Raw genomic sequence first — 69,951 nt, 5'->3', positions numbered from 1 at the left:
TAAGAGGGTAGGGAAAGACTTGGCTTCAGAGAGACCTGCTTCAATGCCAGCATCTCCCTTTAATCACTGTGATAACTTGGACGAGTCGCTTAGTCCCTCTGAGCCCCAGGCTGTCATCTAGGAAAGGATGACAAGCCCCCCTTGCAAAGCTAAATACATGGAGGATTCTCTTCCTGATGCCAAGGAGAAGGAAGCCTATGCGGAAAATGGGAAGAGTAACAATACCCACCAAATTGAGAGTAATGGCTACCCAGCTCCTTTTGAGGATTAAACAAAATAATACAGTGGTTCTCAAAGTGCGGTGCCCAGACCAGGAAGCAGCAGCAATAAATAGCTGGGGTTTATTAAAAATGAAAATTCTGAAGCGCTACCGAAACCTACTGAATCAACAGGTCAGGAGTGGGTCCCAGACAGCTGTGGTTTAACAAGCCTTCCAACTGATTCAAATGTTCCACTAACGTTTGAGAACTGCTATGATCATATGGACACAGAGCTTAGAACAGTATCTGGTCCACAGGCATCTGAGTTGTATCTTCACAGATGAGTAGGGGAAAGGGTATTCCAGACAGAAGGGACAGAATGTACCTGGAAGTGTGGGGCATGGCCAGAGCAAGGGACCAGGAGGAGATTGGAGATGACCCTGCATAGGACAGGAGCCAGAGCACAGTGGGAGCTTGAATGCCGAGTTCAGGCTTTTGTACTGTAGACAAACTGCAAGTTTTATAACAAGGGTGTAACTTGCTCCGATTTCAGTTTTAAATAAAGAAACTGAAACCCAAAGAAGGGAGGCGACTTGCCCAAAGTCAGATAACAATTGAGTTGCAGAGATGGGACTTAAACTAAGTTGCCTCACTCCCAGACAATGTATGACACCGCACCACTCACAGCCGTCTTGTAGGTGGGAAAGAGAGGCTTAGCGGGCCAAGCCACAGAAGGAAGCCAGGCGTGACAGGGTTCAGCTAGTCTACTCAGAGTTGCTCTGAGCTGGACACCTGGACCCACTCAGCCATGACCATGAGCCCCACCCCCAGGTATAAGCTGGTCTCCACGCGCCCTACATACACACCTACTCCAGTCCCTCATGACCTAAATGGAAGCACCCTCCTTAAGAGCCCTCATCCTGACCCCAGAACTGGCCAAACTCATCAATTCCCTGCTGCCAACTTCTCTCCTCTATCAAGATCACAGTGTCTCTTTCCGCCTACTGCATGCCTGGAAAGATTTTTAAAAAGAAAAGAAAAAGCCGTGGACTGTGATAGAAAGGGACAATAGGCTGAGAGACAGAGACCTGAGAACCAGGCACAGATAAGCCTGTTTGCTCGTCCTTTTAGTGTCGTGTCAGGATTAAATAAGCTACTAACCCAGGCCAAGTGCTCAGACCATACCAGGCACAGCACAAGCACTCAATAAATATTGATCAAGGAGTGGAGAGCCACACTTCCAGGCACAGGACAGCCCTAGCTGCACAATGGGTGCTTAACCTAGAATTTGGTGCATGAATGAATCAATGATGCCAAAATAAGATATTCTGAACCCTTCAGTGCAGACTTCCTGGGCTCTATCCTCCCCTCGACAACTCCCAAAATTAAAGCTTCCATTCAAAGCAGAGTTTCTCAAAGTGGTGCCTACGAACTCTGCATTAGGATCACTTGGGCACTTGTTTAAAACGCAGATCCCCGAACCTCTCTCCCAGGACTGCTGAACCCGCCTTTAGGAGGGTGGGAGCTGGGAGTCTGAATATTCAACAGTTCCCCAAGCGGTTTTTGTGAGGACTAAAGTTGGTGAGCCCCATTGCTGGAAAGGATAAATGCGGATGCAAAGGGGATCCAGCCCCAGCGATTCCGAGCCCCCATCTTTCCTCTCTGACCCCCCCACCTCAACACCGTCACCCCCACCCTGGACGAAGGACAAGAGGCAGCGGGTCAGCTGAGCCCTGCAGTAAAGTCATTCAGCGGCCAAGTCCTTGGGGCGGGGACCCCGGGGCTGCCCTGCTTGGGCGGGGCTGGACGGGGCGGGGTCGCGGCTCCTCCCCCGCCAGGGCGGCTGGGCGGGACCGGCCGGAGGGGCTGCGCGCCGAGGCGGTGGTACAGCCTGGAGCGCCCCGCAGCTGCGGGCCGGGGACCCTGGACCCCTCCCCACGCCAAGGTAAAGGCCCGCGCAGCCCGTTGCCAACTTAGTCAAGTTGGAGCGGAGTTCGCCAGGCGCCTGCATGGGGGGGTTCTGCGACGCAGGCAGGGGCTAGGGCGGCCTTGAACCCGCATCCCAGGGGTAAGTGCCCTCCCACCTGGGGCCCGGAGGGTTGAGTCGCCCGGGATAAGGAACCCACCCAGATCGGGGGACTCACATCCAGAACCCGGGCGGGCTGAGTAAGTTCCTACTCAGACTCCGGGAATGGCTCATGCGCTCCCGGGCCCTGTAGGTCCCCTCTCCTCCTCCGCTCGCCCATCCTCGTCCTGTCACCATCTGGGGGCCCGGCTGCTTCGAAGCCCCCGCCCCGCAAGAGCTGCTGGAGGCCATCGCGCCAGCCGCTCCTGAATTTTTCACGTAGGGGGCGGGCCGGACACGCCGTTCCCATGGCACCAAGGCGCTCGGGTTACCGCGGAGGGAACCCCCAGACCACCCCCGCCCTTGCCCTTTGGAGTATCAACCCACCCACTCCTGCATCTTCCTCAACCCTCATGAAATGGGGCAGCGGAAGTAAACCCCCCAGGGGCTCTTAACCTTCCTCAGTACCCTCCAAGCCCCCATCCGTGGGGAAGGAGAGGACGGGACAATTCAGGTGCCTTTCAGAATGTGGGTCTCGTGTTCTGAATGGGAGGGGCAAGTCTGTGTCACAAGTGTGCGTGTTTGTGTGGACATCCCACCTCCCTGCTGCCCCTCTGCCTGTCTGTGTGTCATGGTGGAGTGGGCCATCCTCAAGGCACAGGAAACGGCCTCTGGGTGTACATGCATGTGTGTGTGTTCACAGCTTGCGCATTCACCCCTCCTAGCCTGACCCAGGCACACCGTGGGCCTGCAGCCAGAAAGCCCCTACCCCCGAGGAGCTGAGGCTCCTCCTCTTCCTCCTATATGAACAAGAGGGGTCTCTGGAGGAAGCCATTTCAGCAGCTTATCAGGAGCCTACGGAAGAAGGGGCTCAAAGCACCTGGCTCACTGCCCATTCCCCCTTGTTGCTCACAGAAAGAAGGAAAGAAGGAAGGAAGGAGCCAAGCCCCCCTCACCCAAGGATGACACTAAACACCCAGCAAGAAGCAAAGACCTCCCTGCGTCGGCGAGCCAGCACTCCACTGCCCCTGTCCTCCCGGGGCCACCAGCCTGGCCTGCGCACAGTGCCTTCCACTTCCACACAATCCCAGCATCCCCGGCTGGGCCAATCAGCCTCCCTCAACCCTCCCATCCGGCAACCTTCACCTGCCCCCAACGGTTGGTCCTCTGAATCCAGCGACTCTGAAGGCTCCTGGGAGGCCCTGTACCGTGTGGTACTGCTTGGAGATCCTGGCGTAGGGAAGACCAGCCTGGCCAGCCTCTTTGCGGGGAAGCAAGAGCGGGACCTCCATGAACAGCTGGGAGGTAGGGACCCTGTGGGCTGGGCTGGGATGTGGCCAAAGGAGTGAAAGCCCTGTCATCAGAGGCACAAAGCTGTTGAGAACAGTTGTACAATTCTTACACTGCTCAACTCTAAGGGGTATCATTCATATAGACTACGTATGAAGTGAATATGCCCCCCTAGAGTTGTGCAGGCCAGCACAATGGCCTACTGGAGGGAAATTCCTTGAATAGTGAGAATTTTGCCAATTTTGCATGGATGAGTTTAGGATTCTGTCTCAAGTATAAAGAAATGGTGGACTTCCACCCAGCTCAGAAACCCCCAACCCCACTATTCCCTCTGACTCTTGGGTCATCCCAGCTCCCAAGATAGACAGCCATCCGTGGCTACAAAACCTACAGCAAAGCTAAGCTCCTGCCCAAAATGGGGACTCCCAGACCCAAGTTCTGGGCCCTGGGTTCCTTTATTCCCAAAAGATGAGTGAGCTGAGGGGATCAGGGGACCAGGATGAAGGGGGACGCGGACAAGACAGGAAATGAAGGTGGGTCCCTGCAGGACTGGCTGAGAGCAGATAGGGTGAGTGGGAGGAGGGCTGGTTAAAAGCAAAGAGAAGGTGGGAACACTCTGGCCAGGCCCTTTCTCTAGGCTTGACTCCTTTAAGAGTGAGAACCCATATGAGAGACGTACAGATGTCTAGGTGTGACAGATGGGGAGGCTGAGGCCCAGAGGGGGTAATGTCACCTGCCTGAAGCATGTAAGCCAAAGACAGCAGGACTGGGAGAATTCGCAGTCCAAATTTAACCCCTCCACACCATATTCATTCAATCATCCAAATCAAGCAAAGCTTTCTCAGCACCTACTATGTGCCAGGTACTATGCTGGCAGCTGGGGAGTCATGGGCTCCTCATGGAGCTTCTTGACCTATCAGGAGAGACGGACATCAAAAAAGTGTGGTGAGCACTTCAAGAAGCATTGGAGGGGGTTCTGTGACCATAAGGGGGTCCAGGGAGGTCCACACTCTCCTCATGCCTGCCCCTTCTCCCTGACATCCAGCTCTTCCCTCGGTTGCAGAAGATGTGTACGAGAGGACCCTCACAGTGGATGGAGAGGACACCACGCTGGTGGTCATGGACACCTGGGAGGCTGAGAAACTGGTATGGCACAGCAAGCAGGATTTGGCGGGGAGGGGTTGTGAGCCTAGTACCAGATTCCTGTCCCCCTTAGGACACCACAGAGCAGGGACCGGGTAGGGGCCATCCTCAGCACCTCCCAAAACCGATGGTTCCTAAGCAGCCTTTCCAACCAATGACAGAAGAACCTCGTGACCCTTCCCCGCTTTACTCATTCCATTGGTTCCCTCTTCACAGCCATCCAGGATGTGCTTCTCCCCTTGCAAGTCTCCCCCTCTTTTAGCACCTTCATCCCACTCCACCCCACCCCCCACATTGTGCAGAGGAAGGAACACTGAATTTAGCATCAAAATGCCTGGGGTTGAACCCCCCCCCCCTTTCTTTTTCTTACCAGTTGTGTGGCTTTGTGCAACTGACTCACCTACTTTAAGTTTCAGTTTTCTCACCTGATAAATGGGTCAATCATTCCTGCCTTTCTTACCAGGTGGGGTTTTTGTTTGTTTGTTTGTTTTTAAGTTCTTATGCAATTTCACAGTGGTGAGCACAGTTGGGAGCATGAAAAAATGCTGAACATGGATGAAGAATTTCAAATAATGATAATTCTTATTAATCATAACTTGGTAGCTAGTAAAAACAGGAAACCAAAGGGTGTCCTTCCCTAGCCCCTTCCAGAGCAGGAAGAGAGAAGCAGGCAGGGGCATGCCCCTATTATGTTTTTCTTATCTTGAATGAGTTTGTTTGTTTTTTCTTGCTATACAGGTAATACATGTTCACTATAGAAATTTGGAAAAAAAAAAACAACTAAGCAAAGAGAAGGATCCCATCTTGCTAAGGAGTAGGCCCCTCTCCTAACACTCAAAGAGGCCCTGCCCAGAGGGTAGGACTTAGGGGGACAGTGTTGAGTGACAGACAAGACTGGCTAACAGCTCCAGTGACAGGCCCAAAGGATAGGGACAAAGGAGTTGTGTGGCCAATTCCTTTTAACAGGCATAAAAGGAAACCCAGGTCCGAATGAACATAATGATGATGATGATTCTCCTAACAGTAGATGACATTTATGGAGCACCCTCTTCCTAAGTGTCAGTCCCTGTGCTAAGCACTGGACGTACATTATGACATTCAGTCAAGATGAAAACTATACAGTGAATGTTCTTCTGATTCCCATTCTACTGACAAGGAAATCAAAGCTCAGAGAGCTTCAATAATGTGTCCAAAGTTCTCAAAAAGCAAATAGATTCAAACCCAGATCTCTAACGCCCCAGGGCCTGTAATAGGACTGCCCCTCCGTCCCCCGGAAGCATCACCTTCTGAACCTCCCGCTGAGGTTCCACTCCTTCACTCCTTTGTTCATGAAGAAACACTTGCTGGATATATACCATGGGCCAGGACACTGGAGACCCAGCAGTGAATAAGGCAGACATGTCCCTTGGCCCCTTGGAGCTCACAGGCTGGTGAGGGAGTGGCTACTTTTGGGACGCAGTTGAGAAACCTATGGGGCAGAGTCCAGTGAATTCAGAAGAGTTTTCAGCCTGGGAGTCCCATTCGGGAGATGGAGGATGAAGAGTACTGGACTAGAAGGCAGGAACTGGAATTCTGTGCCTAGGTGGCTGTGTGGCCTGGGGAAACTTTTCTCTTCTGGCCCTTGTTTTTCCTACAAGCAAAATGGGGAAACTGAGCAAGTTTTCCTGGTTAGTGACTGTGAAGACAGTTCCCAAAGAGGGTCCACACGGTAGTAGCCTTGTTGAAATCCTTCCCGTCCTTGGGCCAGATGGTTAGATGTCAGAGAGGCAGAATCTGACAGAATTGGGTGGACCTTTGGCTCATGCAGTAGTGCCCTAGCATGGCTTGACCATCAGGGTCACCGGGAGAGAGTGTGAGAAATCAAATTCTTAAGCCTTACCCCAGACCTAATGAATAAGAACCTATACAAGTAGGGTCCTGGAATCTATATTTTTAATGACACCCCAAAGAGGTTCTTACTCACCAATCCATGCACCAGCTTTTGTGACCCTAACACACAGCAAATCCTCCATCAATACCAGGGGTGCCACAAAAAATGTATACAAGTGGACACTTTGGTCAACATTGCTCAAGCAGTAGTTTGCTGCCATCAGAAGTATCTGGACGCTGATGGTAACCACTTTGAGCACCTCTTGTAACTGCAGAAGTCAAACGTGACTTGTATTCATCTTTTGTCATCGGTATATATTGAGTATTACAATTTTAATACACTTTTCCTTTCTTAAACTGTATGTACATTTTTTTGGCACCGTCTGTATTTGTGCAATGAAAGAATGAATGGTCAAGACCCACCTTCTCATTCTGCAGATGGGGAAACTGACCCAGAGAAAGGAAGGATCCTGTCCATAGTCCAGGTTAAGAATCCATATCTGTCTGACTCAGCCCACAGTTATTTGGCCTGGGGAAGGATCAAAATTGCTATTGAGAACTTACCCCCCCCCACCCTGTGACAATGATATTGACCACAGATCTGATGCTTTCCTGTTCATCTGTCTTATTTGATTACCAGAAAACGTTTCTGGCTCCTTTACACCCTCACAAACAATGCCTCCACCACATTCAGTATTTCCCACTCCTGCCCCTCACTCATCTCTCCTGCTTAGCCTTTCATCCTTTCAAACCCCAATCACCCCCCACAGTCTGCCAGATTGAATTCTTCTGGTCTCCCTCCCCCACCCCCATTGCTTCTCCAGTCACTTGCTTATGGATATTTATCTCCCTGCATTGTAACTCTCCATTTCCATAGCCTCCCTTCCGTGAGCTTTTGGAGGGCAGGAATTATGTCTTATTAAAAAAATACAAAGTTGTTACCCATTGGTCCAGTCTCAGAGTGCTGTTCCCAACAACAGATCACCATCCAAAACTATCAAAATCACTCCAGTTCTTTCCTTGCCTTGATCAGAAAACTCGCAAGGACTCCACTTCCTAAAATGGCCTGTGCCTCTAGCACCCCCTTCCCTTACGCTCCACAGTTGCTCCTTCATCTCTCTCTCTCTTCAAAACCGTCCTGAAATATCCCTTCCCTTGAAGTCAGCCTCCATCCTCACTTCTCTCTCTTCCCTTTTCCTCTTTTGAGAAGAGAAGACTGCAGAAGTGTCTGGCATGACTGAACCAGCCTCAGAAACCAGAAAAAAGACTTAAACAGGCAAAGCCAGAGTAGCTGAACAGCAAACCCTCCTTAGCAGGAAGAGGAACCAAAGTAATTTTTTTGTCTCCAGCTCCCAGCCTACAGAACAAACCAGTGAATGAGCGAATGTGGTGAAGTAGTATCATTAACCCAGTTTTTCAAACAGAGAAACTGAAGCTCAGACACGATCGGTGGTTTTCCTAAGGTGAACAGGGAATTATGGCGGAATTTGTGCCCCAAACCTGATAAACCTCGGCCCCATCACACCCATTAGACCATCCCAGCCCCTTCCTTAGCCAGGGCCTGTGTGTTCTCTGAGGATGGGCCTGGGGTCCCTTCCCTACAGGATGAAAGCTGGAGCCAGGAGTCATGCCTGCAGGTGGGCAGCGCCTACGTCATCGTGTACTCCATCGCAGACAGAGGCAGCTTCGAAAGCGCCTCCGAGCTCCGCATTCAGCTGAGGCGCACACATCAGGCGGACCACGTGCCCATCATCCTCGTAGGCAACAAGGCGGACCTGGCACGCTGCCGGGAAGTCTCCGTGGAAGGTGAGCCTTCCACTCCACCCCCCTCCTCCGTATTCTTCTCAGCCCCACTGTCACTGCTCCTCTTCCAGTGCTCTTCATCTCAGGGACTGTCTGCTCCCTACCCCCACCCCATCCTGTATCTACTTGTCTAAGCCTGAAAGCTAGGAACCATTTCTGCCTCCTCTCTCACTCCCCCAAACCAGTCCCCAAATCCTGTCAGATCCACTTCCCTAAACCCCACATTCCCTTCCTCCCATTCTCACAGCCTCTGCCCCATGCCACCATCCCCACTTTAGCCTGGGCCAGCCCTCATACTTCTCTGTCCCCACTCAATCGGTTCTCCTCGCCAGCTGCCAGAGTTTCCCAGAACCACATCTGACCTTGTCACTTTTTTGCTTAAAAATTCCCCTTTGGCTCCCCCATGCCCTTAGTCAGAGATACTTTATTCACCATGTATGATAGGCCTAGTCCTACAGGCTTTTCAAGGGCTTATGTCTGAGACCTGAAAAAGACAATTATTGGCTCCAAAATAGAGTAAGAAATGTATAAATTCAGATTTCAGAAAGCTTTACTTGTCTACACAACATGATATTGTGTGAGCCAGCAAATGCAAACCAAAACGTTTCAAGTTATATATAAATTGTATTTAAAGTGGGATGGGGAATATTTTAATATGCTTGATATATCACGTGGGACCCATAAAGATCTTAAAATGGCCCTACTTACAGGGAACAATGTAAAAATGATGGAATCTGAGACCCAGAGAAGGGGAAGCCATTTCCACAGGATCACCAGCCACTAAGGACTAGAATCCAGGCCCCTGCCTCCCAGCCCAGTGGAATCCTGGAGATGGGAAGACCATATGCTTTGTGAACCGACATCCAAAATTCCGCAACAAAATCCCAGGAGATTTTGTTACAATGCAGGTTCCCAGGACACATTCCCAAACCTACGGAATCAGAATTTCTGCGGGTGGGCCAGGAATCTGCATTTTTATCAAGCTCCCCCAGATAATTTTGATGCACAGATTAGACCCCTTACTTGGCATTCAAGAACCTTCCCTACCTGGTCTCCAGCCTTTCTGTCTTCCCAGCCTCATTCTTCCACTAGTATCAGTCACTAGCCTGTGAACTAACTCCTCAAAGCCAGATCTGATTTCTCTTCGAGTCCTCTGGCACTCAGCACAATGTTTGGGGAAATGGAAAACTTGCTTCCGGTTGAGATTGAACACGCCCCTCCCTACCTTTATCTCCTCCTCTTCCACCCCGCCCACCTGACCCCGCCTCCTCAGAGGGCCGCGCCTGCGCTGTGGTGTTCGACTGCAAGTTCATCGAGACGTCTGCCACGCTGCAGCACAACGTGGCCGAGCTCTTCGAGGGCGTGGTGCGTCAACTGCGCTTACGCCGCCCGGACAGCGCAGTTCGGGAGCAACCCGTCCCCCGACGGCGCGCGAGCTTTGGCCAACGTGCTCGTCGCTTCCTGGCACGCCTGACAGCCCCCAGCGCCCGCCGCCGGGCACTCAAGGCCCGCTCCAAGTCCTGTCACAACCTGGCTGTGCTCTGAGGCCGCCTGCCCTCCCAGGGGTGGCAAGACACTGGGGAGCACTCTGAGCTCCACCAACGCCACCGAAAAGCAAAGGCGTAGTGACCTGGAGTGCTCATCGTAGGCCTTGCCTGCCCGCTGCCCCGACTGCCAGAGCGTCTCCTGGAGCCACAGCTTCAGGGACCCCTCCGCCCCCGGGAAGCCATGGACAAACTATGGGGCCACAACCCAAGCTGGACATAGAGTAGGGTTTGTTTTTTTACGCGATGCGTGTCTTTTTGTAAAAATTTTTCTTAGCCCTGGGCTCTGGCCAACCCTCAAAAAACCCCCACAATAAACCAGACATGAAGGATGTCTCATCTAAATGACCAGATTTCTTCTTTTGGGCCCATCCAGGTGTCTCCACCTCCGCCTCTCCCATGTACACTGGCTGCAGACTGGGTTAGGCTAATGACCTGTGTCAGCGTCAGTCAATAAAAGCATCGGACCAATTCCGTGTTCAGGCCCTTCTCCTAACCACTAGGCACAGCCCTTGCCTCCGGTCCTTGAGGGAGACCCAGTGGAGCACAAACAACCACAATTCAGTGTGATGACCCTCCTACTCATGCATTAACCCATTTTTTAGATGATAGTTCAAAAAATACTAACTGGAAAGGATTCAGCACTCATCCTGGCGATAAAATAGCTGGTGTTTGTTGGGAGCTGACTGTGTACTAAGCTGTTGCAACTACTTACTAATCTTCACAACTTTTATTTGCTAATTTGAAAACTGAGGTACAGAACAGTGAAGGCTTGTGCTGAAGATCATACAGCTGCTATAAGGGAAGTTGCCAGGATTTCAACCCAGGCTTGTCAGACTACTGTCTGTACCCAACTTACCCATAGTCCTCTTGGATAATGTGACAAAAAGCTACAGAGTCTCAGGGAAATGGACTTTCAAACACAATCTTCCTTACAATTGAAAGGGGAGGGGGCATGGACTCCATGCAGCTCAACGCATTTATCCCCAGAATGGACCCCCAATTTAGTCCAACTCATTCATTTGCCCAAATGTGGAAACTGAAGCCCAGAGAGGGGAAGTGAGCACCCCCAAGGTTGCCCAGCCAGTGAGAGTGAGGACTAGACCCCAGGGCCCAGCCTCCTCCTATGTCTGTACGGGAAGTAGGAGGTAGTGAGGCATCCAGCCTGGCTGGGGATGGGACCGGGACTGGACCTTAGGGGTCAGGTCAGGAGTTTCCAGCCTGAGGGGAAAGGGTGTCACTAATGTGAAAGGAGAACAAGACAAAGGGTTTGGACCATCTTGTCCCTGATGCCTGACACCACTGCCCCCCAAACAGCTGCCTGCCCAGATGCCTCAGTCCCTCACGTGGGCCCCATCCCTGCAGCCAGGAACACTGTGCCAAGGAAGAGTGAAGCAGGGGCAGGGAAGCCATACCCTCCAGCTGCAAGACTTTCCACCCCCCAGTCTTGCCAACCGGCACTGATGGACTTATTTCTCCATCCTAACTCCAGCCTGGAGAAGGGAAAAGGAGGAGGGTCTTCCCCCACCCCAAGCTGTCCTCAGCCTGTGGTCGTGGGGGAGGTGCTATAGTTGTGGAAAGTTGGCAGAGGCAGCCGGCAGCAGCCGAGAGAGTGGAAAAAATGATACCAAACCCGGAAAAATGCAGGCCGGATGGAGGGCCTGAGTCGGCCCTGGGAGGTGAGAAGGAGGGAGGCAAGGAGGGAGGGGGCCCTACAGGCTGAGAAAAGAAGAGGGGCCGGGGAGAGAGCACAGGAGCTATTTCTGAGAAAACTGAGGACTATATTTCCGAGAAAACTGAGGACTATCGTGTCATTCCTTTCTCCATCCATAAATATTTATCAAGGGCCTACTAAGTGCAGGGCACAGTGCCAGGCTCTGGGGAAACAGTAGGGAACAGAAGGAGTAGGACACTGCCAGTCCGGGGGGGAAAGCAGACTGGAAAACAAGTGAATAAAATAATTACAGGACAAGGGGCTAAAAGTCAGGGTGGTCGTGGAAGGCCCTGAAACCGATCCAGCCCAATCCCCTCAATTCACAGATGCGGAAACTGAGGGCCAGAGAGGGAAAGGGCTTACCTGAGGCTCCTCTGAGTGTGGAAAAAATTGTTGAGATAAGGACTGGGGGGTTCAAGGGGAAGAAGAAAATAAACAGTGCAGACCAGGGGCGGGGTGAGGAGCCAGCACAGCAGGAAAACACCATGGTTGAGGGCATGGGCCCTGAATCGGGTCTGGGGTCAAACCCTGCTCCCCTCCACCTCTGTGTGCCTTACTTACCCCATCTATAAAATAGGATTCGTGACAATTTCCACCTCAGAGGTGATGTGACGATTAAATGACTTACGATGTGTAAAGTACTTAAAACAGTTCCTGCGTCTAGGAAGATTCAGTAAATGTTGGTTCCTGCTACTATCGTAGTATTATAAGACCTTGGGAAACCAGGGTTTGTTAAGGGTAAGATAGTCTGAGACTGTAAAGATGTGCTTGGAAGTCTTTGCCCTGCTATGCCACTGGAGGACTTTAGGAAAATCTCTTCCCCTCTTGGGCCTCAGTTTCCCCTTCTGTAAAATAAAGGGATTGAATCTGAACCTGTATATATTCATGTACTCATGTGTTTACTGTCTGCCTCCCCACAGGAATGAAAGCTCCGCGAGAGCAGGGCCCTCCATGCTGCTCTCTCCCCAATACCTACAACGGTGCCTGGCTCATAATAGGTAATTGGTAAATATTTGTTGAATGCATTAATTAACCCATCTGTAAAATGACCCTTGCAATCCTGACCTCTCTCAGATTTTAGGCGTCTGTAAATAATCCATGCCTGGGAAAGCATGTGAGAAAACCACAATATTCCTCCCAGGGATACAGCCAATTATAGTTTAGAAAGTTGTCTCTCATCCATAAAAACAAACCAAAAAGAAAAAAGCTAACTTTATTTTAGCTCTTTCTGTGTACTAGGCCCCATGCTACATGCTTACTACACATTTTCTCATCACCACAACCATCTTACTTCATAGGTACCATTTTACAGATGAGCACATTGAGACTAAGAAAACCCGGGCAACCAAGACCACACAGCAAGAAAGGGTAATCAGGATTCACTCTCAGATCAGGTAGGAACTGCTATCCTTTTATTGTACAATTAGGGAAACTGAGGCCCAGAGAAAGAAGATGAATTGCCGAAGGTCCTGTAATAATAACAGCAAACAGTTTCATCACTCTTACTGTGCATCAAGTGCTGTGCCAAGTGCTTTGCATATTTTAAATCCGCAAAACTGGTCGTATTATCACAACGCCAGTTTACAGATGGAGAAACTATAGCAGACAAAGGATCAATATCCTGCCAAGGTCACACAGTTAGTAAATAGCAGAGCCAAGATTCGAACCAGGGAAATCTAGCCCCATGGTGTTAAGGGCTCATTTCCATTGCACTGTCTGTCGGTAGAGCAAGTCTGGAGCGGGCTGGTATAAAAAGGGAGGTGTCTTTGCCCAGCAGCCTGCTGCCTGCACGGGGGCAGGGTGGAGAACAAAAGCACATTGAGAGTATCCTCAGCCGCCCGGCTGGGACTTTCCACCTTGAAGGGAGAGTAGTGTTATGGAAAAAGTGATAAAGCTCTGGAAAGATGAATGTCTCCCTAGGGGCCCCAAGTCTCCTCAGAGCCCCCCCCCCCCCGTGGGGGAGGGACCGCTCCCCCTGCTGTGGGGGAGCACCACAAATGGTGCCGGCCTGATCCAGATGAGATGAAGGCCACCTGGATCCCAACACACTCCAGCCTGGGCTGCTGGAATACTGAGAATTCCTGGGCCTTGATGGAAAGTTCCAATTTCTCAGCCAGGGACACAAAGCTCCTACTTAGGGACCCCTAAGCAATCAGGTTCAGGCTGGGACTACCTGTCCTTGGATGGTGGGTAATTTGTGTCTAACGGGGCAGCTCAATCCTCCCTTCATTCAGCAAACTTTGACAAAGGGTGTGTGCTCTGAAGGAAGGAAGGGAGGGTAGAGAGGGTCGTAGCCAGCTGTTTGTAAAGATTAAGACTCTCTCAGCTCTGCCGTGACCGTATGACCTTAGGCGAATCAAAACACACAGAGTGAAGGGGTTAGGGTAGAATTCTCTACATGATGATCTCTGTCTCCAGAAGAGTTGAATATTCTAGTTCAACAGCTTGAAAAAATACACAAGTTCAAGTTCAATTTCAGCAGTGTTCCCTTCTGTTCAGTTCAGGGTTCAGTTAAAAATAATACTAATGATGCGATGGGAGCTCTGAGTTCAGCAGTGTGTGCAGTTTTTCCCCAGTTCCATCTGGTTCAAGTTCAAGGCTACAAGACATTGCTGTTCCAGTTACTATGCTGCATAACAAACTACCCCAAAGATGAGAGGCCTAAAAACAATCATTTTATTATATTCATAGATTTTGTGAGTCAAGAATTTGGGCAGGGCCATGTGGGTATACTTTCTCTCCAAGGCCTCAGCTGGGAACCTCAGAGGCTGGAGGACCTGGGATCATCTCACTTGTCTGGCGTCCTCGCTCATATGTCTGGAGGTTGATACTGACAGTAAGTTGGAATCTCACCTTCAGGTGGCCTAGTGTATTTGTTTGCTATGGCGGCCATAACAAATTTCCACAAATATAGTGGCTTACAACAAATTTAGTATCTTTGAGTTCTGTAAAATCAAAGTCCAACTGGGTCTCACTGGGCTAAAATCAAAGTGTCAGGAAAGCTCCATGCCTTTCCAGAGGCTCTAGGGGAGAATCTGTTTCCTTGCCTTTCCCAGCTTCTAGAGGCACCCACGTTCCTTGATTCATGACCCCTTCCTTCATCTTCAAAGCCAACAATGTCAGGCCAAGTCCATCCCATGCTGCCATCTCTTCGGTTCTCCCTCTTCTGCCTCCTTCTTCCACCGTGGTGATTCCACTGAGCCCCCCCAGGGTAATCCAGCGTAACCTCCCTATTTTAAAGTCAGTGCATTAGCAACCTTAATTCCATGTGCTACCTTAGTCCCCCTTTGCCATGGAACATAATATAGTCACAGGTTCCAGGGATTAGGATATAGACATTTGGGGGAGCTGTTATTCTGCCTACTATTTCAGGGTAGAGTAGAGGATGGAGGAAGGCAGTGGCTGGGTCTTCACTCTACACACACACACACACACACACACACACACACACACACACACGCACTTAGTCTTACGAATCTACTAGTCTAATGAATAAGTAGGAAAGGCCATAAATTAAAGGGATTCTCTCCTAGTGTGGTATTGGGGGCACTGGGACACTGTCCCCGGAGTCTGGCCTGGCCTCCATTCCTCAAGTAAGTGCCTTTCTCCAGGAGCACCAGCTTCTTCAAACCTGCACTGGGCAAATCCCGCCTTCCAGAAAACCCCACTCCTTAACACAGTCTTGCCTCAGAATCACCTCTCTCCCCAGCAGTGCATCTTCAGAAATCTGAGATGTTGGGACTGAATTAAGACCCCAGGTGCCCCAGCAGGTGCTCTTAGCTCTTCTGGTCTTACAGAGCAGTCCACAGTGAGAGTGACCCTCCAAATCTGGTCCTCTTCAAGGCCTGCCCACCTGTGTGAATGAGGTTAGATGTCTTTACACATGGCCAGTTGTCTAGGAAACAATTGTTGAATCTTAGACACACATGCACAGTGCATTCATTCTGAAACCAAAACCAGGGGTCACTAACCTAGGTGCTCACAGAGTCCAACAGGTAATAGAAATCAGTGAAATAGACTGGATAAAGGGCATTAGGGAGCATGAAGGTCTGTGGCAAATTGCTGGCTCTCTGAGGGATATGTCAGATATGTATGTGAAGTATCCCCATTTTAAAATCATTTTTGCTATTCCAATATTTGGACAAGAAAAATAAAACATGTCCACCGTCCAAATTCTGCCCAGAGTCTGACAATTTGTAACTTCTGGTCTAAAACCAGATAGTGATAATAAATGTATTCTCAGTTACCCCCCTCCAGTCTGCAATGTCACCCCTCATACCATGAAGTTTGTGCTTAATTACAAAGAACAGCTTGTTCCTTTAGGTCAACTCCTCCCAGCCCCCTTTCCAGGAGTGCCTCTGAAGGCCTGTTGGGATACCAGAGGTGCTCCATGCCAAGTAGTATATTTTTTTAAGTTGAACTTTGAAACAATACATTTTAATTATAAAAATAGGTCAAAACAATAGATACTATCTGGTAAAAAGTAAAAATGCATTTCTCTATTAAGGTGCCCTCAGCTACACATGATAGAAATCCTTACAGGGATATTTTCTAATAAGATATCCAGAGGTAGGCAATTTTAAGCTTGATTCATCAGCCTTAAAATCCCAGGACCGTAGGTCTGCGTCTGCATAATTTCCTAAGCATTTCCGTGTGGTTGCAATATGGCTGTGACAACTCCAAGCATCACATCCTCACACCAATATCCCAACCAAGAATGGAAGGGGAAAAGTCAGAAAGTGGTTTTCTTTTTATTAAGGAGGAAATTGTTCTCCCAGAAGTTTCCCTGTATATCTCACTGGCCAGACTGAGTCTCATGGTCACCTTTAGCTGCAAGGGAGACTGAGAAAGCAACTGTCTGGCAAAAAGGAATGAGATTGCCACACCTGGCATGGGCCAATCATGATTCATCCCTTGCTGTCCTAGCAAGATGGCTTTTGTGAGCAATGGAGAAGTGGGTAAGGGCCCTTGGATAGGCAGTTTTGGTATTTGTCTTCCACTGTCCTCCCAGTCCCCTCCTCTCCCCGGAGTTACCCACCATTAGCAGTTTGGGGTATATCCTTCCAGATTATTCTGCCATCTTACATACAAGCTCTGACAATTAAGTTTGCAAACATCCTAGAAAAAGTGCTACATACAAGTATAAATTTGTTTGCCTTTTTTCACATAAATGGGGTCATAGTTATATGCATTGGGACTGAACTGAGTTGCAAAGGATGAAACTCAAAATAGCAGTGATGGAAACAAGATAAAAGTATCACTCGTATTTCTCTCATGCAAAAGTTCAGAAGCAAGCAATCCAAGGCATTTCACAGTGCAGAGACCCTGGCTCCTTCTATCTTGTGGGTCCACTGTCTTCAATCCAATATGCTGCTCAAGCTGCAGTTGTCACATCTACATTCCAACCAGCAGGAAGTGCTAAGATGCCCAAAAAAGGCACAACCTCTCAGAAGATGCACACATCACCACTGCTTACATTTCATTGGCTGAAACTTAATCACATCACCATGCTTAATTGCAAAGGAGTTTGGGATCCTTTATTCTGAATAGCCAGTGCCAGCTTAGAATCAGGGATTCTATGTTTAAGGAAAGGTAGAATAGACACTGAGAGGCAGCAAGCAATCTCTGCCACGATACTGTACATATTAGGTATAATTTGCTTTTTCACTCAGTTTATCCTGGCTTTCTATCCAGGCCAATACTTACAAATTTGCCTTGTCATTTTCAGATTTATTTTATTCTTTTTCTTACTTCTTAAGAAGCTAGAAACTTAGATCATTTATTTGAGAACTTTCTTCTTTTCTACTATAAGCACTTAAAGCTATATTAGAAAAAAGCTATATAATTTATATAAAGCTGTAAATTTCCCTCTAAGCACTGCTCTAGATGCATCCTACAAATTACAGTATGTCATGTTTTCATTATCATTAAGTTTAAAATATTTTCTATTTTTTCTTCTTCCCATAGGTTACTCAGAAGTATATTGCTTAATTTCCGAATAGTTGGGGGAAGTTCTATATGTCTTTTTTGCTATTGATTTCTAATTTAATTCAGTTGCAAATTTGAGACTTGTTTTACAGTTCAACATGTGGTCTATCATGATCCATGTTCCATGTGCACTTGAAAATAATTCTGCCATTGTTGGGTGTAATGTTCTAAAAATATCAGTTAGGTGAAGGTGATCAATAATGGTGTTCAAGTCTTCAATACACTTAGTGATTTTATGCCTACTTCTTTTATCAGTTGCTGAGAAAGGAGTGTTGAAATCTCCAGTTATAATTGTGATGTATCTACGAGGTCAGACAATTAAGTTCAAGAACTTGTTGCTAACATTTTTTTAATATCAAAGGGATTATTCATTATTAATTTGTACCAATTGGACAAACAGTTAACTGAGTTTACTATTTGGAGGTGCTGAAAAGGCTGCATGAAAAAGTTAGACGACCTGAACTTTTCACCAACAATTCATGGCTCTTGCATCACGACAATGCACCAGCTCACACGGCACTATCTGTGAGGGAGTTTTTAGCCAGTAAACAAATAACTGTATTGGAACACCCTCCCTAAGCACCTGATCTGGCCCCCAGAAAAAAAGTGACTTCTTTTTTTACCCGAAGATAAAGGAAATATTGAAAGGAAGGCATTTTGATGACATTCAGGACATCAAGGGTAATACGAAGACAGCTCCGATGACCATTCCAGAAAAAGAATTCCAAAATTGCTTTGAAGGGTGGACTAGGCACTAGCATTGGTGCATAGCTTCCCAAGGGGAGTACTTCAAAGGTGACTGTAGTGATATTCAGCAATGAGGTATGTAGCACTTTTTCTAGGATGAGTTTGCGAACTTAATTATCCAGACTCATATTTATCCCTTTGGTCTGTCCATTTTTTTTTTTTACCTTGTTCCCTTTTATTGCTGCAAAATATTCCACAGTATGGATGTACATATTTCACACATTGAAGGACATTTAGGTTACTGTAAATGGTTTGCCCTTACAAATAGTGTAGCACTGAATATTCTTGCACATATAGGAGAAATTACCAAATTCAAACTTATTAGGTCAAAGGGCAAGTACATTTTACATTTTGACAGACACTGCCAAATTGCCCTCCAAAGGTTTTTGTTTATATTCACACCAACAGAGCCCAATTTGCCATACCATGACCCAATTAGATATTACTAGTTGCAATATCATAATTTATAAGAAATATACATATTTGGTCATTCAGATGACTAAAATATATTTCTCGGATATATTTGGTCTTCATCCACAGTTCCTGGCTCACAGCTCCCAACATCCTTGAACTATTCTGAGGGATAAAAGCAATGGGAGCATCTTTTTTATTTATTTTTTACATTTTATTGGGGAAGGGGAACAGGACTTTATTGGGGAACAGTGTGTACTTCCAGGCCTTTTTTCCAAGTCAAGTTGTTGTCCTTTCATTCTTAGTTGTGTCGGGCGCAGCTCAGCTCCAGGTCCAGTTGCCGTTTTCTAGTTGCAGGGGGCACAGCCCACCATCCCTTGCGGGAGTCGAACCGGCAACCTTATGGTTGAGAGGACACGCTCCAAACAACTGAGCCATCCAGGAGCTCAGCGGCAGCTCAGCTCAAGGTGCCGTGTTCAATCTTAGTTGCAGGGGGCGGAGCCCACCATCCCTTGCGGGACTTGAGGAGTTGAACCAGCAACCTTGTGGTTTAGAGCCCACTGGCCCATGTGGGAATCGAACCGGCAGCCTTCGGAGTTAGGAGCGTGGAGCTCTAACTGCCTGAGCCACCGGGCCCGCCCAGGAGCATCTTTTGATATAATATTTGGTCACTTGTCCTCTGCTCCTGGAATCCCTTCAGAGCAATAAAGGTGAAATGGATGTACTGATATTCATAACAAGCCCCTTTCCACAGCAACTCGGTTTATGTTAATGAAAGTGATATAGAAAGCACCTAAGAATGTGGACTGGTTACCAGGGAACCAATTGTGAATAGAGGGGTGAAACTTTCAGTCCCACACCCTGATTTCCAGAGAGGGGAAAGGGGGACTAGAAGTTAAATCAATCACCAATGGCCAATGAGTTCATCAATCGTACCTATGTAATGAAGTGTCCATAAAAACCTGAGAACGAGAGGTTCGGAGAGCTTCCAGGCTGGGGAACCAGAACACTTTCATGAATCACAGAGCCACCACGCAGGGCCCCAAGCTCCATGAGGACAGAAGCTCCTTTGTTTGGACCCTCACCCTATGCATCTCTTCATCTAGTTGTTGATTTGTAGTCTTCAATATCTTATGTAATAAATCAACAATTTAGTGTGTAAAGGAGTTTCCTGCGTTCTGTGAGCCATTCTAGCAAATTAATAGAACACAAGGAGAGGACCATGAGAACCTCTGATTTGTAGCCAGTTGGCCAGAAGTACAGGTAACAACCTGGACTTGTGACTGGCATCCTGAGTTGAAGGGGTTCACTGAAAGCTCCTGTTTGTAGCTGATCAGTCAGAAGGACAGGGAACAACCTGAGCTTTCGATTGGTGTCTGAAATAGAGGGCTGTCTTGTGGGACTGAGTTCTTTACCCATGGAATCTGATGCTAACACCAGGCAAATAGTCTGAGAATTGCTTATTGGCATGGGGAACACACACACACACACACACACACACACACACACACACACACACACACATAGGAATTGGGTTCAAGAGCCCAAATGACCAGTCCTTTCTCATTTGATATTCTCTTGGGGACAGGATGAGGGAAGGTTGGGAAAGAAAGTGTCTCATTGCTTACTTTGCATTTCTCTAATTATAACAAAGTTGAGCAATATTCCTCTCAATGACTGTGCCCATTAGCTGCCCAAAACTCCAGTGAAGTTTTGAAATTACAGCTTCTAAGGGCTGGATTAAATTCTTAGCCTAGGCTATTCCATTCTTCATTATCTGCCTGGAGTAGAGAGGTATTTTTCTTCCAGTTACCAAGCGTTGGTTAGGGACAGGAAATCAGGAGTTGGCCAGACCTGAGTTTGAATCCTTCTGACTCAACCATTTGAGAGCTGTGTGACCTAGGGAAAGTTACTTAACCTCTCTGACCCTTTGGACCCTCGGTTTTACAAAGGGGATGACAAGCACTTTGCGCAGGTGTTATATGGATTAGAAATTGGGTATATAAAGCACCTAGCACAGCATCTGGCACCTATTAGGCACTGATAACAAATTAATTTTTTAAAAATAGATATTCGTTGAGTCCTTCCCATGTGCAGAGCACTGAGTTAAGCCCTTTTCTCAGATTATTTCATTAACCCTCACAAAAAGTGAGAGACAACACCATCTTACAGATGAGGAAAACTGAGGATCTAAGATATTAAGGATCGTGTCCACAGTCACACAGTAATGAGCACCCCTAAAGATTAAATCAAGAATGTCTGACTCGCGAGCCTGGGTAGCTAGCTCATTTCACAAAATCTGAAGCCCAGGGAAATAAAATTACATATAAAATTAAATGGTGAGTGAGCAGCAACCAGTTGACCAAATATTTCCTCTCCTGGGTCTGGGTGACCAGCTGGAGAAGAGCCTGTCGGGAGTGGAGGCAGGGACAGCCACTGAGCAGAGGAGTCAAGAGCATGGAAAATGTCTCTTTCAGCCAATTTTCCTGAGGAACCCTGGCTGAGGCTCAGGGCTGGGAATGGAAAGTGTGCAGGGAGGAGGCGGCAGCCGTGTCCATCCGGAGAAGCTGTTTGCAAAGTCCTGCTGGGAGAGGCAAGGAGGGGGGAATGCTGGGCCTGAAGGAGGGGAGGAGCAGAGCAGATCTGGGAGGCCAAGGGTCTGGCATCTGCCCAGAGCCTGGTCTCCTGGGAGAGAAGGAGCAGGTATCCCCCGCACTTCCTGCTTCCTCCCCAGGCTCCCGACTCTGCCAGCTCCTGCTGTGCCCTGCCCACTCGTCTGGGCACCAGCCATCCTGGAATGGAGACGCTGGTAAATCTGACTCTCTGGGGACTGTGCACAGCTGACTTCGGGAGGTGCCATGACCAAGAAGAAGGATTGAGCCTCCTCTCAGTGATCTTGAACGGAGCTGGGCTTGAGACCCATCAGCTTCATCAGCGGTGGGATGGCTATGACATCGGTGCGGTCCCTCTGCTCAGAAAATCTCCCTTCCCAACTCACAGAGCCTGTAATTCCACCATTACACATACAAGCAAGCAAAGCTGATATTCAGCCAGTATGCAAAGGTATGGCCATACCAGTCATCAAAATATTTAGATACATTCCTACAGTTGCTGATAACCCCTGTCTCTAGTGTCCTCCATGTACTCCCCAAACATAAGGGCCACTACAGACCCTCCTCTGGAACCAGCCAGACCTCCCTGCTTACAGCTACTAAAGGGGTAACACCTACCATAGCAGGGTCGTCCAGGCCTATATGGATAGATCAGTGAGTAATGGTCATACCATTCATATTTTCAAATTGCTCTTGGAAACAATTCTTTGACTTAAAACTTTGTCTCTTGTTTAAAGGAAAATTGGTAGAAATTTAGAGGTGAAAGGGCTTTATACAACCTCTTCATTTTCCAGATGAGGAAAGTAGGCCCAGAGAGAAGCAGAGACTTGCCCAAGGTCACACTGCTTGGCGATGTAAGAGAAGACATTAGAACACAGGTCCCTGACTCCTGATACCTCCGTTGGGTGTCAACTTATCTGGTCCCACAAACACTGAACTTTACTGGGCGATGGAAGGAGGTAACAGGGAGTAATCTGTCTCAACACAGAACTGATAGCCAATCACTTGCCTCTTGTACCTTGTCATTGTAGTCATGGCAACAGTCTCCTTGGTCACTATCTTCACAGAGATAGTTGTCATGGCAACCACCACCTGGGGCCCCAACTTCTTGACACCAAGAGCTTTAAGAAAACCCAGAAACAAGACTGTTCCATAGCACTGACCCAGATCAGAGCTCCAAGTAGGAAAAAGACTTGCCCAAATCCACACAGCCAGTTGGTGGTGAGGCCGAGCATCCTGAGTCCCCAGCCCAAAGCTCTCACAGCTGCTCTCCCCTCCCAAAGGCCGACACCCCCACCCCTGCCCCCATTCTTCTGCCTGCCTCGGTGCTTCCCACATTCCTCCAGCCCTCAGTCAGGATCTCCTTCCCACGGCATCTCACCCTTGGCTGCCTGTCAGCCAGCTCATCCTCCTGGGAATGAGCTGACATGAGCTGAGCATAGAACTCATCGCCAGGGTTTGCATCATCAGCTGGGGCTCCCTGAAGACCGAAAAGCCTTTCGTACCCTTTGTGCCCAAAGGAAATGATCGCTAATGGTGGAATTTCAGGCACTAGTAGCTCAGGATTGAGGAACTCTTTTGGACGGTCAGGCCCTGTTCTGTGTGTAATGCCAACTAGAGCTGCTGCCCATTGTGGAAAGGGCTCTGGGCTAGGAGGCCAGCAGCCCCTAGGAGGCCAGCAGCCTGGACTCTGGCCACACTGAGTCTGATCCCCTGTTCTGCTTTTATCCAGCCCATTCTCTTGGTACTCGGTATCCCCACCAGGCAGACGGGGATGAGAACACTGTTCTGTAATTGCCTCCTCACCACCACCGCCATCATAAGGTTGCCGGTGACCAGATACAATCCAGTATTTTAGTATCATCAAACAAGGGAGGGCTGTGGCTTAAAGAACCGGCCTATCTTCCTGGTATCTTTTTTAAAATAATGTAACCTCAGGATTGGAAGGCTGTCCCCATATAGGGAAAAACTTGAGCAAAAGCAGAGAGACTGAGAAGAATCTAGGAACCTATGAGTAGTTAGTGTATTGAAGTATAGAGCGTAACACTGGAGAGGAAGAGAAAGTAGGCTAGAAGGAGAGGTCAGAGGTGATTGAAAAAGATCCATCACCAGTCTCAGGGGTGAGGCCATTGTGGGTCTCAGGGTCTCACGAAACGCTCTAAGACAGTCTCCTGCCTGGGTCTGACCCATGGAATTCCAATACTGTGGGATATCGCTGTATAGGATATGGGACAGCCTGGTGGCAAGAGGACGTGGTGCACACCAGGAAATCATTCACTTATTCATTCATTCACTGAATATTTACAACCCAAGCCGTGTGACCTTGGGCAAATTACTTAGCCTCTCTGTACCTCAGATTCCTCATCTGTAAATGAGGAAGTGAAGATGCCTGCCCACAGATAGGGTGGTGTGAGGGTCAAAAGAATTAATTAGCACATGTAAATGTTAAGCGCAGTGCATGCGATTAAGTACTCCATGAATGTGCATTATAATTATCATGGTGATTATTGAGCATCTACGATGTGCCTGTCACTCTCTAGACAGTAGATGTACAGTGTGAACACTGGTGAACTGCACATTGCTCTGCCCTCAAGGGGCTCATAGTCTAATGGGGGAGAAAAATCCAGATAAGAAAACATCATAAAAACAGAAATAATAAAAATAATTACAAATTGTTGCATCAGATGTAAATCTTAACCCCCAAACTCAGGTGGGCAAGAAACATTTATTTCTTTATTTTCTCAAAAACCCAATTAAATTCTGCTCCTATTCCCCATCCTTCTGGACTAGAGGGAAATTCAATCTCCATCCTCACTGGAGGCTCCTTCTTGTCAGGGGACAAGGACAGAAGCCAGGGGCTCTCCCTGGACCATGGGAAGCCTCTGACCACACTACCCAAGCCCTCAACAGCCACTGAAGTCCAGAAGCCCTTGCTTCCAAGCCAAATGAGGAGCCTGGAGTCTTGCTGGAGGCTGGAGTCATCCCAGAAAGTCTGGCCACCTCTGGGGGCTCTGCCAAGAAGGGGGCAGGAGGATCCCTTATCTTGGGCTCTTCCAACCTTCCTTCCCTTTACAGCCTCCAAGAGCTCCTTTCTCTCTGTGCCCTGTCCTTTGCTCAGAAGTAGTGAGCGCCCTCTCTACACCAAGGGTTAGCAAACTCAGAGTCCCCAGGAGCCAAGCAGGTAATAAAAAAAGTGTGAGACTTGGGGAACACATGCCTCACCTAGAGCTCAGCTCAGCTCACCAAACTGCGATTAGGCCATGTTACCAAATGGTTAGAAGCGTACATTCTAGTGCTATCCAGTCTGGGTTCAAATTCTATTTATTGTCTGTGTGGTTTTAGGCAAGTCACTTAACCACTCTGCTGCCTGTTTCCTTAGCCATGAAAAAAAAACAGTAATACTCATACCTGTCCACAGGACTTCATGTAAGAAAGCACTTTGATGCTAACCAGGGTCCGACCTGGTTTTGAGTACTTGGATGGGAGAAAGCACTTTGACCAGTGCCTGACATTAACAGGTATTAGCACCCATTACATGAAAAGGCAGGGCTGAGACGGCCAGATCCTCTAAATATTCAAGAGAAGCCAAATAGCCAAATTTTTATTTTGAAATTCCTCTATTTTTTAACTTTGGCAACTGAGGGAAAACGGTTGCTAAACCTTGGTGAAGGTCATACAAAACACATCTGTGAGCAGGAATGGACCCATAAAACTGGCAGGTGGCTCTATATCTGCTCTATAATGTTTAAATGGAAGCCAGAAAGGACAGAGTTTTGGAGGCAGCTTCTGCTTTGAACCCTGTGATCAATCCCCACCCTCCACCCTGCCCCAGGCAAGAGATACAGAAAGGGGAGGAGGAAATGGATAATTAATATATCCAATTATCCTGGTATATAGCACATTGCACATTGAAGTGTTATGCGCTTTTTTTTTTTAAGTAACTGAGATAAAGAATAGGGAAGATGGTCAGGGAATGTGACACTTAAGCTGAGACCCCTGTGAAGGAGCTAGCTTAACAAAAAAATATATATATATCAGGGAGAGAGAAGACCAAGCAGGGAGGGACAGCCTATGCAAAGGTTCTGAGGCAGAAAAGAGCTTACGGAAAAATGAGAATAGTAACAAATGACTGGGACATCAAGGCAGGGGCAGCGCAGGGAGGGCCTCAAGACCATGGTGAGGATCGTGAAATCATCTCCAGGGCAACGGGAAGCCACTGCAGGGTTTCAAGCAAAGAAGTGTGATGGGGAGGTGACTTCAGGAGACAAACTAGGAAGCTGTTGAAATAGCCCAGGAGAGACAATGTGGCTGAGATTGGCCCGCAGACTTGGACACGGACAGACCCAGGTTTCTGTGTCTGGATCGACCTCAAAGTCAAAGGCTGGATTTAAGCCACCGAGCAGGCCAGCTGCTTTCCCACAAGCCATACAGTGGCCTTTCCTTAGCCAGTGTCCCCAGGCCCACCCATCTTAGACATACCACCAGGGCTTTCTGTTAACTAGCCTAGGCTGCCCTCTGCTGGCAAAAGAGGACACTAGCGCAAGGAAGCAGCGCGGTCTCCCAAAGCAACACAAGTCCAGATTGAAAGAGACAGAGGATGTCTGGCCCCCCCAGCCAATCTTCCCCGTCTCAGTTAATGGCATCTCCATCATGTAGTAGCTCAACTCAGAAGCCCAGGACTCAGTTCCTGACTCCCCATCCGGGAGTCCTGTTTTCTATTTTATTAGTCCTGATTCTATTTTCTGAATGAAATACAAAATCAGAAATTTCCTACATATATATTCGTCACCTCCACTTATCTTCATCTCCACTAGCCACACCCTAACCAAAGCCAAGACCTTCTATTTTTCGGTCTATTTGTTCACTTTTACTCGTGTCCTGGCCAGTCCATTTCCCTCTCACAGCCAGAGGGCTGACAGCATCCTCCAATTCCATAATCCTTTCACCTCAGTTTATAACTCCTCGTACCACGCAGGTTGAACCAAACATACACCCAGCCTCACCCACCCAGGACACTGTGGGAGTGGAAAACTGTATGATGATGCAGGAGAACAGAGGAGCTCACATCGAAGCCTCACACACAAGGAACCCGGCTGCCCCATGTGCGTCCCAGCCTCACAGCATCTCACGGGCTCCTCTCCATCCTCCCTCTACCCTCCCCCTCATTTTTGTCTATCTCATTCTCTCCCTCCCACAAACTCCTGCTCATTTCTAATGCAAAACAGATTTGCCTTTTCTGTTTCATTGGCACCTGCCAACCAGAGAGCTCTTAGGGTCTCACATTCCCCTCAAGCAGATAGTCAAGGTCCCTTTCCATACTATTCATTCATACATACAGTTCCCTCCCCAGGAAAAATACCAAAGGCATGACAGTAACATTTTCACCCTGAGTACATTGTGATGCTAACATTGTATGACTCTAACGTTCCATCATTCATTCCAACATCCTATGCTTTGGCCCAAGATTACAGAAATCCTCGTTGATCCCAGACCGGGTAAAGGAAGCCTCACCCACTCCAGAAGGCTTGTGAAAGTAGAGCTGGACACCCTGACCACACTGATCCAAGGAAGCTCATGAACCTGGGAGCCTCCAGGTCCCTGAGGCAAACCATGACATGTTCACTCAGCTCATGGGGCTGCCATTTGTAGCACACAGCTTTTCTGCAAAAGAGAATGAAGACAGTATGCAGAGAAAAGCAAAAAGGATCCTGGCAGCGTAGACACCCAGGTTTCTGGGGGTAACTGAGGCCCAGCTCTGTCCCTGCCCATCCTGTCTAGGGATTTGTTTATTCACCTCTCCTTGGGAGTACAAGAGCTTGTACATTCCTGCCTAAAGTGCTCAAGCTGGGCTTCCAGCCCTTGCAAACCAAAGAACCCTGACTCACCGTCAGAATGGCACTTGCCATTTCCTTGGCAAATCCAGCCTGTCCTCAACCCAACAAAGAACAAAGGGAACTCTGAAATGACAACTTTGCCATGAAGTCTTCAAAGATCTTTTATTTTCCTTCTTAAATGTATGAGAATATCATCATACTCCTTCCTTCATGGCAGACTGTCATCACCGTTTTTCCGCAAGGGCCTTGTTTCATCATACGTATCTATGTTGTGGTTGTTTTAATTACCACTTCCCACCCTCATTCCCATCCCTCCACAGGCAACCATTCTAAAGTACTTGATATGTATTCTTTAATATGTAAATATCCTTGTTAGCTTTGCGATGTTTCTATGTGGTAGACTTTTAATTGACATAAGTTATCACACGTTTTTCTTAATGCTCAGCTCTACGTTTTAAAGATCTGTACACGTCAATGAGGGATTGTAAGGGATGCAGTTGGTGTCCCACCCAGATCCCCTTTACTAGACATAATGGCCTGACTCCCAGTTGCCATGAGTAGTGGCTGAAAGCCACTCACAGCTGCCATCTTCTCTGGAGAATTGTCCTTGGTCAAAAAAGAGCTAACTAGCCAGGGAGACTCCCCCGCCCCTTGCATCCTGTCCCTAGACCATAGCGAATGACTGACAAATCCACTCAAGGTGGGAACAATTCTGTGGTACAGCTTGTGCCCTGGAGCCCCCCTTGGGGTCAGGCTGACACGACCCTCTGGCTTAGACATTCGCCTCACTTAGCCTTTTATCTCCTTAGCCTTTTCTTCCCTATTCCTTTCCTCCTAAGAATACTCTCTTCAAAAATCACTTAAACAAGAATCCTCATCTCAGACTCTGCTTCTAGGGTACCTGACCTATGATGGACCATACATTATTATCCAAACTGTACACTTTTGAGTGTGCAAGGGGTTCTATTAATAATTAGGCCAGGACAGGGGCGACTGGATGGCTCAGCTGGTTAGAGCGCGAGCTCTCAACAACAAGGTTGCCTGTTCAATTCCAGCATGGGATGGTGGGCTGCGCCCCCTGCCACTAAGATTGAAAACAGTGACTGGACTTGGAGCTGAGCTGCGCCCTCCACAACTAGATTGAAGGACAACGACTTGGAGCTGATGGACCTTGGAGAAACACACTGTCCCCCAATATTCCCCAATAAAATTTTTTTTTAAGAAAAGCAATACAAAATATTTTTTAATAAATAAATAAATAAAATAGGCCAGGACAAAGGGCAGAAACCATGGCTGTCCTGTCCAGCCCAGACCAGGGTATACACTAAGTTACCATGCACTTGGGTTGCTGCCTAGTATGCTATAATATATATCCAGATTTGTCTGTCTGTCCCCCAGTGACACACACCTAGGTTTGCTCTAACTTCCCCTTAACAAACAAACAAAAACACTGCAGAGAAATCCTTGGACATGTCCCCTAATAGATCTGTGCAAGAATTTCTTTAGGACTATGGAGCTGAAAATACAACCCAAGTGAGTAGTTTTGGCCTCCAAAAAGATTTTCCCAAATGAAGATTCCAGCCTTAACACAAGGAGGTAGGAGGGCACAGTATTTCTCCATATTTCTTCTATCTTAATAAAACCCCTGAGGCACGCACTGGGGGTTCCATTCTGCTAGAAATACAGAAGTTCCCTGAGGTTCCCTGAGGAGATGACATTTGACTCAAGCTCTGAGGGATGAGTTGGGGTTAACCGGGATTGTGGGGTGAGAAATAGAACATTAGGTGGAGGGACCACTGTTCATCTACATATTCATTCATGTACAAGTATTCATTGAACATGTATATTTAAAAACCCTGTGGCCTCAGCAGATAATAAGAATAGTAAACATTTATACAGAGTTTTACTGCTTTCCTGCCCATTCTCTCACAAGGATCTAGAACCCGGAATTACCTGGGCTCACGAAGTAGAATATACCTTCCATGAATAGGGAGGTTCTCTCACACTAGCATTTCTCAAACTAAATGTACGTGTGGATCACCTGGAGATCCAGTGGGTCTGGGGTGGAGCCTAAGATTCTGCATTTCCTTTTTTTTATTATTAATCAAAGTTTATTGGGGTGACAATTGTTAGTAAAGTTACGTAGATTTCAGGTGTACAATTCTGTATTACATCATCTATAAATCCCATTGTGTGTTCACCACCCAGAGTCAGTTCTCCTTCCATCACCATATGTTTTATCCGATTCTGCATGTCTTATAAGCTCCCAGGTGATGCTGATGCTACTGGCCTGGGGACACACCTTGATTAACAAGGTCCTCCAGAGCTGCAATACCATTATCACACCCAAACAATCTGTATTCAATTTTTCCCACTTGTCTGAACATTTTCTTTATACAAATGTTGTGATCCAGGATCCAATCAAGGGTAATCCATTACATTTCATTTTCGGTTTCCTTTCATCTACAACAATCCCTGGATTTTTTTTTCCCCTTTCATGGCACTGACATTTTTTAAAAGTCCAGGTTAGCTGTTATGCAGAATGTGCCACTATCTGGATTTTTCTGATTTTTCCTCATGTTTCCTTTTGAATAGATGCAGGTTAAACATATTTGGGAAGAAGACTACACAGGTGATGTGTCCCCCACGTTGCACCTCATCTTGTCATTTTGTCCCATCCGATCTGGTGATGCTGTTTGATCATTTGGTTCAGGGAGCACCCACTGGGTCACTCCATTGTAAAGAAAATTTCTTATAATTAATAAGTAATCTGTGGGGTAACACTTTAAGACTGTGTGAATATCCTGTTCTTCACCAACCTTCCTCCCAACCGTTTTAGCATCCACTGATGATCCTTGCTTCAATTTTCAGAACTATTTAAGCACGTAATGGTGTGTGCAAGTGTTTAGGTATATATGTGTGAGCATCTGAGAAAAAAATGAAATAGCTGAAATCCATTCACAGTGACCAAATGTAGTAACAAGTGAAAAGGGCTGTGGGGAGGCCTGCCTCTTTCTTTGGAACAAATATTTTTGTAATTTAACGACTCCAGGCTCTAAACAGCCTCCATTCTTGACCTCAGCTCAGATCTCCTCTGGGAAAGCAGCCTAATACAGGAGGCTTTAAAAGATAAAGCCTCGAGCACCCACCTTCAGACCATCTTATCCCTATCTCTGGAGAATATCAAGACAGGTTGGCTTCAAGCCAGAAACCCAACTCTTGATAGGAACTTTCTGAGCTTGGGTCAACCGCTCAGTTCCCTGGGTCATATTCACAATCTCCCACTCTGGAGTGTAAAGGGAGATGGCCAGATACGCCCTAGGCCAAACTAAATCAAGTGCTCAGCCTAGCATGAAGCAGGAGAGTCTCTGATTTCCAACTGTGTGCTCTCAGATGCGGAGGCTCAGAGCCATGAGGTCTGGTTGCTGGGCAAATCTTGTGGCCTAAATTATTGATGGGTGAATTCATCAAGCACCCTACCTTCACCCATCCACTCAGGTCATGTCCAGCAAATTGAAAAACAGAGCCTGAAACTGTATACCATCTACCCAGAACTAAGCTACTCTGTTCCAAACTCCTTAGCCTTCTTTGTGACTGGAATGTTAGAAAGAGCAGAGGCTTTGGAGTCTTACAGACCTGAGTTCAAGTCTCTCCTCTCCCACTGCTGACTGTGTAACCTGGGCTGACTAGTTTACCTCTGTGAGGCTTAGTTTCCTCACCTGTAAAATGGGACCAATCACACCTTACCAGTGTTATTTGGATCAAAGAAAACACACAAACAGCTATTAGTACGGTGCCTGGAATGTACTAGGCGAACAACTCTATTATTCAAACTTTTATAGTCTGGCTGCTTGCCTTTATCTCCCCTCACAATGAACCCCATGCTCTAGCCCCACATCACCACCTGCCAAGCTTGAAAAAGGCCATGTGATTTTACACCATCTGTGCCATTTATCAGCTTATTGCCTCTCAGCTCTAAATCCACTCTTTTCATCAACTCTGTGATAATGGAGCTAAGCCTTGTAAATTTTTCCCTTGCCAACTGACATATGTTAAGCTTTGTCAGTAGCATATACTAGAGGGATAATAGAGGAGAATGGATCTTCCCTTCCTCGTTCTAGATTGGTTCACTTCTTGGAGAACATGCTTTCTTCTCCACTGTTTGGCTCAAACTTTCTCCAGTGCTAGATGCCTGCAGGGTGCAGCTTTCTCCAGTTTGTTTGCTACTTATTTTATCCAGCTCTTAACTGGGGCAGCAGTAGCACACCCAAGAGCCCCAGACACTGTGGGCCTGCACCCACGTCCAGGTCACTTCTACCCTCACCATCTCCTCACCGCTGGACACATATACACTGGGAGCCCCCCAGGGCTGGTAATCTACAGAACCAGCCACCTAACATTCATCCTCAGGAACTGGATGGAACTGCCCTGGCCCAAGCCATATGCACAAGTGCACTAGATTCATAGAGAAAGAGGTCGCTCTTAATTATTTATCGCCATTAATATGCTATGTAACATACATAACATCTTGTAAACTAACATCCTATAAACTTTATATTTTATTTATTTATTTTGTTCATTTTATTTATTGTCTTCCCAACACCCCCCCCCCAATCCCACCAAACTAAAAATGCAAGCTTCATAAGGGCGCGGATGGACTTTTGCTTGTATTGTTCCCTCTATGTCCCCAGAGCCTAGGACAGTGTCATACAATGGTATACTCAAATATTAAACACTGAAGAAGTGAAGTAAAGATTAAATATTGGAATGAAAGCATGCATGCGTAAACAAATTCTTAGTTATTAGGATGAGGCTCTGTGGGACAGCCTGGGATTGAGGAGCTCGACTGGGCCTGGGGAATGGGATCCTCAGGTTTCCCTCGGGATGGACGTCCACCGCAGTGGTCCAGGGTTCCTTTCCGCACCGCTAGCAAGTTGCTTAGCAACCGGACGCCCGGCCCTCCGCCACCGTTAGAGGGCGCGCGGGCGGGGAGACGTGAACGCGCACGCGTGCGCGGCACGGGCCGGTGAAGGAGGCACGTCACTTCCTGTTTCTTTAGGGGAACGTGGCTTTCCCTGCAGCGGCCGTCATCTCATCTGCGTCTCCGCTGCAGCGGCCGGAACTGGAGTCGGAACCCGCGGGCAGCCTCGCCATGGACTCGGCCCTCAAAGACCCGCATAATGGCAGCGCCGAGGCAGGCAGCCCGGCCAACGGCACGACGCGGCCGCCTTCCACGCCCGAGGGCATCGCGCTGGCCTACGGCAGCCTCCTGCTCATGGCGCTGCTGCCCATCTTCTTCGGCGCCCTGCGCTCGGTGCGCTGCACCCGCGGCAAGGTAGGGTCAGTGGCAAACCCCGCGCTTTCCTTCTCTCACCCGGGACACGGCTGACACGGACCCGCCTCCCCTAGACGGTACAGACTTTCCCTCCTTTCCCTGACCCTTCCCAGCCTTGATCACCACCGCTTCTCCACCCCAGGCCCACATCCCGGGGCTGGCCTTAGGTGCCCCGGGATCTGGGCCCCGACCCGCGAACCAGGTACCGACACCTTCCTCGAATAGGACCTGGTTTCTACCCCCACTCGCACCTTGACACATCCCTCTCTCTGTACATCATACTGAGAACACTGTCAGCCCACCCCCACATTGCGATTCGGGCACTAATTGTTCCGAGCTTACTGGACCCACCCAGCCCAGCTGCACCCTTTGCTCTGGCTGCCCATCCCGTCTAGGACAGTCATCACCCGTCCCGGGCTCTGGGTTAACCCCATCCTGTACCTCATGGGGCACTGGTCCCGAGAACTACCGAATGGTACAATCTCGTGTCATCCCTCCCTTAGGAACCCTGCCCCACACCATCCCATGGCAGATTCTAGCATCCAGGCCCATCCCTAGACTCTGACATCTGTCTAACTGGAATCTGTGCTCTGTAGTCTGCTCTCCCAGAACCCCCAGATCAGTTCCTTGCCCCTGCTTCAAAAAGATTAACGGAAGAATGTAGCCCCAGCTCAGCCCCCAGGTTTTGCATCACTTTCTGGAACCAATTCCCCTCAGCCAGCCCCCTCAGAACCTAGCACCTTGGTGCGTCCCGTTTTAACCAGGCATTGACCCCTCATTTTGCTGGTTTCCTCTCCCTGACAAGCAGCCAACCTTCTCCTACCTGTCCTAGCCTGAGCCCAGACCCTGTTCCAATCCCTAACCCTGTTCCCACCCCAGACCTTGACCCTGCCTCAAAGTAGCCTTTCTCCATATACCCCTCAAGACAGTCCCTCCACCAAATTGGGCCCACCTGCTGACTAACTGAGCTGCTATTGGCCTCCCTGCTGAAACTGGGCCAGACCTCATCCCTGGCCTTCCTCAGTGTCTGTCCCATTGGGTATCGAAGAGAACCCTAGCATCTTCCACCTCCCTATTTCCTCCCCCCCGCCCTTCTTCCCTATATTAAGCCCTCTCTAGCCCATTATACCAATGGCTTCTCACTTCCTGGTAACCAATCCCCTCCTCCTGATCTGCAGCTCCCTGCTGCTCCTCCCTAACCCAAACCTGAAGTTGAACCTCAGCGGAAGCTCTTACCCAGAGGGCAGGCCCACAAAGCAGCTGCCACTTTTGAAACTGCTCAAGCCTGGGTTTTGAAACATTGCCCAACTTGAGTGGGGGTGGAGGCCTGCCACCTTCCTTCCCCAAGATCAGAGTCAACTGTTGACTCTGGTCAGACGCAGAGGGGAGCAGTCAGGAAGGGCTTAGGTGGCCCCCTTTGCCTTTCTACTTTGCCTGTATTTAAGCAGAGTTCAGGTGGCCTTCAACCTCCCTACCATACCTTTCAGGCAGACACTTGGTACAAGGAGACTATGTGAAGTAGACCAGGACAAACGAGGTGACAGGCACCATGTGTGAGCTGGGCAGTTTGAGCTGAGGAGCTTCCAAAACGGTTTGAGTGATTATTGGCACCTTTGGCATATGAATCACTAATCTTTGAGAAAACACCTTCCAGGCAACAAAATTTCCTGAACCGCCACTGTTCTCTAGGGTGTGGGGATGCTGCAGAGATGAGTGGGTCAGAGCCCTGTCACCAGGGAGTTTAAGTGTCTGGATGAAGGAGAAATAACTCCCTCCTAATACAGGTGATTGGAATACAGGTAATGCTCGGGGTTTAGCGAGCAAAGCTGAGCATCCCTGGGGCAGGGCAGGGCGGCTTTGTGCCAAAGGTGGGCTTGAGCCTTGCTGTAGAAGACATTGAAGGCAGAGGTGCAAGGCAGTTCAGGAGATAGTGTGGCTGGAGCAGAGGGTCTGGATGGAAGAGAACTTGAGATCCACCGTAGCCTCTAAATACCTCCCCCTAGCATCTCCTGGGGGGCAGCAGGGGTTGGAAGACCGCATGAAATTGCAAACCGCCTGATCCTTACGCTCCTACCATTAGGATATTCTAAAGCTTACAAAGGCTTCATTCACCCTCTTTGATTATTCCAGCGACCAAGTGTGGCAGGCAGAGCCCATTTTATTATCCCCATTGTACAGAGAAAGAAACTGAGGGTCAAAGAAATTACTTCTCAAGCTCACTCTGCCAATTAGGAATAGAACCAGGTGTCACTAGTCCTAGTCCAGGGCACTCACCTTGATACACAGGTTCCTCTAAAGACCCACACAAGTGGCATTTTGGCCTAGGAAAAGGACAGGACAAATGACTTCCTTCTACCCTGAGTCATGCTTTCCTGGTCATTTGGCAATGAAAGAGAAAAGTCAGTGGGGGGTCCCAGGCCTTTTGATTTCCCACCAAAGCCAGCTGAGAGAGAGCATGTGAGGACAGAATTCTCCCTGGGGCCAACTTATCCATAACAGGCAGGGCAAATTGTGACATGATAGGGAGAAGGTGGAGCATCCAGGAGTGTGTTGGGAGAAATAGCCATGGGAGGAGCAATCTTAGAGGGTGCTCAGAGCAAATCCCAGCCCCAGCGATAGCTGCACATCAGATTGAAGAGTCCCTCAGTCAAGTGGACTGGGCTTCTGCTCTGTGCCAGACCCTGAGCTGGGTACCAGGAGTGCCGGGACAAAGAAGGCCAAGCCCTGCTTTCACACAGCTCCGTCACCAAGGAGAAACAGATGTGTGAGTCTCCGACTCAACTGAGTGCTGATGTGCCCCCTAGAGGAGTTGTCTTTGTGTAGAGGACTGAGAGTTCAGCAGGCAGAACCCGAAGAGGGAGGCCTGGGACCACAAGGTGTGTTCTGGGAGGTGGTGAGTAGTGTGACCAGAGCCCTGTACAGGGGCGTGGATGGGGCGGCAAGATGCTCATGGAGGGGCTTTCTGAGGTACAGAGTCCTGAAGGCAACAGTAACAGTTAATCTTCCTAGTTTCAAAATTGCTACACACTTGCACTTGTTAAAAAAAATTCAAGCAATGCAGCAGTATTTTAAAGGAAAAGGGTCCTCAGTACCACTCCTTGGAAATAACCCAGTTAGCTGTTCAGTGAGTAACCTCCCAGAACTTCTGCTGTGTGTATACAAACATTGTGTGTGTGCCTGTACCATCGGTAAAATTTATTTTTATGTAAATCGAATTGTATAGCACACAATGCTCTACAACTTGATTTTCCTTTTTTCCTGTTAACAGTGTCTTGGTCATTTTCCCATGTCATTACCTGTGGGTCCACCTATTGTTCTATGGCAGGGAGGGTGGGTTTCACATGCCCAAGGTATAGAATTCCAGAGGAACAAGGGTGCACAGTGACTCTTCCAACCCCACTGCCCCGGTTCCCTCCGCAGTGGCAGCCCTGCTACCTGTTTCTTGGATAACAAGCCAAGAGATTCTGTGCTTTTACAGATAAACATATGCTTTTCCCCAGTTTTGCTGTCTAACTATTACATTTTGTTGGATACGCATATACACTCTTTTTTGCACCTTGCTTTTTTTCCCCACACACATGTTGGAGGTGAATATGTCAGCACTTGTGGAGTGGTTGTGTTTCTTTATCAGCCGTACGACGTCCCACCTGGACCGCGCAGTGTATTGAGAGCCCTGGTCCTCAAAGTGGGAGCCCTGGCCCAACGCATCAGCATCACCGGGTACTGGTGAGAAACGCACATTCTGAACGAAACTCCAGGTGGGCCCAGCAGTCTGTTTTCACGTGCCCTGGTGGTGACTCTGATGTATGCTTGCGTGGGAGAACCTCTCGCTTAGAGTCCCCCGCTGGTCATGAAGGGTGTGTCAGGCTTTTGCTGTTGCTGAAATTAAGCCCCTGTACATTTGTTATTTCACACTTGTCTGTGTATTTGTAGAATAGGTTCCTTGAAGTCGATTTTCTGGGTCCAAGGCTATGTGAGTGTTTTAACTTTACCAAGTCATCCACCATCGAGGTTGTGTCAGTTTACGCTCCCACCAGCAGAGACCTCGATTCCTGTGTAATGGTCGCTTAGTAGTCCACCTTCCGGAGGTTTTTGAGCAGGGATGTGACACAGTCAGGTTTAGGCTGCAGAAAGCACTCCTGGCAGAGCGGTGGTAGGCAGGAGGAAGAAAGGAAAGAGGCTGGCTGGTGAGGTGGTTGGGTGAAGACTGCCGTGGCGGGGGGGGGGGGGGCAAAGCATTGGGGTGCAGGGTTCGGAAAATGCTTAGGAAGCAGAATTGGGGCGAGGTGAATGAGTGACAGTGTGGTAAGGAAAGGGGAACCCTGGCGTCTCCAGCTGGAGTGACAGAGTAACAGAATGGTCCATGAATTGCAGAGCGTTTCTAGGGCATGGCCTGGAAGCGGTACTCCCAGAGCTCGAGGAGAGCCTAAGCCTCGAAGCCAGGCATCGGTCTTCCTTCACTGCTTTTGCTTCCGCCCTGATAACTGAACATCTAGAATATCACTGGAAGCTAAATTTATTCTGCTATTTGTGTCAGTTACCCCCCCCCCCCAAACTCTCTAATTATGTTGTGTGTTTCAGGAGCTACTGCATTTGCATAGGAGCATCTGGTTAAAAAAAAAAAAAATCCAAATTGAATTAGTAGAGAATCCTAACAACATACAGTGTTTTTGTAACTACGAAGATTAAATGTTCTGTTACCATCAGGAGTCTGTTCCTCAGAAAGGGCTCAGGCTCCCCTAGTATCTTGCCACAACTTTCCAGCAGCAACTTCCAGATAGGAAAGAAAGAGAGCGTCTAGGGAGTAATAGCCAAGAGTTTGGGCCTCACCAGCTGGCTTCAGTGTGAGTCCTGGCTCTACCACTGCCGGCTGTGTGACCTTACAGCACGTTACTTCACCTCGCTGAGCCTCAGTTTCCTCATCTATAAAACAGAGCTCTTAAAAGTACCTGCTGTGTAGGGTTTTTGTGAGGATGAAATCATGTAAAGCACCTAGAACAGTACTCGGCCCCTAGAAAGCTCTCAGTAAGTGTTATCCTTATTACTGTTAATTGTCAGTCAGATTTCAAGTCTGCCATTCTGACTCAACATTACAGCGTGGGATATTTATAACAATCACCCACAGAGGAGACCTGATTCCTCTGTATGGTGGAGCAGCTGTCCACCCTTGTTTGTCATCAAGTAATATTAAGCCCCTTCCTGCCCAGGTTACTGGGCTGAAGTGAAAGGAATACGTGGAAATGAGCCCTAACACTGGTTTGTAGGTGAAGCCAGAGTCCCCTGTATACTTTCACACCAGTGTGCTTGGCCTTTAAGGTCTTGCTTAAGTGGCATCTGCTCTAGCCACCTCTGACACTCCCCTGCTTCCCTACAGAAGTGGTGTCCTGTCTGTTTTCTCATGATTCCCTTGTTCATAATAATACAAATCGTTGCTACAGCTTGAGAGACATGCTCAAGGCACAGCACCAAGTACTTGGGGTGCAAAAACCATAGACTCCTGACACTCATTACAGCTGAGTAAATTGAGGCTCCGAGAGAAAATAACTCCCAAGGTCCTATAGTTGGAAAGAAGCAGAGCTGGGTGGCAGACTGGCCTTGCTGACATCAGAGCCCTCTCAGCCATTTGGCACTCGAGCTGTGTATTGCACTAGTACACATGTCTTATTTTGTCTCGTGTCACACTGTATTGCGATATTCTATTTACACGTCAAGGTCTTGGCCTACCTGCCTGTGAGCTCTTTGGGGTCAGCAGCTAGTCTGTGTGTGCACATGCACACGTGCGCCCGCTCGCCCACTGCTGCTACCCAGGCAACATTGAATTTGCCGAGGTACCCAGAGGGGGTGAGGAACTTACCCAAGCCCCTCAGCACATTGCTGCCAAAAGCAGAAACCAATGGCTGGGAGAGAAGAGGGAAGGAAAATAACCCTGCCTTGCAGTGTCAGTGTTGCTCACCCCGCTCATTGCCACCTCCCAGCAGAGCTGCCGGAGGGTGACTCACAGAGCCGGCTCTGGGAACTCCAGAGGGGAGTGCCTACCTGCCAGCCCTGTGGCCAGGCCACCTCCGCTCTGCATATGTGGGGGTTTGGTGAAGGGCCTCCTGATAATCGCAGCTCCTCATGCTGTCACAGCCCTGCAGTTTGTCGGGCTCTTTCACAATTCATCTCCTTTGGTTAAGCCTCTTGGCCCTTTGAGAGGTAAGTAAAGCTAGAGGAGGTCATCTGTTTGACAGATGAGTAAATGATTTGTCTCGGTCACCCCGTAAGCCCGTAAAAGAGCAATGAATACCTTGGCTATACTTTATATGCATCATTTTGTACATGTACGAATTGTATCTGTAGGAAAAATTCCCAGAAGTGGTATTGCTTAGTCAAAGGGTGTGTGCATTTGTGACCGGGACAGATATTGCCAACGTGCTGCCTACAGCAAGGCCGATAACCCTTCTGTCAGCAGTGTGGGTCGTCGGAACCTGTTTCCCCTCAGCCTCTCGAACTCAGTATGTTATCAAACATGGATTTTTGTCATTCTGACAAAAAATGGAATCTCGGTGTACTGTAATTTGAGCTTCTCTTATTAAGGATGAGAAGGAACATTTTTCCTGTGATTATGAGCCATTTGTCGTTCCTGTTCTGCGAATCTTTGTATCTTGGGTATGTGCAAGTTACGATTTGACACACCTACCAAATTGCCCTCCCCAAAAGGCTGGACCAGGTTGTACACAAACCGATGGCATTTAAACATCCCGGTACCCCACCTCTCCATCTCCTAGAGATCGTTTCATGGGCTCACTGCTCTATGCCCCATCTCCTTCCCTTTCTGCAGCCTTCCCTGCCGGGGTACAAGGGCGTCTCTGTGCCAAAATCTACCTCTCCAATTGTCACCCCAATAAACTTTTTAAAAAAAAGAAAGAAAAAAGACAACCTTTCCAGGCAGCTGCCCCCCGCCCCCAGCGTGTTCTTTCCTGTTGGTTTTTAAGAGGCAGCTGTGAGCCAAAATATTAATGAGACACTGCAGCTGAGCCTGATGCCTTCTCCCAGGGATGCTGGTGCCGTGTTCGCAGCATGGACAGGATGGGGGAATCTCGGGCGCTGCGATGAGCCTATGGCTCTTGTGGAGAGAGCTTCCCTTGGGCAGGAGCAGAAGTCTCATCTGACATTGCTACGACTTTCAGTAGCTGTAATATAAAACAGAATTAGACACATAAAAGGCAGTGAGAATTGCAGTTGGGACGTGGGCTTGTCCCAGTGGGGAAATCAGGCAAAGCTTCACTGCAGTGACAATTGCTGGGTCCTTGAGGACTGAGGATTTTGCCGAGCGGGGGGCATGGAGAGTATCATGGTCCTGGAGTGTTTCACTTCGTGTTTTTAATATAAATTCAAATCAGACTTACACTACTCATGATGGGTTTTCATTAGAAAGTCTTTCGGTGTGAAGTCTGTGAAGCTGTTTAATTCCTGTGTTACACTGTTATTCCATTTCCAAGTTTTTCCATTTTTATAGTACTGAAGTTATTTTGATTGCATTCCATTCTTTTTCATGTAAATATTTATCCTCTGTCAGCTCTTTACCCAGATCACACTCTTGCCAACTATAGCATCTGCCATTGTAAATTTAATTGCGGCTTTTACTCTTACCAGATTCAATTTTCCCAAATTTCTTAAGTTTAAGTGTTGTCAAGATTTGCTTTTCTTTGTGGTTCGTGTCTTCCCATGTGTGGGTTCAGCCCTTGTCAGTTTTGTTTGTCGTTTAGTTCCACTCACTATTCACTACCTGCTGAATAAAAGATGAATCATATTTTCCTGTTAGCTAACCCATAAGAAAATTGGAAATAGTGCTCATGAGTTCTGGGACTCTGTTGTTACCAGTTCCCAGAGTTTGTTCTTTCAGTTATTACACACTGTGTGCCTGCCTCTGCGATAGCTCTTCTCCCCAGATATGCCACCTGTGCACAGGGTCCCCCCTGGACTGTCCCGATTGGGGTCCAGATCTCCTCAATGGAAAAATAGCGGGAGCAGAGCATCTTGCCCCAGGGTGGTTGGGCAGCACCCCTGGCAGAGGGAACAACATTAATGAAACCTCAAGTCGGCAAAATATGGGAACCCCAAGGCACCTAAATGAACCAGGGCAGAGAGAGGGAAGGCAGTGAAGGGACTATTCGGACACCAAATTCTCACCAGTGTCCAGCCCTTAGAGGCCAGAACCACACCCCTGCTCAGTCGGCACCTTTCTTCTCGCCTCCAGAACGCTTCGGACATGCCCGAGACCATCACCAGCCGGGACGCCGCCCGGTTCCCCATCATCGCCAGCTGCACGCTCTTAGGGCTCTACCTCTTTTTCAAAGTAAGTCCTTTGCTTACCTGTCATGTCGTTTGGTTCCAGTAACTTTATTTTATTGTGTTTCCATTTTTCCCATCACAGGAGACATGCATGTTCATTTATGGAAAATAAAGAGCAGGGAAAAAAATCAGAATAATTTACCCTAGACCCACTACCCAAGGACAACCACTATTGGTGTTTGGAACTCTGTCCCACCAGTCTTTACTTCATGGAGCTTTTCTCCATGGAGCTTTTTGTTTTGTTTTCATAATACCCGTTTGGTTTCATTGTACTGTTTATGTTGGGATGGGTCTAGCTGATGTCTCAGACATACCTCCGCCATACTAATTGCTTTTTTTTTTTTTTTTTTTAATTTATCGAGGTTTATTTTCCCAATAAAAGTTACACAGGCTCAGTGTTGAAAACCTGGAAAATACAGAAAAGTAAAAAGGGAAAAACAGCAGTCATCCAAAACCCCACTACCAGAGACAGTCACAGATTCCCCTTGGAGGTGTGTCCTTCCACTGTTTCTTCCCGTGCATGGTTTTGCCGTAGCTGTGACCACGTGCTGTGTTCAGTTTTGTAGCTGCTTTTTCCACTCCACATTAATAACATCATAAGCATTTTCTCATGTTACTGCAAACTCTCCTTTAACTTTTTAAAAAATATAACATGTACTATTTTCTAATTATAAAGGTAATATATGCCGAAAACTTAAAGGGAGGGGAAATCTTAAGAGAGGGACACGTGCACAGAGCTAATCCCTACGAACATTTTGGCATATCTCCTTTCAGGCTTCTAATAAGCATATTTTTAACATAATTATTATTATAATAATAGTGTTGTGGTGTGTGTTTTTTAATAGTACATCACAAGCGCTTTTTTCCTGGTCATTGAAAATTCCTCAAGGACAACCTTTAATTTACTTTTTAAAAATACCACATACATGGTAAAATTTTTTCAATCTAAGGGAAGGTACAAATGAGCCATAATCCTCTCCCCAATATAGTTTCTTGTGAATCTTTCTTCTATGCATAGGTCTACATTTATGTTAAATTTTAAAAATAAATACATGTCCCAAACATAACGATTCTTACCATGGAGATATTTTTGTATCAACACAGTCAAATCTACCTCATTCTTTTTTAACAGCTGCTCGTGGTTCTGCTTTACAGATGTGCCCTGAAGGGTATTTAGTGCTGGGGCATCAGAGCAGTGCTGCCGGGAACGTCTTCGTGCACATATCTTGGCATGGGCACATATTTTCAAGTATATCTGCAGTGGGATTACCAGGTCAAATAGCATCTCCACTTGTAATCTGGACAGATAGTGCCACGTCCCTCCAAGGAGACTACCAGTTTGCATCCCCTCTAACTAACAGTCACAAGCGTGCTGGCTTCCCTATACTCTCACCTGCATTGCATAGCATCCAGATTCATTATTTTTACCAGCCTGCAAGTGAGTCAAAAACGTAATTGCTAACGCTTGTAATTGTTTCCTATTTCATTGCTCCCTCATTGTTGGATCAGAACTACTCTTTTTAATGGTTTTCAGGATATCCTTTCAAGCAGATACGCCACAACTGACGTACCACGTCCCCCACTTTAAACAGAAAAAAATCATTCTGATTTTTACTTTTATAAATTAAGAGTACATCAAATAACATTAGGTATTCACTGATTTTTTTTTTCCGGACCTCGGGTGAAGAGTAGAATTTATCAGATGCTTCTGAGTCGTGGCACACCATCATCAGTCCACGTCAGGCCCCCTCCTTGTATTCCCCCCTCTACCCCGGATGCCCACCTCCATTTCCTACTTCCACTTCCCCCTCTGCCAGAGGCACCTGCTCTAATGATTTGACTTATGTGTCTCCTTGTAAAATCTGTGGTGTTGGTGTATCTGTGGGTATTGAGTGAAAGTCTAGTTTCCATGAATAGAATTGTGCGATACATCCCCCTCTGTTTCCTTTTCCTTTCCCCTGTTCTTTTGAAATCTTTCTGTCATTCTGTGTGCATCTAGCCCACCGCCTCTGACTTGGCGTTTAGCAGATGTGTCTCAAGTTTCTGCTGTGCTGAGTGCCAGGAACACACACCCAGACCCTTGCCTCAAGACCCTCTAACACTTTTAGTATTTAGGGTTCTTTCCTTAGGCTAGATTCCGCAGAAAGGAATTTCTGGCAGGAGAGGGTACGCACATTTTTACTGAAGGCACTGGGTGCCCGTTGCTCAACTTGTCCTCTCCTGGCGGGTAAGCACATCCTGCCTTCTGCCAGAGGGCACAGCATACCCCTTTCCCATGTTGACATTTCTTCTGAAGGCAGTTGCCTGGACAACACAGCCACCAGATTTCTCCCAAACTCCAGACTGACAACTGGTTAGTTGGTTTGCTTAACAGAGACTGTCACTCAGCCCCTTCCCTCCTCTCCTCCTGACAGGGAGCACTGGAGTATATTAACATTTGTCAAAATCATAAAATTTACTTGATCCTACCGCATCTAAAACTGATTGCTTTAAGGCAGCTTTTAAAAGTTAAACTTTCTAGCAGCCAGGGTACAAAGAAAGTGAGACTTGGCACACAATTCCTAGCCCACACAGTCAAGCCAGCCAGAAGCTGAAAGGTGCAGCCAGAGAGAAATGTTTCCTGAGGGCCCACATTGAAAGAACACTATGTGAGCGGCACACCACATGATCTTAAGGAAAACAATCTTAAGGAAACATGATCTTAAGGAAAGATCTGTGTTCACAGGTCTTTTCTTACAGCATTCACATTAGAGACCACTGGTTTGCTCATCCATTCACTCATTCTACTGACATTTATTGAGTGCCTGCTATGCGCCAGGCCCTCTGCTGGATGCTGGGGACATCAGAGTGACAAAAACCCGTCCTCAAGGAACTTCCTGTTAAGTAGTGGAGACAGACACTCATTAAATAGTCACATAGGTGAATGTGAAGTTACAGTCCTAGGAAGTGCTGTGAAGGTCTGCAGCGCCAGGAAAGCAAAGAATCAGCCTGGAGTAAACCCCTGCTCCTGCCGGGGCCCCTCCATTTTAGACAGCAGCACCTCCATCCACCTCTCTACACAGCGAAAACCCCGGAAGTTACCCTGCTCCCTGTTCCTTCTCAGCCCTCATAGCCCCTGCGTCTCCAGCTCCAGGACAGATGTGGGATCTGACCACTGATCATCACGTCCCTCCCTCCCAGCCCAGGGCACCACCCTTCCTCCTTAGGATTATGCAGTGTCCTCCTCACTGGACTCTGCTCCCACTTTTACCCTATAGAATCTGTCTTCCACATGGCAGCAGAGGGATCCTCCCAGGCCATCACATCACAGCCCTGCCCTCAGCCCTCCAAATCCCTCCTTTTCACCCAAATGACTCTAAAGCCTTTTCACACTGCTGCAGCATCTGTCTGCCTCCTACCTTCCCAGCCTCATCTCCTGACACTCCCTCAGCTCCAGGCTCAGGCCCTCACTATTCCCTGCACTTATAAGCATGTGCCTACCTCAGGGCCCTCGCACTCGCCCTTCCCTCTGCCTCAAATGTTCTTCCCCCAAATATCCTCACAGCTGCTCCCTTCACTAAGGATCCTACTCCTAAATGAAGTGAATGTCATCCTGTTGGGGGCTTTCGCCTGTCTAATTAGCAGCTCTTCCTGCTTCTCTCTCCATCTCCTTGTGCTGCTTTGCTTTTCTTCTTGGCTCCCATCACCACCTAACAATATATTGCATATTCGTATCTTTGGAGATTCTCCCTCCCTCATTGCCACTTACCTGCCTTATTCCTTGCTGTGTCCCTAATGGTTGGCCCGACGTCCTACATGTCGTAGGCAGTCAGTAGACATGAGCTGAATTAACGACGGCGTAATCATGTCAAGGAAAGCTGCTCTGAGCTGAGAGCAGAAAAAGGATGAGTCAGGTTGGCCTATGTGGAGAGAGGAGAGCATCCAGGCAGCAGAAGGCATGAGCACAGACTGCCCCGGGCGGGAATGTGACACCAACAGGACTGCAGAGAGGCCAGTGTGGCCGCAGCATGTAGCCAAGAAGTGGTATGGCGTGAGCCGTGGCTGAGGACATCTGCAGCGGCCATCGTGAGGGCCCAAGAGGCCACAGTGAGGACATGGGCCTCAAGCCGTGAGGGAAGCTGCTGAGAGGCATTAAGCAGGGGAGCGACGTGATCAGCCGGGCTTTCTGGAGAGTGCCCTGTGTCCCCGTGGCCCCCGAAGCAGCACACGGCCTCCCAGTCAGAGGCCATTCGCAGTGACAGATTCAGATGATGCAGCGAACGTGGCGCCACATGGCAGAGCTTCCCAAAGTGCAGAGTTAGCACGTGACGGTGGCTTTGGAGCACTGAGACAGAATGTTCCTTGGTTTTACTGCACACCCTAAGACCCAGAAGCGGCTGTCAGGGCCGGCGGTCAGAACTTGCCACCATCACCATGGGAGGAATTGTCCAGAAGAGCATTAAGTGGAGTGGGGTGCAGATGACTTGTAACCGGCGTGCCTGGGACCTTGGTGGGCTGTGGGGGGCTCCGTAGAACAGAGAGGAGGAAACTTGAAAGAGAGTGTGTTCTGAGGTCCAAACAGTGCTCTTGGGACTCTGAACTTCAGACTCCCCTCCCCCACAATTCCCATGCAGGATTCTGGGCACAAACATAGTATTGTCTGTCTCCAGGTAACAAAGCCACCAAGGTCAAACCCTTGGACAGACTCCTTTGGGAGGTGCATCTGGCAGCCCGAGGTTCCTCTTTTTTTTCCCCATAGCCACAGAAACTGGAAGGCCCCTAGTGCTCTCAGAGATTCTTTCTGACACTGTTTCCCAACTCTAGAGGGGTGCAGCCAACTTCCAGAAGAGAAGCCAGGACTCTGGTTTCCTCGCAGCCACCAGCAACCCTGACTTCCTGTTTCTCTTTGTATTTCTGCCTCAGATATTCTCCCAGGAGTACATCAACCTCTTGCTGTCCATGTATTTCTTCGTGCTGGGAATCCTGGCCCTGTCCCACACCATCAGGTCAGAAGGCATCTCTGCAGCCTTTGAAGCAGCTTTCTCAGGAGCCAGTACAGGGTCTTGGATGAGAACATGACCTATGGCATCATTCAGAGCCAGGTTTGAATCCTGGCTGTAAAACCCAAAGGCATCCTCCCGTGTCACACCGTAGGTTACCTAGGATAAGAGCTGTAACCTCTCTGGGCCACAGTTTCCTTACAGGGACTGATGAGAGTATTCGGTGAGCCCTCTAAGAGTATCCCCGATTGTTGGGAAAGTAGTATTTGTGAAAAGTAATGTCATGTTACTTGTCGCAGTACTGAGCTGAGTAACACCAGAGCTTCGTATCAGGTAGTGTAGCCTGTGGCACCAAACACTCAGCGAGGCGCCTCACACGTGATCTTATTCCATAAAGAGAGAGGGGCAGTTAGTGAGAAGATACGAGTGCAGGCTCTGGAATTTGACTATCTGACTTTGAATCCAGACTCTGCCACTTAATAGCCTTGTGACTTTGGGCAAGTTACTTAATCTCTCTGGCCTCAATTTCCTCTTCTGAATGTAGAGGAAAATACTGGTACCTTCCTCATGGATCATGTGGAAAGCTTTTAGCACAGTGTCTGGCACTTAATGTGCTCAGGAACCACTAATTGTTGCCATTATTATTTTTATTATTATTATTATTATTATTATTATTATTATTATTATTGTGTTAACCTGCCAGATAACCTTATATGGTTAGCCTTTGCTTTTAATCCTATGTTACATTCTGAAACCAAAGCTCAGAAGGGTTAAGAAATTTGCTAGGATCACACAGCTGATAAGCAGCAGAGCCAAGATTCAAATCCAGGTCTGAGTGGCCCCAGAGCTCATTTCCTTCCCAGTGCCACCTGCTCAGATTGCCACCTGCTTGTGTCACTTCAGTGGGGATGAAGGACCTAGACCAGTGACCCTCAGGTGGGGCTGCTGCTGGCGTTTTGGATGTGCCAGTTCTCTGCAGTGTAAACATTTGGCACCCCAGCCCTCTTACCAAATGAGAGTTGGGCCCCCAGCTCTTCCCCCAGCTTGTGGCTACAAAAGTGTCCCCATCGGTTTCCATCTGGCCCCATAAGGTGGTACAGCCTCAGGCTAAGAACACGGAGAGACTGTGAGGTGGCCAGCAGACCAGAAAGTTCCCAGAAGGAAGGAACACAACTTGAACTCAGCTTGGAAGGGTAGGAAACCTGGGAGAGGTGCGAAGGAGGGTGGGGCCAGGCCAGGAGCTGGAAGGTCTGTGCAGTAAGAGCACAGTCAGAGCAGTTAGAGAGAAAGCTAGAGACACAGAGCAGGGTCTGCTCACAAAGGCATTGAATGCCAGGTGAGTTTGGCTTCATTCCTCTAGGCACACTGGCAGGACAGCCCGGTAGTCAGTAGTGTGACCTCAAGAGGCAGACAGCCCTGGCACCAACGCCTGGCTCTGCCGACTCCGTAATTTGTGTAAGCTACTCAAGCCCTCCGAGCTCCATTCCTTCACCTGTAAGATGGAAACACTCCAAGTACCTCCTGGTAGGGACATGGGACCGATCCAGTGAGCTACATCTCTTACTCGCCTGGAGCACAGTGCCAAGTGCACTGTAAGTGAGGTCACAGCCTGAAGTCACAGCTGGCACTTGAACTCTGGTCTTTTGATTGAGTTCAGTGTTGTTCAACTCCACCTACCTACACCCACAAAATCTTGGTCTAGCCACCTTGGGAGAATTCTAGTCCAGCCCCAATCCCCAAAAAATGATGGCCCATAGAACCTGAGTGACTTGGACCTAACAAGACGGGCAGAGCCAGTCACCCTTCCTCAAAGGGACAGACCTCTCCCTCCCTAATGGGATGGGGTGGGGCAGTCACTGCCAGGCACTGGGGTCCCTGCTTTCCCATCCTGATTAGGATCCCCCCAATTCTCAGACATTACACCCCAGCATCTGCAAAAGGTTTGAGACACCCCCTTGCCCCCCAGCCCTCCCCACACCCAACCACCATCACAGAGTGAGAGAACCCAATTTATTTTGAAAGCCACTATTAGGACAGGTGCTGAGGAACTGATTATTTCACTTTATGTCAACAACCCTGCAAGAGAGCCCTCCATCCAACTGCCCAAGCAGAATATTTGGAACCTGTATCATTTTGACAGGTTCCTTTTTTTCCTATAGAACAATAACTGAGGAACATTGCCCCAAATTTGTCATGGATTAGCCAAGAAACAATTATCCATGTCTTTTAACGAATTCATAACTTTTACTGATAGAAATTATCAACAGAAAATAGAACCAAGAGCAGCTAAAACTGCACATGGTAAAAATTGTGAGTGACTGAAAATTATCAGAAGAATCACTTTTTTGGTAAAATTCAGAGCACAAAATTTGACCTGGGAAGATTCGATCTTATAAAAAGAATTGGTCGCCATGGACAGAAGAGCTGCTCAACATCCAGAATCACAGCTCGCCTCTGAAAAATATGTTATGGACTAAAAACTGGGATGAGTGAAATCATTATTGTAAAATTTACATGGAAAAGAACTGAATTGGCTGTAGAGGGGGAGGGAAGGCATAATTTAATCAGGCTATTTAGAAAGTTGGTCCAAGAATTACATTTATTTTTCTTCTTCAATCAAATTGAGTTTTTTAAAGTATTTTCTCAAAAGTCTACAGTGTTAGAATTTTGGTGAGCTGTTTATATCCACAAATTTAGAGTCAGCCCTTCCTCAGGATCCAACAAGGTCTGAAGGTTTGAGACAGGGAAACTGAGGCTCAGAGGGGTCATATGACCATCAGCATTCATAGCTGGTAGGAGTAAAAAGTAAGGTTTTGAGCCCGGGCCTGTCGGACTCCACGGCCAATATTTTTTCTAGTTTTGGCAAAAGTGAAGGGGAAGAGGGTGGGCCGGCAGCCCTCTCCGAGTGGGACTGCATATTGACAGAATAGAGGCCTGCTGGAAGGCAGTAAGGCCTGAACCCCAAGCCTCATCAGCCCCAGGTCTTGTGGGATTCCTTCACCACCACCACCATCCCCCAGCCCACCTCAAGCCTCTTTGGGAAGAAACCGCAGTTTGGAGTGTTGGGGTAAGGCAGGGGCCGCAGCCTGCCTTTAGAGTGCAGTCACCAAGATTCGAGCCTGTGCCAAAATCCTTCCTGCCAAGAAACCACAGCCTCTTTTTATCACCTATTAGCTCACACCCCACCCAGCTGACCTTAAGAGGAAAAAAGACCCATAAGGCCAAAATCTGCCACTCTGGGAGGAGGAAGCAATGTCACCAGTATCACTGACCCGTGCATGCCTCCTACCCCCAGGAGAGAAAGGCAGCAGGATGTGGTTTGCTAGCAGGAAGTAATGACCTTTAGGTTTGACGTGAGCCATCAGGGGCCAGAAAGAATCTGCCTGCGCCAAAAGTCTGCATTCAGAGGCATTCAGCAAGCATTTGCCAGCTGCCTCCCAGCACCAGGCCTGGCAAGGGTGGGATGAAGGTGATAAGCCAGGAACCCTGCCCTCGAGGTCAGTCTCACACCTGCCATGTTGCTCGACTCCTGTCCTGTGTTATCCAGCAACCCCTCTTTTCTTGGGATAACAAAGACATCAATCTAGAGATTTCCTACTTGAAGTTGAAACTGCAATTAAGCTTACTGAGTGCCAAGCATTCTTTAATCCTCTTAATAAGATTATGAGAAAGCTGTTATGGTGTTCCAAATGAGGAAACAGTTGCAGTTAAGTCACTTTCCCAGGGTCACACAGCTAATAAGCAGCAGAGCTGGGATTCAAACCCAGGACAGCAGGCTGCAAACTCCATGCTCTTAATTGCTGCAGAGGGCAGACTGGAGTGAAGGGCTTAGCTCCTTAGGCCTTCTCTCTGCCTCTGCATGTAGAGTCTGGCTTCAGACTCCCCCCAAAAGTGATTCAGCAAACTATCTGAAAGTAGCTTCCAGCCTTACCCATCCCAGCTTCTGACTTCCACCTCCTCAGAGCCTGCTGTGGAAGACCACTCCCAGTTCCCACGTCTCTGTTCACAAAGCCCTTTTCATTCATGCCACAGCCTTGCAGACTAGGAGGGATTGGCTGACAAGTAGGGAAACTGAGGCCCAGAGATGCTTCTTAACTCCACCTCTTTCTCCAAGCCCCAGGGCCTTAGAAGGAGGGCTCCCTTTTTCCTGCTTTTACCACTATTCCCTGGGTACCTCTTGGCCTGCTTCCATTTACCCACCAGTTGGGAACACCATTCTGGATTTGCTCACGTCATTAGTCATGTCAGTCTATCTGATGTTGCCGAATGCTTTCGAGCTCGGGCTCTGGACAAGTTTCAGTGAAGGAAGCTCACAGTTCTCACATCCTCGCTGTGGGTCCAGTGCTAGACTAAACTCCCCTGCTCCCTCTCCTGTCTTTGAGACAGTTGGTATTATTGTCCCCACATAGATCTGAGGAGACAAGCCACTGAAGTGGCTCACTTAGGGTCACACGGCTCATATGTGGCAGAGCAGACTTCAGGGCCACCCAAGCTTGTAGCCACCCCACATCCTGCCGCCCCCAGGACCAGGCTGGGCCAAGAGGCCTGGTATGCTAATCTTGCTCTGAAGGTGATCCAGAAAAGAAAGTCTCTGTTCCCTGCCTGGGAGGAAGCAGAGTATGCTGGGTAACAAGAGAGTGCTTCCAGCGTGAGGCCAAGCCCGCCTGGAGTTAACATGAGGGTGCTCTGGCTCTAGGGGCTGTGATTCATCCGGCTGATCAAGTCCAACGAGTTTGTAAAAATATCATGCCTCACAAGTCACAGAGTGAGGCGACCGTCAGGTCATCTGACTTAATAGGTCTGGAAAGGAGTCCAAAAATGTGCATTCTTGACAAGGGACTTACATAGACAACGAATGGACCAGACTTTGGAATCCATTGCTCTCCTAAAAATCGTTTTACGTGAATGTCTGCCTCTGTTCTGTGTTTCTTGGGTGATAACCAAGAGGCGGTACAGAAGCACTAGGAGTCCAGGGCCCGAGGTTCGAGTCTCAGCTCAGATACTGGCTCCCTGTGTGGCCCTGGGCAGTGACTTACCTTCTGAGGGTCTCTGTTTCCACATGTGTACAATGGGCACAATAGCACCTGCCTGTTGCGACAGCTGTGAGGATACCAGAGATCCCAGCTGTGAATGGGGGTTTCGTGGGGTGCTGCTGGGGCTGTGGTTGCCAATCTGCTTGGTCTTTTTTCCAGCCCCTTCATGAATAAGGTTTTTCCAGCCAGCTTCCCAAGTCGGCAGTACCAGCTGCTCTTCACACAGGGCTCCGGGGAGAACAAGGAAGGTCAGTGCTTCCCGCTTTCCCTGCCTGCTCCCCCTTTATCTGCCCGATGTTGGGGCTTTCCGGTAGAGCAAGTGATGGCAAAAGTGGGTTCTGGGGTCACACTGCCTGGGTTCGTTCACATCCCAGCCCCGCCACTGCTTACACAGGGGACTCTGGGTGACCACCTCTACCTCTCTGAGCCTTGGGTGGTGGTGGTGTTGTTTCATCTGTAAAATGAAATGATGTTCTAGTAGCTCCCTCGGAGGCATGTGGTAGGCTGCGAGTAGGTGATGAGTAGAAAGCATTCAGCCCCCTGCCTGGCTTAGTAAGTACTCAGTAAAAGTCGGCTGTTATCGCCGTTTTTATCATGCTATTTTCAGTACAATTACTTTCCCACCTAAGATTTGAAAAGGAGGTTCCATGGCTTTTTAAAAAATAAAAACTACAGGGAATGGGGAAAAGCCAGGGCATTGGGGATTAGTTAGGATATGGGTTCCAGTGCTGTCACAGGATTACCAATGTGTTAACCAAATGGAAGGTGTTTCTCATGTAAAAGTCTGAGCTTGGGGATGTCATGCTCTCTCGTACTGGAGCCTGGCTCATTCTGCCTCGTCCCTAAAGAGCAGTGATTCTTTTTTGCATCTCTGGTGCATCTGTACCTAATCAATTATTGTGAAATTAAAAAGAAAAGAAAAAAAAGCTAAGCTTGTACCACGGGTCTTCAGGGTCCCAGGCTCCATCTGTCTTTTGCTCTGCCACACTCAGTGGCCCTTAGGTCCAGGATGGTGTCCCACCAGGCAGGAGAGGCAGCTGTACCACGGCCCCATTTAGCTACAGGGGAAGCTGGAAACTGTGGCCCTGAGCTAGTTGGCCTCTGTCCAGACCCAAATCATCAAGGTGCTGTTACCACAGAGGAAAGGACAGAAGCTAGGGCCAACCAGCAGTCTGCTGCACTCTGGAATCTGAAACAAATGGCTGTGCTCTATAACCCTGGGCAAGCCCCACCACCTGCCTGGGCTTCCTTATTAGGAAACTTGAAAGTGATGGAGAATGGTTCTAGTGCAAGGGTGTCTACCCAAGGCCCTCCATGGGGCTCCCTCAGGGACTCCCTCCTGCTTTTCTTCCAGGCCCCCGTCTCTTACCTTCTCCCTCCTCCTCTTCCTCCTCTGCTAGTGACGTAGGGCTGCCAACAACCTTCTCGATTCCTTTGGTGACAAAGTAGAAAGACTCCTGAAAGAACTGGGACCTTGTTAAAGACCTGGGCTCGGTGGTAGCTGGACTTGATTGAGTACCTACTGTGTGCCAGGCACTGTGCTGAGTGCTTCGTAAAGACCATCTCACTTGCTCCTCACAGCAGCCTATCAGGGACATGCCATGGTCCCCATTTTACAGATGAGTCAACTGAAGCTCAGAGAGGGCGCTGCCTCCCCCCAAGGTCACCCACCTACAAGTGCAGAGCCCATGCTTCCAGCACCACCGACCACCTCCCACTGATCCCACACCAGGCTTGTGTTCTGTCTGAGCCCCCATTCCCTCCTCTAGGAAAATGGAGGGGTTGGGTGTGGCTCCCATGAGCACTCCCGGCCTGTGCGCCTCTGACAGTGCCCACAGCCATGCCCTCCTCCGTCCAGGGGCTGACAGGTGGGAGGGGCAGCCCCGCCCCGGGGAGTGGACTTACCCGGCCTCTCTGCCCAGAGATCATCAATTATGAGTTTGACACCAAGGACCTGGTGTGCCTGGGCCTGAGCAGCATTGTTGGCGTCTGGTACCTGCTAAGGAAGGTGAGGAGCCAGGGGCTGGAACAGCGGGGAGAGGGGTGAGCGGAGCACGGGGGGGGTGGGGGGGGCGTCGTCAGCTGATCTCACTCCCACCTTCCTTCCCCCAGCACTGGATTGCCAATAACCTCTTTGGCCTGGCCTTCTCCCTTAACGGGGTGGAGCTCCTGCACCTGAATAACGTCAGCACCGGCTGCATCCTGCTGGGCGGCCTCTTCATCTACGACGTCTTCTGGGTGAGTCTCTTCCCCTCCCATCTCTCTGGCCCAGGCAGCAGTCATCTGATTGAAGGCAGCAGCCATGGCCTGGAAGTCAAGGCTCCAGAGCAGGTCCTTTCTGGGCTGAGCTGCCCTCATCCATGAAACAGGAGAGAGTAGATTCCCCTCTCACTGAGAGCCCACCCTCTGCCCTGTGCCCCCCTCATCTCTTCCTCACAGTGGCCCGACAGGGGTGTTACTTGATCCCATGTCTCCCTAGCAAGTGAGCCGAGACTCAGACAGGTTCAGGCAGGGTGGTTAATGCTGGTGAATGGGCCCAGCACGGGCACTGGGCTGGGAGGCCGAGCTGCTGTTGACAGCACACTCCGGCTGCACCCAGCCCTGGGCCGAGGGCCCTGCCACACTGATGCCGAGAGGCATGGCAGTCCGCCTAACTGCGCACCCTTTCCCCAGCCTCACAGCCTCTTCTCCCCTTAAGTGGGTGGTACTGGAGGACTTTCTCTCTTGCGGGGCAGAACCCTCGATGAACAGGAAGCTGGCCAGGACCATCAGAGGCCCTTTTCCGACTCCTTCGAATTGCCCCTTTTTGTTGCCCAGAACTAGGAGCCCAGTGATGCGTCCATAGAACTAGTATTGGTGGCTACCTACTCTCAGCCTCGCGTCCCTTCTGGAGCCCCACCCTGCCCCCTGCCCCTCTCCCTGCAGATCTCAGGCAACAGCACATTGAGGAAACCGAAGACAGTCATTCTGTCCCACCCAGCCCCCACCTCCCTCCAGACTCCTCTCTTCTCCTTCTAGGTATTTGGCACCAACGTGATGGTGACAGTGGCCAGGTCCTTTGAGGCACCAATAAAATGTAAGTGACCACCCCTGCATGGGGAGCCCCCTGCCCCCACCCCAGTGGCCCTTCCTCTCGTGGTCCCTGTTTTGGTCATACCTGTCCCTGAGCCCTCCCCCTCACACCGCGTCCTCATTGGTTCATCTGGCTGTGTTCGTGCACAGTGACCCTCTGTCCAGCCCTTGGTCACCGTGCACTGTGCTGCGGGTGGGCTGGAATGGGAGCACGCACAGAGAGGGGTGGCGGGACACACAGGCACCTCAGAGAAAGAGACCTGAAGCTCCCCTCGCTGGAGCCCTTGAGCGCCTAGCTGGCAGGAGTCTGTCCTGCGTCTCTCACACTGCCCTGGGCCTGCTCTTCAGTGTACCCATTGTTTGTAAATATTAGGAAATCCAGCTACAAGCATCATAAACAATGTGGAGATTTTGTTATCACACGCTGCAGCAAGTCCAGTGATAGTGTCTCAGTGTTGGGTTAATGACCCTCGGTGGAGTTGCTAAGAGCCGACGTGACTTCATTCCTCCCACCACCACCCCATTCTCAGCATGCCCCCCGTCCCTAAGCTCATGTTGTCGTGGTTCCCGGGATGGCTGCCACAGCTCCCAGCGTTGACTCCTCACACAGCCATGTTCGGAGACAGAAAGGGGGAACTTTGTCACTCTTTCATCAGAGAGGGATGTTTTTCCCCAAATCCCTGCAGCCTCCCTCATATTTCACTGGCTAGAATTGGGTCACAGGCCCAAATCCAAACCAATTATCAGCAAGGGGGGTGGGGAAAGCATGATTAGCTCAGAGTTTAAGCCTTAGACTACTCAGAAGTCACCTTCTGGGATCACGAGACCCAGAGAGGAGGACAGAATCACCCAGGCATGACAGCAAGGACAAAGGGGAGGATCCTGCTGGGGAGGCCTCCGCAGTGAGTGAGCTCCGTGGGAGGCAGTGGCTCAGCAGTGGGCACGTGTGGGGAACTTGGCCTCGAGAGACAGTCGAGTAATAGCTGTCTCTCTCACAGTTAGTCTCCACTGCTGTAGTTCTTGACCATGAGCTAGAGAGGGGCTCATGGCCGCATACTGCTCCTAAATGCTATGATCCCCGCTCAGTGACCCCAGAGGAAAACAAGTTTCTCCCAGCTTTGGTTTGAATAAATATATGAGACGTGGCCTGGCCCATGAGCCAGGCACTCCCGCCAGAGCGATGGAGGCTCAGTGTGGACAGGCCTGGGTCGCTGCCCTCCCCAGTGCCTGGGAGCACAGTATTTGAATTGGCAGCCCCCCAGAACCAAGGGTATCAAGTGAGGGCAGTTCTCCAGAGCAAGAGACCAGACATTGGGTAAGCCAGATGCTGGGTGATCCCAGCCAAGATGTCAGGGAAAGCTTTCCTGGGTCATGAAGGAGGAATATGCATTGACTCAGCGTGCGGGGGCAGTATGCACATTTGAAAGGGAGAGTACAGCTTCAGCAAAGAGCTAGAGGCAGGAAAATGCGTGGAGCGCCCTGGGAGAAGACACTCAGAGAGGGAGTGTGGCTGTGTTTAGGGGAGCAGCAGGAAAGACGCCAGATCCGGGGAAGCCAAGGGTGTCATGCCAAGGAGCTTGGACACTGCCCAGGAGTGATGAGCCACTGGCAGGCTCTGACCAGGGAAATGACACTGTCATATTTGGTTTCCGGTACTTAGAACCTGGCTTTCTGGCTAGGGTGAAGGCCAGTTGCCCTCCACTGCTAGGAGTAGATCTCAGAGGCAGTATGGAGCGGAGGTTAAGTGCACATATGCTGAAGTCCGGCTGCCTGGACTTGAATCCCAGATCTGACGCTTGCTGGCTGTGTGGCCTTAAGGAAGACACTTCTCTGGACCCTGGTTTCTGCATCTGCCACTCAGAGTTGAACGGTACCAGGATTGAGATGATTGAATGAGGGGATCTATAAATCATTGTGACTGCATTCAGCGCAGGAAGAAGTAGGCAGAGGAGGGCATCTGTACATTTATTAGGGAAGCATAAGCTTACCCACAACCCTAGCGTGCCTCTGCTTGCAGACCATTGGCCAGAGCTGGGTCATGTGACCACCCCATGCCGCAAGCGAAGTCCAGAATTCAGGGACCAGGATTGTCCCGATTGTCTTAGCCTTACAGCTGCCCCACACAGAATCGGAACTGGGTTAGTAAGGAACAGGTAGGGTAGCGGTTAACAATGTGCAAATCATCTAGTCGTCACCACGACCCTGTGGGCCCGTTCTGTAGTCATACCCAGTTCACAGGTGAGAAAACTGAAGCACAAAGCAGTTAAGTAACCTGTGCAAAGTCACATAGCAGAACCGGGATTCAGACCCACACAGTCTGATGCTGAAGCCCACACCTACCTGCTCTTCTACTCACACGACCCTGAGGGTGAAATCCAGTTACAGCCACCTCTTACCATAACTGGACACAGAGAAAAGCATTTCTCTCAACCTGTATGTATCCAAACAAGCCGCGCAGCAGGATTTACAAGTGAGGGGCTTTAAACAAGGAATTTGTAGGTGTGTGGCCTCTTGTCCCTTGGCAGACACAGGAGTCTGTAGTCCAGGCCCCCCCCCCCCCCTCCCTTCAGAACAAGGGCCCCGGGCTGTCCATACGCCTATTGTAAGGTGAGGGAAAGCCCATTATGTCAGCACTGCATGGGCTCTTTAATCCCCTTTGGTCTACTGGCTTTAGGGTCATCCCAGTTAACCAAAGGGTTCCATAGCATAAAAGACATTGAAATTGTATGGTATGTGAGTTTTAGCTCAATAAAGGCATTAAGCCTTTGGCCTAGATGAGCCTAGAGTCTTCCCCGCTGTAAACAGCAGTGGTTCTACATGATGACATTGCCCTTCAGCCTGCCAACATCTTCTCACCTCCCCGTCCCCACCCCCCAACCCAGAAATTCAGGTGCATGAGTTTCCTACAACAGAGATAGGGGGCTAGGAGTCAAAGTGAGCTGGGCTCTCGCCAATTCCTTGCCTTCCCCTACAGTGGTGTTTCCCCAGGATCTGCTGGAGAAGGGCCTCGAAGCGGACAACTTTGCCATGCTGGGACTCGGCGACATAGTCATTCCAGGTGACCGGGCTGGGGTGGGGGGAGTAGTCCCTGGATCAAGGAGGGCGGTGAAACAGACAGCCTCACCCGGTGGGAAAGAGAAGGGGAATGGTGGTCATGTGGCACACACCCCTGGGTCAGCCCGGGATTTGGTGAAGGAGTCCACCTCAATAAACATTACAGCGCACTAGTCATGTGCCAGGCCGACAGCAGTAAGAGTGTCTTCACAGAGCCTCTAGTCTGGGTGAACAGACATTACTCAGAACTAAAGAAATTGTATGGCAGACTGAAACTCACTCTGTGAAAAAGCACATGTCATGACCGTCTTAGAGGAACCTGACTCCTGTCACACACCTACACGTGTGCTCTCCCTTTGCCAGTGTTTGCAAGTGTCACAAATGTGCTAGAACTACCAAAGTCCCATTGGTCCTCCTCTCCTAGTGGTGGAAGGGCTCCAGGGAAAACATGCTGTGTGTGTAGACAGAGGGGCACCATGGGTGTGGGTTCTTGTGTCTGCACGTTTAGCAGAGGGTCATGTGGCACACACCTGCTCGTTTGCACAAGCTGGCCTTTGAACCCATTATCTGCATGTGGGTGCTAGTCAGTACACCTGTGCCCGTCTGCAGGCCTGATCACGGGCACGTATCCCCGGGGGCCGCAGCCTTGCCTCGCCTTGGGGCACCGGCAGCCTAAATGACCAGTCAAGAGACTAAGGGCAAAGCTGAGTGGCCACTCTGAGGGCAGCTGCAGTGGCTAAGGCCTGGATGTATGTGTCTGCGGATCCGGGCCTGGTGACAGGGGCAGTGAACATCCAAAGAGCATACTTGTTCTCCTGGTCCCAGAGGGTTAGACACACACACACACACACACCGATCCACACACCCACCTGGTAGTTAGTTGCTTAAAAGAAGAAAGTTTGAAACAAATGAAAAGCCAATTTGTTTTCCACTGCAGGAATTTAATAGCTATTCTCGTAACCTGGGATGGTAACATGCATTTCTGTTGATACTTTTATTTTGTGATATAAGTATCACAAAATACTTGTGGTGGTAAAGCAGAGGCTCTCTCTTACACCAGTGAGAAAACAGGCTCAGAAATGAAGGGACTTACCTAACTTCTTACACTGGTAAGCAGTAGGGCCAGGACTCAGAGCAGGTCTGACTGACTACGAAAAAAGGTTACACTGTCAGAGCTACTCTTATAGCGGTCATCACATAGTAAGATAATAATCACAACAGCTGTCATTTATCAGGCACCTGGTGTGTGCCAGACACTGTGGCGGTGCTTTTTATACATTGTCTTTGCTACTCCCAGCAACCCAATGAGGTGGAACGTGCCTACAGCCTTGGGGCTACATGGGTATGATCTTGAACCCACTGTTGCTATAACCTGCAGTGCTGTGAGGCAGGGAGATGAGCTTCCCCTGGAAGAGGCAGCTCCATCAGACAGAAGAACGGGCCTGTAAAGCACTCCGCTCAGTCTGTAGGATGGTCTATCACAGGCGCCCACACACACTTCCCCAGTGTCCTGGTTGTCACAGCGCTGGGCTTGAGTCTGCACAGCACGTCTCTGCGTCTCTGTATATACCCTGTGCAAACGGGGGCGCCAAAAAAATGTACACACGTGACTTGTATTCATCTTTTGTTATCGGCATATATTGAGTATTACAATTTTAATCGTTTTTTCCTTTCTTAAAACGTGTATACATTTTTTTGGCACCCTCTGTATATCTAAGTCCTTCAGCAATCAAAATAAATGGAAGTTAACTGCATCCTCGTAGAGCCTCGGGGATATTCTTCAAAGAAGAATGGGTTGCTGCAGAGCATTGTTTTGAGGACCAGATGCGTTATGAGGAGTGAACGAAAGTTTGGCAGAGCTCTGACCCCAGGATCAGTTGGAGAACACTTGCAGAATTTAGCCGCTAGGGGGCACTGAGTTCCTGGCTTTGTTTCCAGAAAAGCAGCATTTGCCTGCTCTCCACCCACCAACTGCCTACTCACACACAGTCTACAGTAAGGACTAACTCATTTCTCGCTTTACAATTAAGCATATGTTGCCAGTCGGTGCTTCTGATCAGCACAGAATGTTTTGGTTCTTGAGAGCCTGCTGTTAACTAAATGAGATTCAGCCCTTGCCTGTCTGAGCCCAAAAAGTCAGGGAGATGATACAGACAGATGTGCTGTATGTACAATATACAGCAGCTGGTGGCTGTCTTGGGGATTCTTAGGCTTCTAGGGTGTCTGGACTGGGTTTTGAAGTGCGAATAAGAGTCCAGTGGGTGGACAGAGTTAACCCCCCCCCCCCGAGCTGCCCCCACAGCCTCCTAATGGTCTGCCTACTCCTACGCTTTCTCCCTGCAGTTGCCACAGGGGTCTTTTTAAAGTCTATTTAGGTTATTCTCCCACTCAGAACTCTTCCGGTGTGTCCCCTTGATTAGACCCAGCTTCTCAGTTCCGTGGGCCCTGCATGGCCGGTCCATCCCCTGCATCGCCTGCTCAGGGCTCCTTGTCCCCTGCCACACCTCCTGAGCCTTTCCTCAGGACCTTTGCACATGCTGTTCTCTCTCCCTGGCAAGTGTCACTTCCTCAAAGAAGCTCTCCTTCGTCCTCCCCCAACCCCCAGCCTGGGTCTCATCCCAGTACACCTTCCCATGACACAGGAAGCAGCCTCACAGTTACAATTTTACACTGACTTTGGTTACTATTCGAGCAGCCTGTGTACCCCTTGCCCCCTTGGTTGAGCTCTGTGAGAACAGTGGTTTGTGTTACCCCTGTATTGCCTATGGTGCCTGCTAATTAGCAGCCCTCAATAAACACTTGGGTGGATGGAGCCGGTGTGACACAATATGGTGCTGTGAGGTGCCAGGTCAATGTGGTCCCAGGCCAAAGCAAAATCCTGGGACCTTGACGTTGTTCTCGGTGGCCTGATAGAGAAACGGGATTTCTGCTGGCAGTTGGCAGCATTGGCAACACCCTGGGCCCCAGTGATTGCTTCATGACTGGGAACACCAGCTTGGGGACCCATTTGCATGTTGGTTACTACCCTGCTCCTCCCTGGCCCAGGCGGGGGGCTTCATCTCCTGAGGCGCTGGCTTCCCCGTCGTCTAACCCAGGCTTTCTCCCCACAGGGATCTTTATCGCCTTGCTGCTGCGTTTTGACATCAGGTGAGCTACTTTGGACCTCGAACCCTCAGGCTGCATGAGAGAGGGGACTTCCCCAGGCGGGGGTTCTCCAGTGGCTTTTAGGAACCCAGAGGAGGTAACTGGCGGACCAGACCCTCCGACCCCACAGTGGCCACAGCAGTTCTGATTTTATCTGCATTTTGCTTTTTGAGGTTTTAAGTGTTCAAAATGATAAATTAAGAATCACAGACCAAGCAGTTTAAACCCAGAAGGTCAATAGTCTCTCTCTCCCTATGTGACCTTGGCAAGTGACCTGACCTACGCTGAGGTTTCTCATCCTTACATTACTGGTAAACAAGAGTTTCTACCTCAGGATTATCAAGCAAATCTGGAGCGACAGTGCTGAACACAGGCTCTCAGTAGCTCCCAGGGAAATCCAGCTGCAGTCTCGTCATTTTTTTTTTCGTCATTGTTTTTATCAGCCCAGGGTCAGGTCACCGTGTCCCAGCCACTCTGGCTGTTCCACAACCTCTCGTTATTCAGACTTTTTTTAGTCAATTGTAGAAAGTGAGCACAAGGGAGAGAGGAGGGGACCAGCTTGGGTTACCACCTAAAGCCACAGGAAAGGTCTCGCTGGAGTTAATGCACCTGGGCAGCTGGAGCTGCCACCACCAGGTGGCGCTCTGTCATCCCAGGGGAGGGCTTGCTGTGTGTGCGCTTAATTGTGAGGTGGTTTATGAACTTTTCATTTGCTCGTGCCCAGTCATTGCAAAAGCAGTAATAGTGTTGACAGTGGTATTGAGCAACTCAGAACAGCATCATTGAAATCCAGTTTGCACGCGCAACTTAACGTTTTCCTCCTTCACATATGTCTGGATTATTTGTGTGGTGCCACTCTGGACCTCATGTACACACGAGCTTACAGACAGAGGCCTTGGAAGGCACGTAGTCAGTTTGTAAATGAGGCACATCTTGCCAGCTGGCTCTACTCTTGGCTCTACAGAGGTGATACAAAGAGAAACTCATGAGAGTCCCCGGGCCGTTTGCTGGAAACGCACATTCAGTGCCAGCATCCTCAGAGGCAGAATCTCATTCCTAGGCTGGACTTGCAGGATAAGCAAGCCCTTCAGGGTGGTTCCAGGATCTGTGCAACATTCCCAATGGGAGTCAGTTGCACCCCAGGCTTTATAACCGGATAGCTCTCAGTGTACTTGCAGCTCAAGGCCTAGAAGCAGCCAGGACAAGGAAAGAAGGGGGTCAGAAGTACCCGTTCATTTCACAGATGTCACTGGGCACTGTCCCAGGTGCTTCGGATGTGGAGCAGTCATGAGCTGGTGTAAAGGGAAGTAGTGTAATGACAGTGCCAGGGTGCATGCGATTCAGCTGTTCTGAGGCTGAGCTTGGATGAATTGCCAGGAAGTCACTGGCATTTTATCCACACGGTCAGCATCTATTTAGTATTCACAACAGGTTACTGAACTGTTATGTGCACTGCATTTAAAAGTAATAACTTAGCTTTACAGTGTCTGCATCAGTGTTTCTCAAAGCATGAGCCTCCTGTATCAGATTCACTTGGGTGGTTTTTCAAAATGCAGGTTTCCGGACCTTGCCCCAGACCTATTAGATCAGACCTAGAACTCTATTTTTTTACAAGCTTTCCAGGTGATTTCTATGCTGGCTGGAGTCTTACAGCCACTGTTCTAGGTGATAGCATTTGATATTCACAAGCACCGGGGAAATGCCTTGTGGTTTCCCCATTTTGCAGATGAGTAAACCAAGGCTAAGGGGAGGAAAGTGACTTGTCCAAACACACATAGCTGGGGCAGTACCAGAGTGCATGCCCGCCTCCGGGCTCCCAGCCCAGAGCTCTCAGGCACCTCACAGCCTCCGTGGTCTTCCCAGCTCCCCTCTCAGAACGGATGCCTACATCTAACCCTCCTCCTCTTTCTTCCCACCCCTTCCTGAAGCTTGAAGAAGAACACCCACACCTACTTCTACACCAGCTTTGCAGCCTACATCTTCGGCCTGGGCCTTACCATCTTCATCATGCACATCTTCAAGCATGCCCAGGTGAGCAGGACCACACTCAGTGTATCAGGAATGCTTTCACTGCAGGTGACGTCGGAGGACGTGTTTGTCATACACCAAGCTGGGCACTACCGAGCAGTGTCAGAGCAAACACATCTGGTTCTCTCAGCCTTTCAGTCATGGTTGCTGCAAGATGACTGCCTCTGCTTCAGGCAGCACACCCACATTGGTGGTGAGAAGGCGGGAAAAGGACCCCAGCCACCTGTTGCCTTCACGAGGAAGGCAAAACCTTCCCCAGAACCTTCTCAGCAGATTTTTGCCCGTATCTCATGGGCCAGGTCACTGTCACATGGCCCTAGCTGCAGGGCGTCTAGGAAAGAGAAGAGTTGGCTTCTGAGCCTCAGTAGAGGGCGAGACTGAAGAACGGGACTGGGGTGGGTGTCGGGTGTTTCAACCAGTGCCCACCCCACCAGATGAGTGATAGGGTGTTGGGGGCCCCACTCCCCAGGCAGGCTAGGCCCTGTATCCTCCCCCCAAGATGGATATTGAGCTGCCACAGAGTGAACCCAGATGGGGTGGGGGCTAGAGGCTGTTGTCAGTGTAGCCTGAAGAGGGGCAGTCTGGGGGGCAAAGCCAGCAGACAGGACTACTCTCTACTGGCAGTAACAGCGCTTCCCATGGGCCAGGCTCTGCTCAGTACTATAGGACCGTCGGGAACAGATGAGGAAACCGGAGCTCAGGTACCACGCCACAAGTATGTGTTAGAGCCAAGATTCATACCTGAGTCCCGTGAAAACCAAGCCCAGGCTCTGAACCACCAGCCCTGGGAAAGGCTGTGTGGAACGGAGGCTGAGGGCGTCCCAGCGGGAATCCAGACCCCACTGCCTACTCGCTATGGGACTTGGAATAGGTTGCTGAGGTTACACTTGATTTTGTTCATTGACTAAAAAGAAAATGAGGATAAATAATAGTGTCACCCTGGGATTACTTGAGGAGGAAATGAGTTAATATAAGTAAAATGCTCAGAATCGTGCCTGGCCCTAGCTGTCAAACTGTTGTTTCCCCTTCTCCCCCCACCCCCTCCCCAGGCCGCCCACCCCCCAGGGCACCTGCCACAGAGGAGCCACCTTCAAACTAATGGCAAGAGCTGTTTGTAAGCAGTTACACTCTGTGCCAGGCACTGTGATAAACCCTTTTGCTCATTAACTCGTTTAGTCTTTATAATATTTAAATACCTATAGTATCTATGAAGTTGATACTAGTGTTATTTTACAAAAGTTTGGAGGTCCCCTAGCCCATGGGTGGAAAAACCAACCAATGGGGAGCCACCTCTCATTCTCTTCTGCTCCAAATGGCCTCTGGGTCTGTGCAAACTGAGAGTGACCTACACTTGGCAAGGAGGTCTCAGTGATTAGACCTGGATTGGGGGACGCGTTCAGCCGCCTCTTGGAGGTCTCTTCTCCAACTCAGCCAGTGTTACCAGTCCAAGCCCAAAGCCATTCCCCCGGCAGCCACCAGGTGGCAGGCTTGCCTTCTGCCTCAGGTAGACTCAGCAGAGGATCCCATTGGTAGCTCTCACACAGCTGGGCAGAGGCAGCAGATATGGACCTCTCTTTGTGGGGGACACTGGCCCAGACAGAAAAGGAAACTTCCCTGGGTCACACAGCAAGCCAGGCTGGGTCCTAGCTAGAGTCCTGGGCTCCTGGCCCCTGACCCCAGGCTCGTGCTACGCCCCAACAGCCGCCCAGCAATTCTCCCATCATCCATGTGGGTATCTCCCTGAAAATCTTGGGAAAGGGATCCAGGACACAAGGGGAACCTGATCTATGAGGTCCCTCTCCCTCTCCAAGGCACAGACAGTCCCAATGCCAGCAGTTCCCTAGGTAGGGGTCTCCTCTACCGATGTGGTCTTCAACCTACTCAGCCTCTATCAAAAGCCACTCCAAGTCCGGGATCTAGAAAGGCCCTTAGAGATGACCAGGTGTCCTCATTGTACAGAGAAAGGGGGAAGCAATCTGCCGTGATCACACAGGAAAGCCAAATCATATGGAAAGCCAGCAGTCCTGACCCTCAGCTCACTGCCCCAAGCTGTACACCCCAGCCTCTATTTAGCACTGACTTTCTTTGGAGAGGCTCCCCGGTGCCTTGAGGGGAAAGAAAATAATATACTTGTGTCTTCCTGATCGTCACAAACTCACTGCCTCCCATCAGCTCTGAGTACTGCTCTGGCTGCCCCTCACAAGTTTTGGTATGGACATTTATCATTGTGGTTTCTATCGCTCTCAGCCCAAAGCCTAGCTCATAGCAAAGACCTGATGCAATGGGAGAAGCTCAGCTGCCCAGGTTCAAATCCAAGTTCATCCACTTACAGACACCCTGTGTGACCTTGGGCAAGTCATTGCCCTCTGCCTGAACCTCAGTAGCATCATTTGTAAAACTCTGATCTTAATATTTGCTATGTTAATTAGATTTTGAGGATAATGTGATATGAAATGGTGTGGTTCACAATACACCCATGGCGGGTACCAAAAAAATGATCTGAAGATCAGGATCGGGGCTATGGAACCCTGTTCTCTGGCCCGGGGCTGGCTTTGCCCTAGGAATGATGTCTCCTCACCCAGTCATCTCCAAGACACCCTCTTAACTATGTGAGCACCCATGAAGACACCATTTGTTTAGTACCTTATTTCCCTGAAAATAAGACCTAGCCAGACTATCAGCTCTAATGCATCTTTTGGAGCAATAATTAATATAAGACCCGGTCTTATTTTAATATAAGACCGGGTATAATATAATACCGGATATAATATAACGTAATACTGGGTCTTATTTTAATAAAGACCCGGTCTTACATAAGACAGGGTCTTACGTTAATTTTTACTCCAAAAGACGCATTAGAGCTGATGGTCCGGCTAGGTCTTATTTTGGGGGAAACATGGTATTTGCCAGGCCCTGTTCTGAGTCTCAGAAATCCAGCTGTGAACAAGACAGCTATGGAGCTGCCCTGAGAGAGTTCCCAGCCTCGCGGGGGAGAGACTGCAGTCTGTAATGGCACACGGATGTCCTGTTCCAAATCACCAAAGAGTCCTCTGAAGGACTGGACGGGGCCCTGAGAGTGGGCAGCCAGAGGGCCTGACTCCATGCAAGTGAAGGCTTCCCCATGGAAGTAACGGCTGAGCTGAGGTCGGGAGGAGGAGGCACCTCAGCAAAGGTGGGAAGAGCATCACTGACAGCAGCAACTACACATGCAGTGGTCCTGAGGCTGGAGGTGACCATGAGGACTGAAATGAGGCCAGTGTGGCCAGAGTAAGGCAGGTTCAGGTGAAGGGGGAGAAGGAAGCAGGGTCACATCTCACAGGGACTTCGGGCCCCTGGGAGCATTGGAGGCCATAGAGTGTTGAACTAGAGTGATGTCCAACTTTCAGATGCTGCAAGGAAAAGAATGGCTTTGAGTATACCCGAGGTTCAGTCCCCAGTTTACCATTTAGACCTCTGAGGCCTGGGCTGTCCCCTCTTTTTCAAAAGTATCAGCCTTTTGTGCACAAGGAGAACAGTCTTAGGGGATGTGGACATGGACCGAAATACCCCCTGGAAGGCTTGAGCTCAGTGCACACAATAGTGCTCCATGACCAAGGGTTGTTAGTATAATTGTCCTGTCCGCTAAACCCAGCCATCTCAGCACAGGCTCTGGGCCCAGACCACTTGGGCAGGAATCCCAGTGGAGACAGTGGCCAGCAGGGTAACCTCAGTACACATGCTCCACGCATAGCAGCTATGTCATCGTCATCATCGTATTATAGCAGCATCTCCTGGAGCATTTGTTAAAAATATAAACTTCTAGCCTCAGACCTAGGGAAGCAGAGTCTCTGGGAATAAGACCCACCAAGGAGGTTGCCTGTTTGAACCTGATGTCCTAGGTGGTTGGGACACTGCCAGCCAGGCTCCTGGGTACCCTTAAAGCCCTGCATACTTTAGTTTCTTTGGGTTTCTTGCCTTCCTTCCCAGGGAGCAGCAGCCCTGGTCTGGAAATCAGGAGCCCTGGGTTCAGGCCCAGGCACTAACTTGCTCTGTGAACCTGGGCGGTCGCTGTCCCTGTCCTGCCCAGGAAAGGGGTAGGATGATGGGTGTAGCCTTGAGCCAGTACCCTGCCCAGCACTGCCTCACCACCCTGTGTCCTCTTACAGCCTGCCCTCCTCTACCTGGTCCCCGCCTGCATTGGCTTTCCTGTCCTGGTGGCACTGGCCAAAGGAGAAGTGACAGAGATGTTCAGGTAAGGGGCAAGGGACACATTTGCATGGCACAGGTGCACCTGCAGGCAGCTGCTAGAGCCTGCCAGGGCTGTTTGTACACGTCTCCCAGGGAACATTGTTCCCACCACCAGCCCCATCCCTCTCCCTTTCCACCGCACTGAAGCGCAGGGGGCCAGGGGAGGGCAAGGCCTTGGGCTCTCTAAGCAGCCCACAGCTAGAGGCCAGCTGGTCTTACGAAGGGACTGGCTGGTGTAGGATTTCTCCGCCGGCTGCCCTACTGTCAGGAGTCCTAGGTTCCCGCCCAGCTGTGCCACCATGTGACTCCAGGCATGTCCCTCCTCTCCCCTGGCCTCCTTTTCACAGGGGAGTAATAGGGAGGACTCCAGTGTGGTGGTAGAAAGTGCCCCCCAGATTGGAAGTCAAGTGTCGGCCCCTGGTCAGCTCCCTCTGTGGCTGTAACCCACAGCAAGCTGTTTTTTCTGTGTCTCAGTCACACACATACCCCTGCCCCATGGCCATATACACACTGGCCACACCCTGTGCTCAGCCCCACCTACACCCCAAGGCCTGCGTGACTCCGACAGGTGTCTGCTCCCCAGCACCACCAACCCCGCCTGCCAGGGACCCAGAAATAACTGCCAGCTGCGAATGAAACTGCCCACTCAGGGGCCTTCCACCCAGCTCCACCTGCCTGGCCTCCACGTTGTCCCTCGAGTGCCTGCCAGGCCCTCTGTGCACCTGGCTGCCTGCAGGGGAACCTGTGACTCAGCCCTCCCCCGTACCTGCCCTGCCTAGAAGTCCCAGGCTCCCAGCCTGCCTGTCCTTATCTCCTGGCCTGGCAAAGCCCTGTGGACCCTGAGACAAGGCTTGGGGGTGCTTTGGGAGCAGGGCTGGAGCGTGATCCCTGAGCTCAGCTCCCACCCTTGGGGTAACCTCCCCACTCCCAGTCCTGTTGTGTCCTCATGGGGTCAAGCTCTGAACACCCCTATCTGGAACAGAGGGTGCCCCTTTCACCCACTGCTGCTTGGTTTCCCTAAGTGTTCGGCCGTATATGCACTCTACCCCGGCCTTTCCACCCCCACCCCTCAGGAGGGGGGAAAGCAGGTAGTCTCTCTCTTCTCTCTCCATCTCTCTCCCTAATTCTCCACCTTCTTTTGTTTTACTTTTCCCTTTATTGGTTCTTCTCCCCCCCCACTTTTTTTTAATTCATTTATTTTCAAATAGGTAATACATTCACATGGTTCAAAATTCCATAGCTGTGAGGTGGGACGACACCCTCAGGGCTCCAGCCCCCCCCCATAAAGGCCAGCTCCATCAGCGTCTCTACATTCAGAGGCATTTTTGCACCGAAGAGCAAATAGATGGGTACATATCTTTGCACAGATGGTGGCATTCTCAGAGCGTTCTCCCTCTTGAGTTTTCACACAACAGTGTATCTGAGAATTGATCCTGCAATAGACGTCTAGTGAATCCTATTCTTTTGCCCAGCTGCCTAGTATCCCTCTTGTTTAGGTGCATTTTTATTTTTTTTTTTTAAATTCTCCAGTTGATACCAGCTTCTTTCCAGAGAGCCTGAAGGTACAGAGAGAGATCAAAGTAAGATAGTTCTGCTCCCTGCTCCTGGGAAGAGAGGTCTCTGTCCTCCCTTAGTCTTTTCCTCGCCATCTCTTTTTTTCTGTCTGTCTGTCTCTCACACAGCTACGAGTCCTCAGCGGAAATCCTGCCTCACACCCCGAGGCTCACCCACTTCCCCACAGTCTCGGGCTCCCCAGCCAGCCTGGCCGCCTCCATGCAGCAGAAGCTAGCTGGCCCTCGCCGCCGGCGCCCGCAGAATCCCAGCGCCATGTAATGCCCAGTGGGTGCTCACCTGCCCGCTTCCCCCCAGTGCCCCGGGGCCCAAGGTAGGGCAGACACCCCAGCTCCAGTGTACGGGGCAGGGAGCATTGCCAGGGGCAGACAGCAAGAGGCAGCCCTTCCACAAGCATCAGGCAGTCACTGCATGGGGCCAGGGAGCAGGGCAACCTAAACTTCCACGTCCTCATGCCCCAGTAATGTGAGGCTCTCGTGAGAGTGGATGTCAACAGCCCTTGTCATACAGTAGTAGAGACTGTTACTACTCGTCCATACATAACCTTGGGCAAGTCACTTTCTTCCTTCAGAGCCTCTCTTTCTTCATCTGTAAGTGGGCACATTCCTGCCTCACGGGGCTGATCTGGTGAGGAAATGTGGGTATTGTCCTTGGCATGAACTCAATTGCTCAATAAGTGGAGCCCATAGTAAGAGCTAAGCCCAAGTGTCCGCCTTCAAAAGTGGCTCCGTGCCACTTGCCTGTAGAGCAACCCCCTCGCCTGCCCGCACCCCTGGGGCTGAGCTATCTGAGTCCTGCCATGCGTCCTGGGAGGCAGCCCATCTCCCGTAGCCTCATCCTGGCTGCCTCTTTGTTTCCCCACTGTCTCCAGCAGAAAGTTAAAGTTGGTCGACCCAAGCCCATTTTCTCTGTTTCCCTCTGCCCTTGCTGCCTCTTGGCACCACCGGGCACCGGGAAAGCAGAGCCACCTATCTGAGGAGGACACAGTGCGGCCGGGCCGAGCACTGGAGGATGTTGGATAGTGGATACGGGCTAACGTTCCTCGTGAGCCCAGGGGTTTTCCCGGGACAGTGGGATGGCAGGGCACAAAGATTCTGCTCACCCCCTCCTCTAAATGTGTTGTTCTTATTGTTTTGTTTTTTTGGTCAGTTATGAGGAGTCAAATCCTAAGGATCCAGCAGTCGTGACAGAATCCAAAGAGGGAACAGAGGCCTCGGCATCAAAGGGGCTGGAGAAGAAGGAGAAATGATGTACCGGGTGCCTGACCCTCGGAGGGCCGGACCAGGCAGGCGGGGACGGACCAGCACAGGCCTGCACAAGGCAGAGGGCGCCGGAAGCCTGGCGGCTCCAGGGAGGGGCAAGGACAGGGGCAGCGGGATCCCTCAAGTTGGGGGCTCTATGACCTGCTTCCCTCTCCCCCTTCTGTGGCCTTCCTCTGCCCCTCCCCATCCCCTGCAGGCAAAGGAAGCCCCCAACTTCCCCCCCACTTCCCCAGGTGCCAGGTGGGAAAAGTGGGTCTGATTTTTAGATTTTTGTATTGTGGACTGACTTTGCCTCACATTAAAAACTCATCCCATTGCCCAGGCAAGCCACTGTGCTCCTTGGAGGGGTTCTCTGCACCCAGCATCTTGCATTGGGTTCACTAGCTCTCACCCTTCCACCCAGAAACTTTCCTGTAAGCCCCTTTCCTGGGGATTGGACTGTCGCAACCTGGGAGGAGGCCCTGACCTCTGTCCTGGATGCCCACCCAGTGCCTGGCCCGTGTGCCTGCTCAGCACCACAAGGATACCCTCTGGCCAGTAGAGGGGGCCCATGAGCCCTCCTCCCCCCAGCCATCCAGTTTTACTCACCACCATCCTCACACTAGAGGGCAGCAAGGGTGTTGGACAGGTGCTGGATGTGTCCCCTATCCACCCACCCCCACCAAGGGGGGTGGAGGGGTTGGTACCAGAG

The 69,951-nt window shown here is 49.6% G+C and overlaps 3 protein-coding genes across 11 annotated transcripts in view; 2 read left to right on the top strand and 1 right to left on the bottom strand.

The window, feature by feature from the left end:
* DEFB124 (defensin beta 124) overlaps positions 1-3,172 on the bottom strand; it is a 6,576-nt gene extending 3,404 nt beyond the window's left edge. The window contains exon 1 of one of the 2 annotated variants that reach the window (XR_012491221.2): positions 2,327-3,172. The gene's annotated coding sequence lies outside the window, so the exon portion shown is untranslated. The remainder of the gene's footprint in view (positions 1-2,326) is intronic. The other variant, XR_012491220.2, reaches the window with a different exon arrangement.
* REM1 (RRAD and GEM like GTPase 1) lies at positions 2,000-19,937 on the top strand. 4 transcript variants are annotated; one of them, XM_088789209.1, is made up of 7 exons: positions 2,000-2,145; positions 3,181-3,570; positions 4,601-4,701; positions 8,172-8,373; positions 12,549-12,626; positions 12,927-13,022; positions 14,320-19,937. In XM_088789209.1, the coding sequence occupies exons 2-6, from the start codon at positions 3,228-3,230 to the stop codon at positions 12,998-13,000; spliced, it is 798 nt and encodes a 265-aa protein (XP_088645335.1). In that variant the 5' UTR covers positions 2,000-2,145; positions 3,181-3,227; the 3' UTR covers positions 13,001-13,022; positions 14,320-19,937. The 4 variants fall into 4 exon arrangements, with proteins under 4 accessions (XP_088645335.1, XP_019604019.3, XP_019604017.3 ...); XM_019748460.3 differs by lacking the exons at positions 12,549-12,626; positions 12,927-13,022; positions 14,320-19,937 and adding an exon at positions 9,644-10,259 and having other exon boundaries at positions 2,001-2,145; positions 4,619-4,701; XM_019748458.3 differs by lacking the exons at positions 12,549-12,626; positions 12,927-13,022; positions 14,320-19,937 and adding an exon at positions 9,644-10,259 and having other exon boundaries at positions 2,001-2,145.
* Positions 19,938-32,253: 12,316 nt separating this feature from the next.
* On the top strand, positions 32,254-69,586 carry HM13 (histocompatibility minor 13). 5 transcript variants are annotated; one of them, XR_002138829.3, is made up of 13 exons: positions 32,255-32,555; positions 40,795-40,893; positions 45,792-45,874; positions 51,061-51,149; positions 52,824-52,909; positions 53,014-53,139; positions 53,920-53,977; positions 56,948-57,031; positions 60,138-60,174; positions 62,100-62,202; positions 66,345-66,430; positions 68,109-68,311; positions 69,148-69,586. XR_002138829.3 is itself a non-coding variant. In XM_019748493.3 (13 exons), exons 1-13 carry the CDS (start codon positions 32,373-32,375, stop codon positions 69,245-69,247), a joined length of 1,281 nt encoding a protein of 426 aa, XP_019604052.2. In that variant the 5' UTR covers positions 32,255-32,372; the 3' UTR covers positions 69,248-69,586. The 5 variants fall into 5 exon arrangements, 4 of the variants coding, with proteins under 4 accessions (XP_088645334.1, XP_019604052.2, XP_088645333.1 ...); XM_019748493.3 differs by having other exon boundaries at positions 68,109-68,255; XM_088789207.1 differs by having other exon boundaries at positions 68,109-68,265; positions 69,148-69,287.
* The last annotated feature ends 365 nt before the right edge of the window (positions 69,587-69,951 follow it).

Source organism: Rhinolophus sinicus, chromosome 13 (assembly GCF_057876585.1).
Source record: "Rhinolophus sinicus isolate RSI-liver-muscle chromosome 13, RSI-T2T, whole genome shotgun sequence".
NCBI classification, from domain to species: Eukaryota; Metazoa; Chordata; class Mammalia; order Chiroptera; family Rhinolophidae; genus Rhinolophus; species Rhinolophus sinicus.
The sequence above is the reverse complement of the archived record's forward strand: the minus strand, read 5'-3'. Positions and strand labels throughout refer to the sequence as shown.

Coding starts and splice junctions, on each gene's coding strand:
- REM1 (XM_019748458.3), top strand. CDS start 3,228: ATGACACTAAACACCCAGCAAGAAGCAAAGACCTCCCTGCGTCGGCGA. Junction 3,571..4,600: donor CCTCCATGAACAGCTGGGAG/GTAGGGACCCTG, acceptor CCTGACATCCAG/CTCTTCCCTCGGTTGCAGAA. Junction 8,374..9,643: donor CCGGGAAGTCTCCGTGGAAG/GTGAGCCTTCCA, acceptor CCGCCTCCTCAG/AGGGCCGCGCCTGCGCTGTG.
- HM13 (XM_019748493.3), top strand. CDS start 32,373: ATGGACTCGGCCCTCAAAGACCCGCATAATGGCAGCGCCGAGGCAGGC. Junction 51,150..52,823: donor CTCCGGGGAGAACAAGGAAG/GTCAGTGCTTCC, acceptor CTCTCTGCCCAG/AGATCATCAATTATGAGTTT. Junction 62,203..66,344: donor ACATCTTCAAGCATGCCCAG/GTGAGCAGGACC, acceptor GTCCTCTTACAG/CCTGCCCTCCTCTACCTGGT.